At 32.3% G+C, this 72,089-nt stretch overlaps 4 protein-coding genes, 2 long non-coding RNA genes and 1 pseudogene across 6 annotated transcripts in view; 5 read left to right on the top strand and 2 right to left on the bottom strand.

Moving 5' to 3' along the window:
* Nucleotides 1-18,901: 18,901 nt before the first annotated feature.
* LOC101259808 (signal peptide peptidase-like) lies at nucleotides 18,902-24,774 on the top strand. The gene is made up of 12 exons (XM_004250841.5): nucleotides 18,902-19,078; nucleotides 19,468-19,567; nucleotides 20,392-20,507; nucleotides 20,603-20,754; nucleotides 20,871-20,956; nucleotides 21,062-21,189; nucleotides 22,658-22,708; nucleotides 23,024-23,110; nucleotides 23,213-23,282; nucleotides 23,680-23,816; nucleotides 23,906-23,983; nucleotides 24,485-24,774. Exons 2-12 carry the CDS (start codon nucleotides 19,528-19,530, stop codon nucleotides 24,557-24,559), a joined length of 1,020 nt encoding a protein of 339 aa, XP_004250889.2. The 5' UTR covers nucleotides 18,902-19,078; nucleotides 19,468-19,527; the 3' UTR covers nucleotides 24,560-24,774.
* Nucleotides 24,775-26,059: 1,285 nt separating this feature from the next.
* LOC109118915 (uncharacterized) lies at nucleotides 26,060-28,918 on the top strand. The gene is made up of 4 exons (XM_019210958.2): nucleotides 26,060-26,104; nucleotides 26,566-26,796; nucleotides 26,884-27,132; nucleotides 28,913-28,918. Exons 1-4 carry the CDS (start codon nucleotides 26,060-26,062, stop codon nucleotides 28,916-28,918), a joined length of 531 nt encoding a protein of 176 aa, XP_019066503.2.
* Nucleotides 28,919-29,929: 1,011 nt separating this feature from the next.
* On the bottom strand, nucleotides 29,930-33,024 carry LOC101253970 (F-box protein At5g03100-like). The gene is made up of 4 exons (XM_010314933.4): nucleotides 32,923-33,024; nucleotides 30,766-31,806; nucleotides 30,504-30,671; nucleotides 29,930-30,363 (listed from the first exon to the last, which is right to left on the bottom strand). Exons 2-4 carry the CDS (start codon nucleotides 31,795-31,797, stop codon nucleotides 30,022-30,024), a joined length of 1,542 nt encoding a protein of 513 aa, XP_010313235.2. The 5' UTR covers nucleotides 31,798-31,806; nucleotides 32,923-33,024; the 3' UTR covers nucleotides 29,930-30,021.
* Nucleotides 33,025-50,584: 17,560 nt separating this feature from the next.
* On the top strand, nucleotides 50,585-51,302 carry LOC138339607 (uncharacterized). Its single transcript, XR_011212468.1, has 2 exons — nucleotides 50,585-50,678; nucleotides 50,989-51,302. It is a non-coding gene; the product is annotated as an uncharacterized lncRNA (long non-coding RNA).
* A 3,863-nt stretch (nucleotides 51,303-55,165) lies between these two features.
* LOC104644744 (uncharacterized) lies at nucleotides 55,166-57,108 on the top strand. Its single transcript, XR_003244317.2, has 3 exons — nucleotides 55,166-55,277; nucleotides 56,014-56,190; nucleotides 56,324-57,108. It is a non-coding gene; the product is annotated as an uncharacterized lncRNA (long non-coding RNA).
* A 9,558-nt stretch (nucleotides 57,109-66,666) lies between these two features.
* LOC101259212 (putative disease resistance RPP13-like protein 1) lies at nucleotides 66,667-70,873 on the top strand (annotated as a pseudogene).
* LOC101259507 (pentatricopeptide repeat-containing protein At2g42920, chloroplastic) overlaps nucleotides 70,235-72,089 on the bottom strand; it is a 4,752-nt gene continuing 2,897 nt past the window's right edge. The window contains exon 2 of the mRNA XM_010314929.4: nucleotides 70,235-70,499. Coding sequence (XP_010313231.1) covers nucleotides 70,474-70,499 — 26 coding nt within the window. The 3' untranslated portion in view covers nucleotides 70,235-70,473. The remainder of the gene's footprint in view (nucleotides 70,500-72,089) is intronic.

Raw genomic sequence — 72,089 nt, 5'->3', positions numbered from 1 at the left:
TTTAGGGTCCGATATATGTATTATGCCTTTATTGTTTTATTGTTGGAGTTTTTGCTTTTGGATGTTTTTAATTGAGGGTATAATATTTATTAAATATTCAAGAGGAGAGGTGTTTAAATTTAACTGAACTTCAAACTAAAACTGTGAGAAAATTATTTTTGTGTTTGTTTGAATAAATTGTTAATAAGAAAGATTTTTTAATACAAATCAAATGTGAGGGTGTGATTAGTCATACTTGAGTAAATGTGAAAATTGAGATGTTGACATTGTTACTCTTATACTAGTATTAAAGCACGTGCATTACACGTGAATGCCAGACTATTATACTAATTTAAAGATAATGTCACTATTATTGGATCAAAAAAGGATTATAATGAAATAACAATGTGCAAGTTTCTGTGAATAATGTAAGGTGGCGTGACACCTTTCTATGCCCTCTAATTATACTTTTTTTGGTCCTTTTTTCTAAACTTTTTCTCATTTTAAATATTTTGTAATATGTAAATGCAAAAAGTCACTCTTAAAATCACTTATTACACCCTTACATATACCGTTTCTTCCATTTCCCTAAAATTATCTACTTATTTATTGTTTTATTGTTGAAGTTCCTGCGATGATGATGGGGGAGGTAATTGATGGTATTATCGTTATTTAACAATCAAATTAATGGTGGTGGTGGTGTTGGTGGGGGGGGGGGTCAAATTTGACGAAACTACGAACTCACCCAATAACTAGAAACCATACATGAGTTTTTAAGAAGATAATTTTTTTCCAGAAAATTCTTAGTTTAAAAATGCGAGAAAACTCCTCCATTTCAACCAACATAGGGTAGTATGAAAATGAGTTAATCGTGCTTTATTAAGAAAGTCACAACTCTCGGAACAAGTGTTGATTGGTTATGTTCGTGTTAAACCTAATTGCTTAATTATCACATGTGACCTTTAAGACTATGTTAGGATGGTTGTTAGGTACTAGTAAATAATATAATCTATATTATTAGAAAAATGAGGAAAGAGGGAAAAATTTTTTGGTTACAAATTAGTTTATGAGACAAAGTTGTTTGATATATAAATTTTGTTGAATAAAGATAAGATCGAGTTAAAAAAGGAGAGAAAAGATTTCAATATAAAATGTGAAAGTAAAGGAGTGATTTTTTTTTCATTACCAGTCTAAGTTATGAAAAAGTTGTTTGATCTATAAATTGTGTTGAATAGAGATGAGATTGAGATGAAAAAAAGAGAATTTTTTTTATATAAATTGTGAAAGCAAAAGAGTTGTTTACAAAGTTTCTGAATAGAGATAGAATGAGATGAAAAGATTTCGATATGAAAGAAGGTGGTGAAAGTTATGTTTTATCGAGTGAGAACAGATATAAGAGCAACAAAATGTGTTTTTTTAAGATAATCTAAAAATGTAAGAACGTTATTTTTGTGGATTGTTTGATAGGATATTAATAAAAAGATTTTTCTGATACAAATCGAAAATGTAAAAATGTAATTTTGTGGAGTAATACTTGAGTAGATGTGAAAATTGAGATGATGACACTATTATTTTTTTTTATACCAGTAGTGATGCATATGTGTTGCACGTGAATGTCAAATATGACACTATATCTTAAGATAATGTCAATATTATTAAACCAAAGAATTAAGCAAAGGATTATAATGAAATAACAATGTGTAAGTTCCTCTAAATAATGTAAGGTGGTGTGACACCTTTCTATGCCCTCTAATTATATTTTATCTTTTTTTTTGTCTTTTTATCTAAACTTTTTCACATATTAATTATTCTTGTGATATGTAAATGCAAAAAGTCACTTGTAAATCACTTAATTACACCTTACATATACCTTTTCTTCCATTCCACTACAATTATCTACCTATTTATTGTTTTATTGTTGAAGTTTCTGACTCACTCAATGACTATAAATCACACTTGAGTTTTTTAAGAAGAGATTTTTTTTTTAGAAAATTCGTAGTTTAAAAATGTGAGGAAACCCCTCTACTTCAACCAACATAGGATTAGTATGAAAATGTGTTTATTGTGATTTGTCGAGAAAGTCACAACTTTCCAAAATGAGTGTTGATTGGTTATGTTTCCGCCAAACCTAATTGCTTAATTATTGCATGTGACCTTGACAATATGTTGCGATGGATGTTAGGTACTTGTAACTAATATAACGTATTGTATTAAAAAGTAAGAAAAGAGGGGAACTCTTTTTTGTTACAAACTAAGTTATTCGAAAATCATTTGATATATGTATAATTGTGTTGAATAGAGATGAGATTGAAAATAAAAAGAGAGAAAAGATATCGATATAAAATGCTAAAGTAAAAGAGAGGAAACCTTTTGTTTGTTACAATCTAAGTTATGAGAAAGTGATTTGATATATAAATTGTGTTGAATAGAGATGAGATGAGAAGAAAAAAGAGAGATGATTTAGATATAAATTGTGAAAGTAAAAGAGTATTTTGGAAGGTTTTTGAATAGAGACAGAATGATATAAAATATCTCGATACAAACAAAGATTATGAAAGTTATGTTTTATGGAGTTAGAATAGAGATAAAAAAATGAGATTTTTTTTATATAATCTAAAAATGTGAGAAAATTATTTTTGTGATCGTTTGTATAGATTATTAATAAAAAGATTCTGTGATACAAATCGAAAATGTGAGAGTGTGATTTTGTGGAGTCATACTTGAATAGATGTGAAATTTGAGATGATGACTCTGTTATTTTTATACTAGTATTGAAGCACGTGCGTTGCACGTGAATGTCGAACTACTACGCTATTTTTTTAGATATTGTCAATATTATTATACCAAATAATTAAATAATGGATTATAATGAAATAACAATGTGTAAGTTCCTGTGAATAATGTAAGGTGGTGTGACACCTTCCTATGGCCTCTAATTATATTTATCTTTTTTGTCCTTTTTTAAAAACTTTTTCTCATCTTAAATATTTTTGTTATATGTAAATGCAAAAAGTCACTCTGAAAATCACTTAATTAAAACTTACATATACCTTTTCTTCCATTCCCCTACAATTATCTACTTATTTATTATTTTATCGTTGAAGTTCCTGCTTTTGGGGGTGGGGGGTTTAGTTGATGGTATTATCATTATTTTACATTCAAATTTTTTTTGGAGGGTGGGGGGGGGGGGGGAGAGGGGTTTTAAATTTAACTGAAATCCAGCTCACTTAATGACTAAAAATCACACTTGAGTTTTTTAAGAAGAGATTTTTTTTAAAAAACTTCGTAGTTTAAAAATGTGAAGAAATCCCTCTACTTCAACCAACATAAGATAGTATGAAATGTGTTTATTGTGCTTTATCAAGAAAGCCACAACTCTCCGAAATGAGTGTTAATTGGTTTTCTTTCCGCTAAACCTAATTGCTTAATCATCGCATGTGACCTTGATACTATGTTGCGGTGGTTGTTAGGTAAATGTAAATAATATAACATATTGTATTTAAAAAGTTAGAAAATAGGGAAACTTTTTTTTTCTTACAAACCAAGTTATGAAAAAATTGTTTGATATATAATTGTGTTGAATAGAGATGAGATTGAAAACAAAAAGAGAGAAAAGATATCGATATAAAATGTGAAAGTAAAAGAGGGAAAAGTTTTTTTCTTTGCAATATAAGTTATGAAAAAGTTGTTTGATATATAAATTGTGTTGAACAGAGATGAGATTGAGAAGAAAAAGAGTTTTTTTTTAAAAAAATATAAACTGTGAAAGTAAAAGAGTTGTTTGCAGGGTTTTTGACTGGAGATAGAATGAGATAAAATATGCCGATACAATCAAAGATTGTGAAAGTTATGTTTTACGGAGTAAGACTAGAGATTAGAAAAATATGAGATTTTTTAATATAATCTAAAAATGTGAGAAAATTATTTTTGTGTTTGTTTGAATAGGTTGTTAATAAAAATATTCTTTGATACAAATCGAAAATGCGAGATTGTGATTTTGAGGAGTCATACTTGAGTAGATGTGAAAATTGAGATGTCGACACTGTTATTTTTATACTAATATTGAAGCACATGTGCTGCACGTGAATACCAGACTATTACACTGTTTTAAAAATAATGTGAATATTATTATATCAAAAAATTAAGTACAGAATTATAATGAAATAAAAAGTACAAGTTTTTGTGAATAATGTAAGGTGGCGTGACACATTTCTATGCCCTCTAATTATATTATAATTTTTTGTCATTTTATCTAAACTTTTTCTCATTTTAAATATTTTAGTGATATGTAAATGCAAAAAGTCACTCTTACAATCACTTAATTACACCCTTATATGTGCCTTTTCTTCAATTTCCCTGCAATTATCTACTTAGTTATTGTTTTTTTTGTTGAAGTTCCTGCTTTGGGGGTTGGGGTTGTTGATGGTATTATCGTTATTTAACATTCAAATTGGTGGGGGGGGGGTAGGGGGGGAGGGTTTCAAACTTATCGAAACTCCAAACTCACTCAATGAATATAAATCACACTTGAGTTTTTTAAGAAGATAAATATTTTTAACAGAAAATTCATAGTTTAAAAATGTAAGGAAATCCCTCTACTTAAACCAACATAGGATAGTATGAAAACGTGTTTATTGTGTTTTATCGAGAAAGTCACAACTCTCCGAAATGAGTGTTGATTGGTTATGTTTCCGCTAAAACTAATTTTTTAATGACACTATGTTGCCATGACTGTTAAATACTTGTAAATAATATAATGTATTGTATTTAAAAAGTAAGAAAAGATGAAAACTGTTTTTTGTTACAAACTAAGTTATGACAAAATTATTTGATATATAATTAAGTTTACTAGAGATGAGACTGAAAATAAAAGAAAAAATTTCAATATAAAATGTAAAAGTAAAAGAGGGAAAACCTTTATTCGTTACAATCTAAGTTATGAGATAGTTGTTTGATATATAAATCGTGTTGAATAGAGAAAACAATGACGAAGAAAAAGAGAAAAGATTTTGATATAATCTATGAAAGTAAAAGAGTTTGTTTGCAAGGTTTAGAGATAGAATGAGATAAAATATTTCCATACAAGCAAAGGTTGTGAAAGTTATATTTTATGAAGTTAGAATATAGATAAGAAAAAAATGAGATTTTTTTATATAAACTAAAAATGTGAGAAAATTATTTTTGTGTTTGGTTGAATAGATTGTTAATAAGAAAGTTTTTTTGATACAAATCGTAAATGTGAGGGTGTGATTTTATGGAGTCATACTTGAGTAGATGTGAAAATTGAGATGTTGACATTGTTACTCTTATACTAGTATTAAAGCACGTGCATTATACGAGAATGCCAGACTATTACACTAATTTAAAGATAATGTCAATATTATTGAATCAAAAAAGGATTATAATGAAATAACAATGTGTAAGTTTTTGTGAATAATGTAAGGTGGCGTGACACCTTTCTATGCCCTCTAATAATATTTTTTTTTGGTCCTTTTTTCTAAACTTTTTCTCATTTTAAATATTTTGTAATATGTAAATGCAAAAAGTCACTCTTAAAATCACTTATTACACCGTTACATATACCGTTTCTTCCATATCCCTAAAATTATCTACTTATTTATTGTTTTATTGTTGAAGTTCATGCGATGATGATGGGGGAGGTAATTGATGGTATTATCGTTATTTAATATTCAAATTGGTGTTGGTGTTGGTGTTGGTGGGGGGTCAAATTTAACGGAACTACGAACTCACCCAATAACTAGAAACCACACTTGAGTTTTTAAGAAGATAATTTTTTTCAGAAAATTCGTAGTTTAAAAATGCGAGGAAACCCCTCTACTTCAACCAACATAGAATAGTATAAAAATGTGTTTATTGTGCTTTATTGATAAAACCATAACTCTCTGAAATGAGTGTTGATTTGTTATGTTTCTGCTAAACCTAATTGCTTAATTATCACATGTGACCTTGTTACTGTGTTGTGATGACTGTTAGGTTCTTGTAAATAATATACGTATTGTATTAAAAAAGTAAGAAAAGAGGGAAACTCTTTGTTGTTACAAACTAAGTTATGAAAAAATTGTTTGATGTATAATTGTGTTGAATAGAGATGAGATTGAAAATAAAAACAAAAAAAAGATTTGGATGTAACATGTGAAAGTAAAAGAGGTAAAACCTTTTTTTCTTTACAATATAAGTTATGAAAAAGTTGTTTGATATATAAATTGTGTTGAATAGAGATGAGATTAAAAAGAAAAAGAGAAAAGATTTTATATAAACAGTGAAAGTAAAAGAGTTGTTTGTAAGGTTTCTGATTAGAGATAGACTGAGATAAAATATCTAGATACAAACGAAGGTTGTGAAAGTTATGTTTTATAGAGTTAAAATAAATATAAGAAAAAAATAAGATTTTTTATATAATCTAAAAATGTGAGAAAATTATTTTTGTGATTGTTTGAATAGATTGTTAATAAAAGATTCTTTGATACAAATCGAAAATGTGACAATGTGATTTTGTGGAGTCATACTTGAGTAGATGTGAAAATTGAGATGATGATACTGTTATTTTTATACAGTATTGAAGCACATGTGTTGCACGTTAATGTCAGACTATTATACTTTTTTTAAGATAATGTCAATAATATTAAACCAAAAATTTGAGTAATGTATTATAAATGAAATAACAATGTGTAAGTTCCTCTGACAAATGTAAGGTGGTGTGACACTTCTAAATGCCCTTTAATTATATTATATCTTTTTGGGGAATTGTTTTCTCGTTTTAAAATTGTGTGATATGTAAATGCAAAAAGTCACTCTTAAAATCTCTTAATTACACCTTACATAGACACCTTCTCCTCCATCCTCCTACAATTATCTACTTATTTATTGTTTTATTCTTGAAATTCCTAGGGTATCTTTTAGTTAAGGGAATTATCGTTGTTTAACATTCAAATTGAGGGTTTTCAAATTTAACTGAACTCCGAACTCACTCAATGACTACATGTTACACCTAACTTTTTTAAAAAGAGAAAAAATAGAAATCTTAAAGAATTGTTAGTTTAAAATTGTGAAGAAATCCTTCCAATTTTAACCAATAAAGGTTAGTACGAAACTGTTCTTATTGTGCTTTATCAAGAAAATCATAACTCTTCGAGATGATCAACACTAATAAGAAAAGTCACAACTCTATGAAAAAATCAATGGCCTTCAATATTAAAATGTGTCTTCTTTCAATAAATATAATATCAAATATAGAAATATATTAAATTGAGTATTTTAAAAAGAAGGATAAAAGACTTAGAAATTCATAATTTAAAAATGTGAGGAAACCTTTCTATTTATAGCCACTAAAGGCTAGTATGAAAATATACTTATTTTGTCCGAAAAGGGTCTAAATTACCCTTAAAGTATTAAAAATAGTACAAAATTAACCTCAATCCATCTATTGACTTCAAAATATCTTTCTCACCACCTATTAGCTCCAAAATACCCTTGTCATCCACCTTTGGGTTCAAAATTGACCACTTATTTAACGGTTTTAGATTTAAACTATTCTAAATATTTTTTAAATACACGAGGCTCAAATATTTTTTATAATTTAATTTATTAATATAATTTATAAATAAATTCATTACACCCATTACTAATTAAACTCCACCCAATTAATAAACCCGCCCCATTATTAATGCAACAACAGGAAAACTACTGCCGATGAGTATTTCTAAAAAATTAAAGCAAAAATGTCTATAGTAGTACATTATAATTCATTCAAGTCCCCGATCAAAACATATTATAACTCAATTGTCTAAATAAAAATTATCGATAAACATAAAAGTTTGACTATGTTTATCTTAATTATTCCTTCATCTGAATTATGTGATGATACTTAATAGATAATTTTTTTTAAAAAATAATATATTAAAATTATAATATTTAAAACAAATCATAAATATTTATACAATTATATTTTTTTAAAAAAGGCATGAATTAATTCGAGATGTACTACTCCTTTACCTTTAATCGCAAATTTCGAATTCAAGTTTGAAAGAGAATCCTATTGAAAGTGTCCTCCTAAATATGCGGCTCAACCTAAATTAAATTGGGGCTTAGATTCAGACTCGAATAATTTTGTCTTATTTTAGTAGTGTTTACAACGATTTTGATATTAGAATTGGTTTATTAATTAGGTGAGGTTTAATTTTTAATGAGTGGGTAGTGAGTTGGGTTTATAAATGATATTAATAAATTAAATTATAACCAATAGTTGAGCGACAAGTATTTTAAAAAAGTATTTAAACAATTTAAATTTAAAATTGTTAAATAAGGAGTCAGTTTTGAACCAAAAAGTGGATGATAAGGGTATTTTGTAGTCAATATGTGGATGAGAAAGACATTTTGGAGCCAATAGGTGGATGGAGGATAGTTTTGTACCAATTCCAATACTTTGAGGGTATTATAGGCTCTTTTCTATATTTTATCTTATCATAAAAGTCACAACCTTTCAAAACCATGAAACTTCACGTTCAACCGCATACAAAACTAACACAAAACCTATTTGAAGTGATCCACTAAGAAAATTTTAAAAAAAAAACTCCAATCAAAGAGAAAAGAATGTGAGAGTAATGAGACGATAGTTATAAAATATGATCGGATGAAGGAAAAACAGAAGAAAGGAATGAAGAACAAAAAGAATCAACAACTACAATTTGGGAAATTGTATTTTGCATTGAATGAATTAATCAGTACATACATTTTAAATAATATAATCTAAAAATATAAGAAAGTTATTTTTGTGGATTCTTTAAATAGGATGTTAATGAATTTTTTTTATATACAAATTGAAATGCAAGAGTGTAATTTTTTGGTGTAATACTTGAGTAGATATAAAAATTGAGATGATGACACCGCTTTTTATATTAGTATTGATGTACATAAATTGCACATGTTAGACAAATTGTTACACTAATTTTAAAGAAAATGTCAATCAAGTAAAGGATTATAATGAAATAACAATGTGTAAGTTCTTGTGAATAATGGAAGGTGGTGTGACGCCTTCTTATGCTCTCTAATTATATTTTATCTTTTTTGTCCTTTTTTCTAAAAAAATTCATATTTTAAATATTTTTGTGATATGTAAATGTAAAAAGTCACTCTTAAAATCAGTAAATTACACCTTACATATACCTTTTCTTCCATTCCCCTGCAATTATCTACTTATTTATTGTTTTATTGCTGAATTCCTATTTTTTTTCTTCCTTTCTTTTTTTTGGGGGTGGGGGTGGGTAGGAAGGGAGGGGGGGGGTTAAGTTGATGATATTATCGTTATTTAACATTCAAATCGTAACATTTCAGAAAATGTACTCGTCTATAGAAGATCCTATTAATTTTTAAGAATAGGTATTCGGAGGTGCATAGGCATCTCAATGCCCTATATTTAGAAATATTGGGCATATTAGAAAATATTGGTTTAAAGGGTGTTAGCCAATTTTCTATGTATTAACAAGCTTGTCCAAGAAATGTACCTACAATAAAGACCCTGAGCTGAAAATCTTCATTTTCATTGTTCACAAAATAAGTGCGAGCCTAAGCACCATAGCACATGACCAATTAAAATGGGCATGTAGATTAAGCAGTGCCCAAGGACATAGTGAGGATCCTTGGGACAATAAGTAAACATTCCAAATGAACCATCAAGAATAGTTAGTTAGGAAAGTACAAGCAACACATGTTCAAGCACATGTGAAAACCGTCCAGGGGGGGACCACCCTAACCGAATTCCGTTAGGGTAGTTAGGGGCAGGCGTGGGCAAGGGTCCACCCATGTGGGGCCTAACTCTCTAACCAACTCTAGACTCTAACTAACTGACCTAACTAGCTAAATAACCTAGGACAAACAAAAATAAACTATCTAGTGCACCCGACAACCTAAGACTTAATTGGGTGACACTAACCTAATAACTAGTTCAAGAAACATCCTAGCACCTAACCTAGGATGGTCCAAAATGGTTAGTTATGGTCTCAGTGACTTACGAGTACTTTAGTAATTACCCTAGGTCCTTTAATTGATTAAATTGAGGAATTAATTAATTAAGGAAAATTCACAAACAAGGCCGAAACTCTTAAGAAAATTTCAGATTTGACTAAGTTAAATGCTTTCCTATTTATAGTCAATCTAGGAGGGGCATTTTAGTAATTAACTAAATAAATTAACTTAATTAGCTTAAGTTGAATTAGTCAAGATCATTTCCTAAGACTTAGACTCACGTTCAAACACTAGAAAACTCACGACTCAAAACAGTGAGCAAACAAAAGAAAAACAGAAAAGCTTCTCTCGATTCTCTTAGGAGATTTCAAGGTATTCTTCAAGTTTTTCGTGCAAGGTGATCTTCGTGGATTCAAATCTACATAAGGTATGGGTTTTATCTCTTAGATTCCTTTCCCTAAGAGGCTTTTCAAACGCTTTGAATTCATGAATATCGAAACTAGGGCTATTCCCAATGACACTATTGAACGTCCATTATCCTAGTTATCCTTGTTTTCAATTCTAATAGTTTGTATAATGTAATCTCAAACATGTTGTTGGTATGTGGTGTTAATTGATCATCATGTGTAGGTTTCTTGAGTTATTAACATCAAATGGGACTTACAGATTAGATTCGTATAATTTGAGTATTATTTACATGAGATAAAGAATGTGTAATGTCTAATTGTGTTCGAGAAAGATGAATTTGTTATGAGTTATTTATGAAGTTGAATTTACTGTTATAAGTTGTTAATTGAATTGTACTTATAAGTTATTTTAATGTAAAAAGGTTGACTTACTTAAAATGAAGGTTTAAATTATCACAAGATGTGAAAGTTTGGCTTATGCCAATAATTTGGCCAAAAAATTGGCTAGTAATAGAATTGACTTACAATGTTATCTTAAAATATGTGAAAGTTGGCTAATAACTAATTTAAACCAAATTAATCATGACCAATGTAACTTTGAATTCATAACCAAGGGTATGCCAATCATTGGGACAAGTCCCAACATACCCTTTCCAAATGAACTTTGAATACAAGTAGGTACATTGAACAAAGTTCATAACGTTCATAAAGAGTGGAATAAAACTACCAAATGTCATTGAACAAGATAAGGTGAGTAATAACATAATTAAAATTTTAAGAATTATGAAAGTGACCAGAATGAGGTGTTAAAAGAAGTGAGACAAGTCTCACTCACACATAGACAATTATGCTAAAGATACTCACATAAAAGGGTGCTAATAATCGTGAGACAAGTCTCATTTAACACCAAGATAATAATGTAAGGTTAAATTCACATTTCATCAAGTAAAGAAAGGGATGACCGGTTATCCAACGAGTTAAGTAAAACTCATAACTAGAAGCAAGCTTCCATAATGTTTGAGTCAGCTCTAAAAGATGTAAAGAAAAAGAAGTTGAGCAAAGCACGGATAGACTAGCAATGAGCTTGTGCCAGCACATGTAAGCCTCATGAGATGAGGATACCACCAAGGTGGATAAGTAGTCTCTGTATGTCTCATAGTCTTCGAACTATGTTGCAAGCATAGGAACTAGCCAGTGGATTCCACCTAAGAGAGCTAGGTATGATGCTGTTTCACTTTGGCCGGGAAACCACCCCTTTTCGATGTGGGGTAGACACTGAATTTCATGCTTATATCACATGATCTATGTCGATTAAATGCTCAAATAAAGTATTCGGTTCACTTTAGCCGTGAACCACCAGTTTTCGGTGTGGGAAAGACACAGGACTTGGTTTCACTTTAGCCGGTGAACCACCCCTTTTTGGTGTGGGGCAGACACTGACTTTCATGTTTAGCTCACATGATCTAGGTTCACTTTGATCGGTGAACCACCCCTTGTCGGTATAGAGCAGACACTGAATTTCATGTTGGCTCGCATGATCTTAATGCTAAAGATTTCTTTAAGAAGGTAAGAAAGAAAGAAGAAGAAAAGTAAGTTCAAGGTGATCTAAGAAAGTAAGGGCTTAAGTATATCAAATAATTAGTGGTTGATAGGAATGCAGTTTTAAAAAGTTGTTGGCTTGTGCAAATCAAGTTATATGCTCCAATATCTTCAAGTTATGCAAATGATCAAATAATGGGCATAACCAAATAAAACTTGGCTTATAATGACTTCTTATATTATGTCAATAAAGGAGAGTAAAACATAATGTCTAATCAATGCCCCATTATGTCCATAATATGAAAATGATGAAATAAGTGGTCTAGCCAATAAAGATTGGCTTATAAAGATTTCATACCCAATTTAACAAGAATGGAAAGAATAACTTGTAGTAAGGGTAGCCAAATCATTTCCCTAGTCTTTTGGATTACTTACTTGATTCTTTGTAGGTATGGGACTACAATGAATCATTAAACTTGTAAGTAAAACATAAGATTAAAGAGATCTTTAAACTACACAACAACAAGAAGAAAAAGACTGAAAAATAAACTAAGTGTTGGGGAAGGAGCTCTCGGGTTTGGAGGAGCAAATTTCAAAATTTTCGTTCGGGTTGTTCTAAAATTATGTCCATGATTCTAAGGTCTTATGTTCATATATAAAATGAGTTCTGTGCTTTTAATGCATTAAAATATGTCATATTCATACTATAATTCACAAATAACGATTTAAGAAAGTCTACTGACTTCACTTTCCAGAAATGACATGTTGTTATAGGAAGAACTTTCCTTGATCATGCATAGTCCTTATGTGTATATGTGCATATACTCATACTTTGTACAAGTCTGTACTAACCCTATACTATTACTATTTTATACGCGCAGGTCAGAGAGTAGATTAAAGACTCATTGAAGCGGTTTGGATCAACGATCTCCAGACTTTGGTAGGTCCTCTTGAGTTCGAGGATGCTACCTATCATTCTAGCTTAGTACTTTAGACATAACTAGTGGATGTTGTCCCTAGCATTTCATTTCAGACTTTTATTCAAAGCTTTGTATTAAGGTCGTTTGACAAACTATTAAGATATATTGATTTCTTTATTGAATTGCTTAATCGATTGTAGATGGTTGTTTAGTTTGAGATTATTAGAATATCACTCTATATAGTAATTATATGAAGTCTATGTATACTTCATTATGTTCTAAAAGTTTTAAATTTTTCGCAAATTTAACTATATGATGTGATGAAAGCTAAGAAGAGGCTTGTTTGCGACCTCTGAGAGGTTGACGACGCTGGTCGCATTCGGATTCCAGAATCCGGGTGGGACACGAATTGGGAGGAGGGTACCTGAACTCCAAGCTCACTCAACAACTATAAATCACACTTGAGTTTTTTAAGAGGAGAAATTTTTTTAAGAAATTCGTAGTTTAAAAATGTGAGGAAACCCCTCTACTTCAACCAACATGGCTACTTCAACCAACATAAGCCAGTATGAAAATGTGTTTATTGTGATGTATCGAGAAAGTCACAACTTTCCGAAATGAGTGTTGACTGGTTATGTTTCCGCCAAACCTAATTGCTTAATTATTTCATGTGACGTTGATACTATGTTGCGATGGATGTTAGGTACTTGTAAATAATGTAACGTATTGTATTTAAAAAGTAAGAAAAGAGGGAAACTCATTCTTGTTACATACTAAGTTATGAGAAAATTGTTTGATATATAATTGTGTTGTATTGAGATGGGATTGAAAATAAAAAGAGAGAAAATATTTCGATATAAAATGTGAAAGTACAAGTGGTGTTTGCATGATTTCTGAATAAAGATAGAATGACATAAAATACCTCAATACATACGAAGGTTGTCAAAGTTATGTTTTATGGAGTTAGAATAAAGATAAGAAAAAAAGAGATTTTTTATATAATCTAAAAACGTGAGAAAATTAATTTTGTGATTGTTTGAATAGATTGTCGATAAAAAGATTCTTTGATTGTTTGAATAGATTGTCGATAAAAAGATTCTTTGATACCAATAAAAAATGTGAGGTTGTAATTTTGTGTAATCATACGTGAGTAGATGTGAAAATCGAGATGATGACACTGTTATTTTTATACTAGTATTGAAGCACGTGTATTGCACGTGAGTGCCAGGCTATTACACTATTTTTAAGATAATATAAATATTATTAAACAAAAAATTTAAGTAAAGTATTATAAATGAAATAACAACATGTAAGTTCCTATGAATAATGTAAGGTGGTGTGACACCTCTCTATGCCCTTTAATTATATTTTATCAGTTTTATCCCTTTTTTAGGATTTTTTTTCTCATTTTAAATTGTGCGATATGTAAATGCAAAAAGTCACTCTTAAAATCTCTTAAATACACCTTACATATACACCTTCTCCCCCATCCTCCTACAATTATTACTTAGTTATTGTTTTATTGTTGGAATTCATGGTTTTCGGTATTTTTAAGTTAAGTCTATTATCGTTGTTTAACATTCAAACTAGGAGGTTTTCAAATTTAACAGAACTTCAAACACACTAATGACTATATGTTACACATGACTTTTTTAAAAAGAGAAAAATAGAAATCTTAAAAAATTCATAATTTAAAAATGTGAAGAAATCCGTTTATTTTAACGAATAAATTAGGTTAGTATGAAAATGTGCTTATCATGCTTTATCAAGAAAGTCACAGCTCTTCGAGATAGTCAATATTCATCAGAAAAGTCACAATTCTATGAAAAAGTCACACTCTTTCAAAGTGAAAATGTGTCCACTTTCAATAAATATAATATCAAAATTAGAAATATATTAAAATGAGTGTTTTCAAAAGAACAATAGAATACTTAGAAATTCATTAAAGCATCAAAGTTTACATTCCATTTGATTAACTTTTGTCTACTAAAATTGAAATAGGACAAAAGCTTGCATTATGTAAGAGAAGACTTTAGTCCTCTAGATTTGGAAGAAGGTAAAATGAAGGTTTTTGTAGACCATATGATATTTAGGTAAGCTTATGTACAACCTTGGCAATTGCTTAGGTCCTATGAAGACTTTCAAGACACCTAGTTTGGATAATAAGAACTCAAGTTGAGTTTTTCACAAATCTTTAGTCAATAAGTCTTCCAGTTGATCATGTATTTTCCTGATAAAGTGACAATCTATTTCGATATGTTTAGTTCTCTCATGAAATACTAGATCTGCAGCTATTTGAATAGTCGCTTTGCTATCATAGTAGATTGATATCAGTCCTTCAATCTAATTTCCAATTCCTTAGTAGGTTTGTGACCCAGACTACCTCAGTTGTTAAGCCTGCTAAAGTTCTATACTCAACTTCTGTTGAACTTTTGCTTAGATTTCCAGGCAATGACAGAGTCACCAAGTTTGAGGATGTGACATGTTACAGTCTGGCCCAATTAGCATCACAATACCATGTTAGTTTCATGTCCTTCTCTGATGACATTAGTAATCCCAGCCCTGATTGAGTCTTAATATACTATAGAACTCTCAATGCTGCATTATAATGTTTCACTATAGGTCTCTGCATAAATCGACTTAATGTTTAAACTGTGTAGGCAATATCAGATGGTTAGGTAATGTAGTTTCCCAATAATTCTTATTGTTTTACATTTTCAAATAGTTCAACCAACTCAGTTGCCCCATCATCAGTCTACTCAACTTTATTCGGGTTTATGTTACACTCTGAAGGAGTTAAAATTATCTTGCCTCATATTAAACCAGCTTTTGCTAATAACTCTGTAGCATGCTTCCTTTGGTTTATCAAAACTCCCATATTTAATATGCTAAATTCAGTTCCGAAAAAAACTGTAACTCTCTTAAAATTTTAATTTGGTATCCCGGATCAGTTGTGTCATTGCCACTTATTAGAAAATCATCCACATAGACTAGTATGATTACCTTCTTTTTTCCTTGTTTCTTAGTGAATAAAAAGTAGTCCAAATAACTCCTTTTGTATCCTGAGTTTTCTAATGCTTTTATTAGTTTGAAGTTCCATTGTCTTGATACTTGTTTGAGTCCATACAAAGATTTGATAAGCTTACAGACCATAGGTGTCTCCCTGGACCTTCAAACCTTTAGGCATCTCCTTCAAGACATCTTCCAACAAATCCCCTAACAAGAAGGCATTGTTGATATCCATTTGGTACAAGGGCTAATTCTCTACAATACCTAATGTAATAACAGTTCTAACCGTCACCATTTTCATAACTAGTGCAAAAGTTTCTTGATAATCAACACCAATAGCCCGATTGTATCCCTTTGCTATCTTTCAGAGCTTGCAATTCTTGCTTCATAACAGCAACTCATCTTGCATATGTTACAACTTCTTCATAAGTTGTACTCGTGGAGATTTTGACTATGTATGCTCGATAGGGGAAGAAACATGTAGGTAAGAAACATAGTTTGTTATTGGAAGAGGAACTGGTTTGATGACTTTAGTATTAGTGTGATAATTTTGATGCCATGTAGGTGGTGTAGTGACCTTTTAAAAGTAGTATGTTAACATGTAGTTTAGGAACCAGTTCCAAATCAGGTTGGTCAGTACCAATAACAACATCTGGTGTAGGGTATTGATCTATAGCAATATCCCTTGCTCCACCATCTGGAAACAAATCACCGCCACTACTAGGAGTCTATAGGGGGTTCAACATGAGTCAAATGATTATCCTCCTCATTAATCCAAGTGAAATGGCAAAATAGGCAAAGAAGTAAGAGTAGGAAACTCTGAGATGAGCCAAAATTTTCATGAAAACACATTTCATGAAAAACTATATCTCGACTAACCAACAACCTTTTGTCATGTAAATAAAAAAAGATATAGCCCTTTTAAATGGTAGAGTATCCCAAAAATGCACAAGCAGTAGCTCTCTGCGAGAACTTGTTAACTTTGACAACCTTAGTTGCATAGCATAAACAATCAATAACTCTCAAGTAAGCAAACACAATTTTGTGTATTTGAACTTATACGGAGATTTTCCCTTAAGCATTGGTATATGCATCCTATTTATCATATAAAATGTAGTTAAAACACCTAAAACCATTGTGAGTAGCTATTTTTAGGGACCCATACATCAAGATGTACTATATCAAATATACTACTATTTCTAGTACAACTCAAAGAAATGGCAGCCTAGTTTGTTTTACCACAGGGCAAACTGTGCATTCATCCTTAATGATGTTGTTCTATCCTTCTAGTGCTAATGACATCTTCCTGAGAACATTTATGAATGGATGTCTTGATCTCTTGTTCCATAATAGATCTTCTCCAACATTGTGTAAATTAACAATCATCATTTTTGGTCTTTTAGTGTCATGATGAATATTGTGGTCCAACAAAATATAGAGAACTTCAGTTTCTTTACTAATCCCCTTTACGTCCCAACAGAGTGATCCTGAAACACTCAAAACTAAGGGAAAACTTTGATCGAACAATTGTTTGTTGAGTTGTGATACAGACAACAAATCATACTTGAAATCACGTACCACCAACACATCTTTTAAGACATCTCTGCCGTCCTATTTATACTTCCCAATACGAGAAATTGTAGTGATTTGTCCATTAGGTAGATGAACTTGCTTTCTATTTGTCAAAACACATGTCGAGCAATACATCTAATTTTGAGGCAACATGCTTAGTTTCTCCTGAATCAACTAAGAAAATAAGCTATAAGACTCATTCAATCCCATTAGAAAAGCAAATAAGTGCATATACTGCGCATGACTAGTATACACTTATGGTTTATCACAATCACACGACGGTGGACGAACAAGTGCATCAAACTCATCCCAAAGTACACACAATCTCGTAAAATAAGTAGATACACATGAAGTATCATCAGTAATTGTACAAATTCATCTATGTAATTGATAATCTTTTCATCCATCAACATTGTCGAAATGAATGTGATACATTAGACCAAAGTACAACATGACTCACCCTTTAAGTCTTTCAAAATATTAAAATAAAATTCATAAAGTATAATTACTTTAGTTAATTAATGCGTGCGACAAGATAAATAATTGTAATAAGGTAAAATATAAAATTTACCCTTAAGATTAGTATAATTCAAAATAATATTCTATCAATGTGTAATATATACGTATGCCCTTTAACTTGGTTTCAAATCACATGTATGCCCTTCAACTCTGGGTGTGCACAAGTAGACAGTTAAACTTGTGCAAAGTTGAACAAATATACACACATGTGCTATATGACATCCTAGATGTCATTTTTTGTCATACGTGGTGTGCTACGTGTATTGTGCTGCCACGTATGACTCATGTGTCTACTTTTTCAAATACAAATTTAATTGTCTACTTGTGCATATCCAAAGTTGAAGGACATAAATATGAAATGAGGCCAAGTTAAAGAGCATATTTATATATTATGTCTTCTATCAATTATCTCTATTGTTTTAATAAGAAAAGAATAGAAACATAACTCACCATGCTCTCAATCTTACCAGAGAGCTCTTCGTATAATAAGATTAGTAGGTCTTGGACATATGACCTAACCGGGTTTGTGCAACCACTTATATAACTAATAGACTAAAAACCTTACGCTTATTTCAAGAAGTGTTAATTTATGTATTTATATTTATTAAATTAAATTTGATTTATATATACAACGTAATTTTTTAATAAAGAGGTATCGCTCGATACCCCTAGACCAAAGGTAAGTAGTTCATAAATCATAGATTGAGTAAATAAACAATCTACTAACAAAATAGATTTATAACCAAAAAAATATTCATTTTTAAGTAACTTGTATTATCGAAACTAGTATTTTTCTTGTGGACTACTTGAACCTTCACAAAATAGGAGCAATCAATTTTTTTGTTATTTTTTCTCTTTTTAAAAGTATTATTAATACTAAATTACTACACTAAAACTTAGTACTATTAACTTGCCATAATAAAGATATTTTATGAATCTACGTGGCAGTCTTTCATTGGTCAGAACTGCCAATATTGACGTGTTTCTTCCCACAAAAAGGGCTAAAACCTTATTTTTTTAGCACACAAAAGAAAAACAAAAACGAAAAAAATGTTTACATAGCAAAATTCCCAAATCCAAAAATCTCGCCGATCCGTGTGCTTTGAAGATCAGCAGAGAAACGCACATCAAATTCTTTTGTATTCTTGTAAGGTAAAGTAAAAATGAGTATATTTGCATGAAGATTATTATTTTTTCATTAGATTGGGTTTATACTGTTGTTTTTATTGTAATTTAAACGTTTTATGAAAATGGGTTTATGTTAAAAATGGTTGATTGCAATGTCTGATTTTGCAATTTTATAATTCAGGGGCAAAATTTAGGGAATTTGGTAAATTGGGTTTGCGTAAAGAAATGATTTTTATTAGATTTTCAACTTGTGATAACAATGTGTTCTTTTTTTAGTAGGTGAATCTTGATTTTTGATTACTTTTCTGCTGTTTCTGTGTGGGTTTTGTGATGTAGGTTTTGTTCTGTTTAGGTATGATTCAGTTATATGTAAAGTTTGATAATTGGTGCTCATGATGTTGGTTGTCTTATAGGTTCCTCTTGTTGGGGGAGTCTGACCTGGAGTGAAGCTCTGCATTTTAATACCTTTGAGGATGAAGAATATGGAGCGTATCGCGAATGTTGCTTTGTTAGGTATGGTTTCTGTTGATTTTGATTCATGCATTCTTTGTTGTTAATTGGAGAGGCACAATGTAGGTGAATGATACTTTGCAAGATGAATGATGCTAAGTATTAACTTAAATTTTGCACCCAAGAGTACGGTTTAGTGATTGATGAAGTGAGTGGAGGCAAAAAAAAACTAGGCAATATCTCCCCATCTATCCAAGCAGCCTTGGACAAAGTTACCTGTTACCTATGCTGGTGGAAGGTAGCAACGTACCTGGTGGAATTAGTTGAGGTGCACTGAACTTCGGCTGGATTCCACTATCATAAAATCAAAAAAGTAACTTAAGTTTTGTACCTTTTAATTTTCTCTGCAGCTGCACTCCTATCTTTGTGCTGTTGGAATTTGAGTAGACATATACTGTTAACTGTTAATTTATGTTACAGTAGGTTCACTCAACATATTTAGTTCATTGAGTAGACATATATGGCAGAATGGGTTCTTAATACATTTTTGCTTAATGAAAATACATGCATCTGATAAAAAAATATTTTTACCATTTTCTCATGTATTGGATGTTTGTTTCATCATTTTTCTTTGTTGACGGTATTTCTCTAAGGATAGCTTATGCCAATATTAGAAACCTGCATGTATCCTCGAGGATATTTTCCTGCTGCCAGTTTTTTTCTCTTATTTTTTTAAACCCCTTTTCTCAATGCTTGTTCTTTCTCGAATAAAATATGCTATCTGGAGATTAGAAAGTATAATTAGGTGGTCGTGGCAATTTCAAATCACTTTTAAATTTTATGTTGATGCAATTACCTTGAAACTCTTGCTTTTTTGGTGGATTCAGGTTTGAGTCTGGCACCACTGGTGGTGAATGTGGATCCAAATGTAAATGTCATTGTAACAGCCTGCCTTACTGTCTTTGTGGGTTGCTGCCGTTCTGTTAAGCCTACTCCACCTTCGGTATATCTTCCGGACTCCAAGTTGTAGTTTCCCTTTTTTTTCTCCAGTCCTGTCTGTTTTGATATCACCTAAAATATTTGATTGCTGTTCTCCAGGAAACAATGTCTAATGAACATGCAATGAGGTTTCCCTTGGTTGGAAGTGCAATGCTCTTGTCATTGTTCTTGCTTTTTAAATTCCTGTCAAAAGACCTGGTTAATGCTGTTTTGACGTGCTACTTCTTCGTACTTGGCATTGCTGCACTTTCGTATGTTCTCTCCGTATGGATCATTCTGCTATGCTTAATATATTCTATTTCAAGTTACTGAACAGTAGTTTTCGGTGCATGTGCTTTATGTCATCTCTTTCTTTGTGGCTTTACAGGGCAACATTGTTACCTTCTATTAAGCGGTTTTTGCCAAAGAAGTGGAATGATGATCTCATTATATGGCACTTCCCATATTTCCGCTGTAGGGACCACTTTCTTGTCTCTTCTGAAAATGCCAATTTAACCTGTTAGAAGAATCCTTGGTCTTACAATGCTCATTTTAGTTATTTATTTTCCTCCTTTTCAGCTTTGGAGTTTGAGTTCACAAGGTCTCAGATTGTTTCTGCAATTCCTGGAACCATTTTCTGTGTATGGTATGCTAAACAAAAGCATTGGCTAGCTAACAACGTTTTGGGCCTTGCCTTTTGCATTCAGGTTTGTCAGCATATCCATCTAAGTTACATTTTTCATTTTTACTGGATCTCCTTTTTTTTTTCATTATTCCTTCTTTCAACTTGTTTTGGGTGAGGCGTATTTGTTGTATCCCTTTTTTCTGCTTGCAAAAGTCAGACGCTCAGTTAAACAAAAAAAACATTTCTCCTGTGTTTGACATTTGCAGCTGTTATTGTTCCAACACTTCTTATTCCATATTAACAAAATCTTCTGTGCATGATAAGCTGCCAACCATGCTAGTAGTAATGGGTTGATGGCTAATTGGCTCCTCTCTCGTAATCAATTTCATTTACTAACTGAAAAATCTTATCATTTGTTCTAAGAAAATGTGGTTTAGTACTACTCACTAGTCCGGTGTCTGATATGAAGGTGTTCTGCTCTTTTGCTGGCTGGCTGTTTATTGCATCATTAATAAGCAATTGGATATTCGCTTATCATATAATTTGTGAGCTTCATGCTTCACACACAGTTTGTGTCACTTGATGTGTTAGTATATCATTTGTCCTGACAATAGAGTCTTAAATTTCTTCATTTTCAGAGGCCAAATTTACATGGACTTCCTATTTTGAAGATATGTTTAATTTAGATGGATGTTATATGATTTAGGTAGAGTATATTGTATACTTCCTCCATCCAATTTATGTGATGCACTTCCCTTTTTCATCCGTTTAAAAGGAATGGTATTTTTTTTTGTATTTAGAAATGTTTCAATTTTAAACTTTTCATTTTACGCTTAATGAGATGGTTTATGGTCCACACAAATATCTATGGTTTGTTTTAGAGACAAGATTCAAAAAAAATTCTTTCTTTTTCAAATTTCATGCCTAGTCAAAGGGAATCACATAAAGTGGACAGGAGGGATATATGCCAAAATGGAGAGTATCATACAATTGGAACAAAGGAAGTACCAATTTAAGACTCATTGATTCTTTTCTTTTTTATTTTAATATGTACCCTTTATCAAACTAGGTGATGTAAATGGAGAGGTCAACATTCATATAAATAACTCGCATTTGTCTACACTTGTTCTCGGACCAAGCATAGTTGTACTTGTCTATCTGCAAAGGCGACCCACCTTTATGTAATTTGGATCCGTGATGGCACTCTGATACCTTTCTTTATTTTATTTTCTTATTTATTGATAACGGGAAAATCTCATTTGATTGACCTACATCTATGTATTTGGTAGAACATGGGCCCACCCCTCTATCGTGCTCCCACTAAAACACCAGGATCCTTGTCATTGTTAGGGTTTTTACTTTTGACATGCGCCCTACCCACATCCCACATTGGGTCCATACATTGAGCCAACGTTACTTGTTATTACTATTTGTATGCTTCGAATGAATGGATATTTTTGCAGAGCTGAAAAGTGTTTGGTCCCCTCTTAAGTCTCACCATGTCTACCTTGATGAATGATATGGATTTTCCTCTTCCCTTTTAATTTCAGGGTATTGAAATGCTTTCACTTGGATCATTTAAGACTGGTGCCATACTATTGGTAAGGGAAGAAATTTGTGTATTATATTTAACTGTACATGGTTCATAGGTGTTATTCTGTTTATGTTTCTGGCCTTAAACCAAATATCCCTTTGTTTTTCCTGATATGCTTCTTCCCAATATCCCTATGAAGAAGTGGAAAAAGAACTTCATGAGATATTTCTAATGATTTTATATTATATTAACCCCTAATGGTAGAATCTTTTAGGCTTCTTTATGGCGTTCTTTAACATAGGCAGTACCACTTGCTATACAACTTTCTATATTCATTAACTTGTTGCTGATGTGGAATGCCGATGGCTTTTGAAAAATGCAGACAGGACTTTTTGTGTATGACATCTTCTGGGTCTTTTTTACCCCCGTGATGGTCAGTGTAGCCAAATCTTTTGATGCTCCTATCAAGGTGTGTATAGACCTTTTTATATGTAGCTGATTCTTTAAATTTTCCATTCCACACCTTTGTTAGTTGCTGTGTCTCCTGATTATAAAATTGCTTTGTCTGCAGCTTTTGTTTCCCACAGCGGATGCTAAACGCCCCTTCTCAATGCTGGGTCTTGGAGATATAGTTATACCGGGTATAACCTCCATTCTCATAAAAAGCCATTTCTGATTTTTGACCAGTGCTATTTGTAAGTAGCCACGGATGCAACTTTACAAATTATTAGCTTACTTTTTGTGACTAAATTAAGCATAATAGAGGGATCCTCCATCGTAAACTATGTGGTTTGGGGTTTGAGACAGAGGAAATAGTGGAGAAAACCACTGTTGGTCCCTCGAGAAGGAATGAGGGATGAGGTTTACCATATCGAAGAAATGCTTCATTTCTTTTACTCTTACTACTGTACTTTATTTTGTCTTCCACAATTGCTTATTATTTGCTTCTTGCCATGGTCTTGCATCATTTTTCTTTTGCAACTTCTTCTTTGCTTGAGTAGATACACTTGGTAACATTTGATCACTTCAATTTTTCAGGCATTTTTGTCGCATTGGCTCTCCGTTTTGATGTCTCCAGGGGGAAGGAACCCCAATACTTCAAGAGTGCATTTTTAGGATACACATTTGGTTTGGCACTCACAATATTTGTTATGAACTGGTTCCAAGCTGCACAGGTTGGTGTCTGAATTGAACTTTAACACTTTATATCCCTTGCAAGAAAGCGTTGCCATTAATTGTTGACTTAACATTTGTTTTTTTCCAGCCTGCTTTGCTATATATTGTTCCAGCTGTAATTGGATTCTTGGCGGTACATTGCATATGGAACGGGGATGTGAAGCCTGTATGTTTTTCTTGACAATCTGTTTTTACCAAGTCTAATAGCTGACTTTGCTGTTTATGGCTCTTCACTTCTATTATGCTGTTTACTCCCATTTTTTTACTACATACTTTATGGAGATCTGATTTCCTCGTCAGATGTTTGGGAAAAACACTTGTTCTAAAACTATGTTGCTCGGACTCTCCGAGTTGCTGCATCCGTGTTGGACTCGTCAAAATGCACTACTCTTGTAGTATCAGACATGCAGCCAGAAATTTTTGAAAATGCATCTAATGGCTTTGGTTGAAAACTATATATAAAGTAGGAGAAAGGAAGGTTTCTTGCTGTTTTTTCGAGTGAAGTATAAAATGATTAGAACTTTTTTCCTGCATTTTGAATTGATAATCTTTGATAGAGTATGAACCAAACCTCCACTACCTTTTATATGAAGCAATAAGACTTGGTTTCTATTACATTTCTGTTTCGAATGCTGAAAACTGTATTGTTGATATTTTTGTTGAGCAGTTGTTGGAGTTTGACGAAGGAAAGACAAAGGTCGCGGAAGAAGCTGAAGCCAAAGAAAGCAAGAAGGTAGAATGAGTGTTTAAGTAGACAAACTGACATTAAAGAGACAATGACCCTCCAATTAGGCTCTATGTATCGCCGTGGATGAATAGTTTCACAAGGCAGCAGAGACTGTTGGTTAAGCAACAAAGTTTGTTGTATAAGATTTTTGAGACTGACCATCAATACTACTGGCCTTTTATGTTATACCTTAAAATTGATATTATTAAATGTCAATTTTTTCTCTTTCATTTCAAGTCAAAAATATAACTAGAATTTATAGCAATTAAAATAAGAACTACATAAAATCACTTGAAAGTCTTAGACGAAAGTTAGAGGCCAAAGGGAGCTTTGAAATCTAATCTTAAGTGATAAGTTAATTATTATCTTGTTAATGGGTTGACTTATGATGAGCATATCTCCAAATACATTGAGAGTTAGAAGAACTTCAAATTGAAGGACTTCAAGTCTACTTTTCATGATTGTTGGAATCATTTTTGAATTTACAGTTCTGCAATATGAAGTTGATTGACCATGACAAATTCACAGTTTTGAGTCCATGGATTATGTGTATCAATCTTATTCGCAAATTTTGAGGTATGAAAAAATTATACGCACATATGCAAGATTTTAAATATGTCAAGTTCGGTTGTCCGTAATTGAATTCTAAAGAGTCGTTGTTATTAGTAATATTTTAGACTTAAAACGTATTTCGAAGTAACAAATTAATAAAAGCATTAATGACAATAACATTCAAATTATATTTGTTTACATCCGTCAGACATTTGTCCTACATACCTTAATTTGAAGTTTGAGGAAGAATGGTTATTGCAATCTCTAGCGTTCTTGTAAATATTATTTTTTGGACAAAAAGAGAGGAGTTTATTGTAACTTATGAAATCTAATTAAATTTGACTTTTGAAGAAAGTTAATAGTCAACGGTTCGGGTTATGGAATGAGGAAAGGACAAAAACACCCCTCTTCAAACTATGAAAAGAAGAGAAAACTAAAAGAATTTCAGAGCAATGTGCACAGTGTGGAGCCTAGATCGTGCGGCCATGGCAGTAACACTAGCGTTCCCGCGCAGTCACCTGATGGTCCGCGCAGACTACATAGTGCTCACTAAAATGGAATTAACTTTTAGAACATAACTCGAATTGACGAACGATCAAATATGTTTGAAAGAAAACTCTGAAACTTGCCATTAGGTTGATATTAGGCTACAAAACACTTATGAGTTCCTTATGGACTTGATTTACATCTAACACACTTTCCACACTAATAATTGGGCGTTAGCACCCATGAACAATTAGGAATTAATCACCGGGTTTGAATCTAAACACGTACCAATTTAGGTTGGGTATGAAACATGTTGTAGTTAATATAAACGGGAAAATTTGGGCTTTTATTGATGAACTGATGGAATACACAATAGAAAGAAATGAGGAACAAGTTTTGACTATCAAAGTGCAGAATCAAGGATTGGACATCGAAGTGTCAATATCTTTGGTATATGCTAAGTGAAAGACTACAACTATGGGATTCCTTGGAGGATTTATTCAACAACATCAGAATTCCCTGGTTAGTCGAGGAGACTTCAATGTGATTAGAAATGAAGAGAAATTAGGAGGGTGTCAAGTAACTAATGGGGAAGTTATGCACTTCAATAAATTGCATTACTGTATGTAATTTGGAGGATCAAGACTTCAAGGGTAGGAAATACACTTGGTGGAATGGGAGAACAGATGAAGAATGCATTTTCAAATGAGTTTTATGCAATGAGACACTTTCCCGGGCTTAGAAATTTAACATTTGGTGCGGAGTGGTTCTGATCATACTCCATTTTTAATTACTCAAAAACCCAGTAGCGAGAAAGTAATAAGACCATTCAAATTTCTAAACTTCTGGATAAAGGAGAAATCATTCATGGAAGGGGTCAATCAGCAGTGGAAATCAGATTTTAAAGGAGACCCTTTTGTTTTATTCCATCATAAATTAAAAGGGTTAAGAAGAGCAAAGATACCTTTGGTAACATCTTTCAGGAGATAATCGCTCTTGAAGAAGTTATAAAAGTAAATGAAACACAGTTTGAATTGGACCCTTCAGGAACTAACAGAGAAAAATTGCATAGATCTCAAGTGGAGCTAAGGAAGCATTTACAAAGGGAGGAAGAATTTTGGAAACGGAAAGCTGGAATGGAATGGTTCAAAGAGGGAGAGAGAAATACTAAATTCTTTCATACCATTGTTAAAGGAAGGAGGAAAAGGATGAGGGTAAATAAAATCCAAAACGAACAAGGAGAATGTTTAACCCAACAAGAAGATTTGCGGAAGCAACAATAGATTTTTACAAAAAAACAGTTCACGAAGCAGGAGGACAACGAAGATTTTAAGCTACTGAAGGAATTACCCGTAGTGATAAATGATGAGATGAATGAAGAGCTGCAAAGCATGCCAACAAAGGAGGAGGTCAAAAGGGCAGTAATGGGCTTAAACAAAGTCAGTGCAGCAGGACCACATGGTATGAGTGGAGAGTTTTTCCAACATAATTGGGATACCACAGGAGAGGATATTTTCAATATGGTCAAGGCATTCTTCAATGGTGCGGAGGTACCACGTTTCATCACTCACATAAATTTGGTTCTCATTCCTAAGAAAGTAACGGTGAATACTTTCTCATACCTGAGGCACATTTCCTTAAGTAACTTCGTGAATAAAATCTTTTCAAGAATTATTCATGAAAGACTTAAAATAGTGTTACCAGGAATTAGATCCCCAGAACAAACTGGTTTTGTACAATGGAGAAGCATAGTAGAGAATGTATTATTGGTTCAAGAAATTATAACAGAAATAAGGAAGAGAGGGAAGTCTCCAAATCTAGTGATTAAACTAGACATGATGAAAGCATATGAGAGAGTGGAATGGCTATTTATGACCAAGGTATTGAGAAGACTAGGTTTTGGTGAAAATCTTATTGATATGTTGTTTTGATTGATCAGTTCCAACTGATACTCTATCCTCCTAAATGGTCAACCTAAAGGATTTTTTAAATCATCGAGCGGGCTGAAGCAAGATGAACACCTCTTTCTAACCTGGTTTAATCATCGATTATTGAACCACTAAACTCGACTCCATCATTGAATCTGGTTCTGATACCACTTGTTAGGACCAAAAATAAGCACGTGTAAACGCGGAAGCTATCAAAGCAAACCTCGAAAGACTACGAGTAAGAAGACAACGAGAAATATGCCAAAAGACACAAAGATTTAACGTGGTTCAGTCAATCGACCTACGTCCACAAATGATATGAGCAATCCACTATGAATATGAGAGTAAAAAATACAAAGAGAAACAACCTCAACCAATTCACTCGGAATACATGGGAGGTTCACACAAGTGATAACGTATCAAGATTGTGACCCACAAATTCTCCCTCTAACCAAAACTCTCAAAGCCTTTAAGACTACATTGTGAATGTTGATTAAGTTAGAAGGAACATTCTTCTATTTATAAAGTCCTAAACCTTTTTCCTACAAGAGAATGATTAGTCAATCCAAAACCTTTTCCTAAAAGGAAAACTTATTTATGGTAAGAAATTTTGGGCAAATAAAACCCAACAAGAAGGAAGACGGATTAAGATTTCGATTAATGCATGATCTATCAATGGCCCTATTTTGTAAGCTATGGTGGAACTTTTGGACCAAACCTTCGATATGGAGTGAATACATGAGAAATAGGTATTGCAAGAACAATCATACTAATGTAATTATGTGGAAAGTTGGGGGAGGTGGACCACAAGTATGGAAAAAAATGCTTCAAGCAAGGGACCTCATTGAGCATCAAATCCTATGGCGAATTAAGAAAGGATCAGCCTCTGTATGGCATGATAATTGGTCAGGCTTGGAGATCTCTATACCATCACGGGAGTAGATTTTGAATGGGATGATAGCTATACAAAGGTTGAAGAACTGACTAATCAGGGAGAATGGAATGTAGAGGTGTTGCAGGATATTCTTCCTCTACAGTTAGAAGAATACATTATACAACATATCCACCCTCTTACGGGTAAAGAGGAAAAAGACACACCCTGCTGGATGTTGGATTCAGGGGGATCTTTTACTGTTAAGGCAACATGGCAGTAAATAAGGCACAACGAGGAACCCAACAAAATCTATAAGTGGATTTGGACGAAAGGGGTTCCTTTTAAGGTGGCCTTTGCGGGGCCTTTGGAAATTCAAAATTTTTATTGATGATAGACTTAGATGATGAGGACTGGAAGGGCCTTCTAAATGTTGGTGCTGTGAAACACCTGATCAGGAAACACTAACTCATGTGTTTCTTCGATCCTTTACTGTTAACATGACTTGATCCTTTTTTTGCTCTTTTGCAGGTCTAAGCATATCAGGACTCCAATTAAGAGAAGTTATAATGGTATGGTGGGGAGTAGATACAAAAAAACATTGAGGCCTTTTTATAGAGCTTTACCTAGCTTTGTGATCTGGGAGATCTATGAAACACAAAGGGAAGAAAACATCAGTGTCACGAATCATATACATGTACATGTAGTTTCACTTGAGACATCAAAGGAGGAAAGGACCTAGTGATTGGCCAGGTATGCTAAGAGTTTTGGAAAACTACAGGCCTGTGATGAAGGTAATAAAGGTATTGTGGGAATGCCCACCAGAAGGTTGGCTAAAGCACAACACCGGTGCAGTTTCACGAGGAAATCTAGGGCTAAGTTCCTATGCATTTTGCCTAAGAAATCATAGAGGAGACATCAAGTATGCAGAGGGAGGAAGTATGGAGAACACCACTAACATGTGGCGGAAGAAAAAGCTATCCTAGAAGCATGCAAACATTGCAAACACTCACAGTATAATCAAATCATCACAATGCTTATGTGCAAGGTACTTAAAGAACAATGGCTAGTCCCATGGATAATAGCAGAAATGGTGGAGTAAATTAAAACATGCATGAAAGATAAACAACATATTTTTCAACACACTCTCAAAGAAGGAAATAAGTTAGCAGACTACTTAGCCAATAGAGTTATCGATAAAGGAAACTGCAGATTCTCATATATCAATAGTATGGAAGTAACAGGAAGGAAGATTATCAACAGTGACAAATTAAAATGTCCCTATTTGAGGATAGTACCAGTAAGGAGATAAAAGGATGGGGAAGTCTACAACATAAAAAATGCACAAACATTATATTCTTTTGGGATTGGGTTTTTGCCTAAGGAGGTGTAAGGTGGTGTTTGTGCTTTGATGGACTGAGATTATTAAAATAAATTCTCTAATTATTTTTTTTTTTAAAAATACATGTATGAAAAATGATTTGAAAAATCTTAGCATGTACTAACTTCTAACTTCATCAAAATGATATTTTGACAGTAAAAAGTGACTAAAGAAATTACTTGGACAATTAAACAAACAAACTATATCTGAATTACAGTCATATCCCAATCTTATGTGTTTTCATAAGTACAAGACAGTTTCAAACATTATGACTAACTGGCCCTAAGGAAATAATTGCACTAATAGAAAATGTTGGAAAATCTAACAAATACTTCATTAGGCATGAGGTATTAGTAGAACAACTATTGCATTCCTTATGCTCTGGCACTATAACTAGTTTCTCCAGATTTATTGCATGCTCAAGTAAGAACTTCAAGAATTGATGGAGCTCTGTTGCGTCAGATCTACGCTTGGGACTACAAAATGGCATAACCTTGACGTTCTTTAAATTTTGTAAGAAATCTTTGAATATGTTCTCTTCAAGGGAGAGGTACTTATCTTCTGGTAAATCAGTGTCTTCGACCTCAAAAAAAGGATGGTACTACAAATACCGAACAAGGAAAAATCAAGTTAGGTTGTAAGCTTTAAGCTTAACAGCTATAATAATGAAATTGAAGTTTTTGAGGCCGTAGAGGATCAATAAACATTTGATATAATATATATTGTGAATTGAAAACATACCGGCTTATCAGGAAATATCATCAAATTTTCCAAATTATGAGTTGACCTTAAGAGGTTGTCTAGCATTGGGAAGGAAAGTTTTGAAATACGGGAACTCATCGTCAAGCATCTGCATTCCATCAACGGTAAGGAAACGTGTTCCTCTTCCAACATCAAATTGGAAATCACCTGAACAAACGAATGAGACTGATGATAAACATAAAAAGAGCTCTATTCACAATCAACATAAAAAGATTAGAGACATCTGGGACTGATAGCTGACCTTGATAAACCGGGATGAGAGTATTAGCTCATTAGCACAACAAACTCTTAGCAACAGATCTTTCTCTATGTTTAAATCCATTTCATTATGTTCATCACAGTAGAGATTAAAAGTGGCATGGTTCAAAGACGGCATGTCCCCGAGCTTAATTTTCGTATGACTTAAAATCCCAGTAATCGTCAAATGTTCAACATATGGAGCAATAATTTCTAAGCAACATATATCACCTTCGTATGAATACCACTCCGTATAAGGGAAATAATGTTGGGTCAATTGCAATCGCCTAAATTTTGGAGAAGTCATGTGCAAACGACTAAAACCAAAAAAGTCATGCAGCTCCAAAGATTCCAATTGAGGACAATTTGATATTTGTTTAATGTGTTCATCCAGGAGATACAAGCTTTGCATCTTTAAACTCTTCAGAGATGTCCAATTTAGTACACAATCTTCTGATAGTATGCAATACTCGCAGTTCAGTGTTACAATTGATGAACTACTGCAGAGAACTTGCGGCAAGCTATAGGGTTGGGGCGGACTCGTATCAAGATATCTGTAGCTTATATTCAAGCATAAATCCTCCACTTTTTTACTCGTAGCAAATTCAAGCCACTTGTCAATTATGGGATAGTAAGACACAACATCATTATCATTTGTGAACACAATGTTTAGACTGAACTTTTTAATGCTAGAGCAGCTAAGGAGAGGTAGTACATTATCTGTTACGAAAATGAATTTGTGCACCGTCTCTGTCGAGCTATCTGGACGACCATACTCCTCTTCATAAACAATGTTGTCGATAGAAGTCCAGAAGTATTGCCAATCTTTAGAGAGAATACTTGTTCTGAACGCCTCTTTTATGGACAACCGAGAAAGAATTTGAACAATGAGACCCTCAGGTAGTTGGCTGATCCGATCAATTTCTTCACATTCTATATCAATCTTTGTTTTTTTCTGAGATGAATTTTCAATAAGCAGACTTTTGGAGTTTCCAGTATCACGACAACCTCCAGATAATTGGTCTTGATTGCTCATAACTTAGGACTGTGAAAGGGAAAAAATTATAAGACATCAGAGATAAAGTTTACTTGTATATGAAGCAAGGTGGGTGGGGTGGATTGAAAACTAATTGTTTTGTTATGCGGGGCAAGGAGGGACGGGTTGAAGTGTTCGCTGACTCGTGCGAATTTTCCGCACAAGTGTTCCGTCCCGCCTCAATAACAAAGTTAAAATCTTCACAAAAATCACTTACTACAAATAGGGGTGCTCACATGTCGATACTGATCAATATCAAAACCAAACTAACATAATTAGTTTTTAAATTCTCAAAATTAAATCGAAGCAAATGTAATATACATTTATCGATTTGGTTGTTATCAATTTTGATTCTATTCCGTTAAGTTTTTCGGTTATTAATCATACACAAAAATAAAAGGAATGGTTCATTCAAATTGAAAAAAAAGTTATAACAATTCATCAAAACTGAGAAGTGGTTAGAACGACCGATGTTACTGAAATTTTGATGACTAAATTTACTATGAATAAAGCTTCATAATTCATCATTTTGGCCTTGAAAGAAGAGACTATGACATTTTTAGTCATATAATTGAAATTTTTTGGTGTTTATGCATTTTTAGTACTAAATTTAAAATATAACTAATAACATAATGTTTTCGTCTTGACGTTTTTGCTTTTATAAAGAAATCAAAATTAAATTGTGATGAAAACATATATAAGATCTTTAAAAGTGTTTATTAAAGTAATATGTTATGTATATATAATAATAAAATATATGTATATACAAAATTTATCGGATCACTTAAATTATTTCTTTGGTTATTTTGAACAAAAGTAAAAAAACTATTGATTTTCAAAATATCTAAAACCAAATGAAACTAAACCCAAATAAAATTGATTTATTGGATCGTTTTGATATAATTTTTTTGGTGTGGATCGATTTTTGTCCGAATCGTGAACACCCATAACCACAAGTATATGACCAACAATAAAAAATAATTTATTCTTGAAAAGTGATTGCCTAAATAACAGGGGGGGGGGGAGGATTTAAAATAGAAGAAAATCTATACAAATTCAACAGAAGGAGAAGAACAATACCCACATTGGAAAAATAAAGAGAAAAATAGGATAAATAGAACTAACCTTATTACTGAACATAAACTAAGCGGTGAAAGCGAGAGAGAAACTGAAGAGATGAATAAAGAGGGAAGAGTAGGTAGGTTTTATAAGAATGAGACAACGGCGAGAATGCAAAAATAACATATGTAAACGTTACAACACTCTTAAATAGGTCAAATTCAATGAAATCACCAAAATGCCCCTTATTGCATCAATCACTATTAGCTCGAGCATGCCAACAACCAATGTTGACTCTGTACACTAGGACAACTAATATGAACCTTTTTCAAACAAAATAAAAAATACTATATGTTTTCAAAAATCTAAAATCAAACGAACATCAATCCCAAATAAAATTGATTTATTGAATTGTTTCAATATATTATTTTGGTGTGAATCAATTTTTATCCAAATTTTGAGTACTCTTAAGCACAAGTTATACTGAGAATAAGACCACCAATAAAAAAGAATTTATTCTTGAAAAGAATTGTGTAAAAAAGAGAGGGGGGTCTAAGACTGGTCAACGGACCAGAACCGGTTCACCAGACCGGAACGAATCGGTACTGGACCGAAACGAAACCTGTTGATCGATATGTTGATCGGTACTGGGATGAACCGGATCGGAATGACCAGGATGAATAATTGGTTTCGTCCTGTTCCACTATATACCGGGATGGAACCGGAACGGACCGGGATGGAACGGGACGGGATAAACGGGACGATCTTATTTGGGATTACGAAAATATAATTTTTTTAAGTATAAATTAATAGTTTTTAAATTTATACTATAATTTTTTACTTAAGTTTATTTTAAAGATATTTTATTAATTTTTTTTGTTGTTGTTAAGTTTGCAAGTAAAGTCTAATAAAGTTTTCAAAATTTAAATCTTTTGAAGTTTATACTTCATAAGTTATTACTTATATTCATTAATATTTTTTTATAAATTATATTTATAACTTGTGTCTTGTAAATATTAAATAAATAAAATTTGTAATTTTAAAAAAATTAAATTGAAATAAGGATAAAACAATTACAAAAATTATTTAATATCAATTTAATTTATTTAAATTTGTAACAAATTACAATTTCAATTTACAATTATTAGTAGAGTACATAGAAATTATATAAAATATAAAATAGAATTTATAGAAAATATAAATATAAATTATATAAAATATAAAAAAATTAATATATATTAAGTAAATCGGATAGGAATCGGACCGGATCGGATCGGAACCGGGATGAACCAGTATCGGTACACCTGTACGAAATCACGGTTCATCTTGTTTTGTGTACCGGTTCAGACTATCCCATCCCATTCAGTAAAGGCAATCGAAACGGTGCGAACCGGAACGAATCGTAACGGTACCAGTACGTTCCGTTCTGTTGACCAATCTTAGGGGGGTCTATAATAATTCAACAAAAGGAGAAGTACAATACCCACATTTGAAAAATAAAGAGAAAAATAGGATAAATAAAACTAACCTTGTAGCTGAAAAGAAACTAAGCAGCGAGAGCAAGAGAGAAGCGGAAGAGATGAATAAAGAGGGAAGAGTAGGTAGGTTTTATAAGAATGGAACAATACTGACAATGAATGAAAGAATAACAAATGTAAATATTAAATCCCTCTTAAGTGGGTCAAAGTCGATGTAAATCACAAAAATTACCCTTATCGCATCAATTAATATTACCTCAGTAATGCCAATGGCCAATATTGACTCTTTACACTAGGATAACTAATACGACCCCTTTTCAAAGAGGCCTCCTTTAAGACTCTATTAAGATAAATCATTTAATATGGATAGATACAAGTTACAATAATCTCCATACAAGGAAAAAGAAGGCTTTCCCTTAAGATAATTTACACGTACAATAATAATGAAAGCGATCAATGACATACTATTGTTGAACTCTTTCCAAGATCTTTTATTTCTTTGAAAAGATACAAGAAAGAATCTATCAATCTATTGATATTGGTAAACCTAACAGATTCTTTCAATGTATCATTTCTAAATATAATGAAATTCATAGGTATATAGAAAGTATCTATTAAATTGCAATTATTTTTTAATTATATTTCAATCATTAATATATATGATAAATAACATTCACCGCTAAAAAGTACTATACTCTTGATCGTAAAATATTGATTGTTATTGAACCATGAATGTCATTCCTTTTACTTTGAATATAAAAAGGTATAAGAAAGAGGAACTTTCACATATAGACACTTAAAAATAGCCTAATTACTCTCTATAGCTATAATTTAATAATTACAATATGTAGCTACATTTTATAGGAAAGAGAGAGAAGAGTGAGACTAGGAGAGAGGCGAGAGGCAAGAGAGAGGGAAAAGAGTGGGAGAAAAGTGAATTATATATGTATATAGGTTAGATAATTGTATATTATACATATGTATTTGTATATATGGCAAGCGAGATTGGTAGAGGGAGGAGAGAGTGTTAGGATCAAATCCACACACACATACACTTGATGAATTAAGAACACAAGAACTTTCAAGAGAAAGAGATGAGAAATCTAGAGAGAGAAAGAGAGTAACCAATATTTCGTGGTAACACCCCGTGAGTAAACTTCCACGGCGGTGGGTATATATATTAATAGTTCAGAGTATTTTAGGTTACAGAGAATAAATGGAGAATAAATATTGCAGTATTTTAGGTTAAACCGCGCAAACATTAATATATGACAATACATCAAATATTAATCAGTCCACAACCTAACAATTCTCCCACTTGGAGACTGATTCAGTCATCCAAAAAATACATTCTAAAAAAAAATCTCTTCATCATCAACATCTTTACCGCACCGCAACATCTGTAGCAATAACTACAGAAAACCAACCGAGGTTTTGCATAACCCCAGTTTCCCAACATCAACACATCTTGTCAACATGTCTGTCGGGTTCTCGCACCCACTATCTTCTCCAAGCACATATCACCATCCTCCACTGCCCTGCGAGTGAAATAGTATCACCTTCTGATGTGCTTTGTCTTCGAATGATAGCCTGGATTTTTCACCAACTGTATGACACTCTGGCTATCTGAGTAAAGAATCTTTTCGCTTCGCTTCTTGCCCAATTTCTCCAGATAATCTATCAACCATATCATCTCTTTCCCAGCTTCAGCTATTGCCACATATTCAGCTTCAGTAGATGAAAGAGTGTCACACTTCTGAAGCCTGGACATCCAACTCACTGCTATTCCACCTATGGTGTAAATGTACCCGGATATACTCTTGCTCGAGTCCACATCCCCACCAAGATCAACATCCATAAAAACCTGTAGAGTCACCTTGCCTTTGCCAAAACAAAGTGAAGTACTGATGTACCTCTCATATATCTCATAAGCCACTTCATAGTTTTCCAATGCTCTTTCCCCGGGTTCGCCATGTACCTGCTAACAACTTCCACTACATGTGCTATATCAGGTCTAGTGCAGACCATAACATACATCAAACTTCCAACTGCTGAAGCATATGGAACAAGTGCCATATGCCCACGCTCCTCGGCTGTCTTGGGTAACTGCTCCTTTGACAATTTAAAGTGATTTTCCTATGGAGTAGTCCTGGGTTTAGGATCATTAACCCTGAATCTGCTCAACACCTTCTAAATGTACAACTCCTGAGATAGATTTAAAGTGCCAGCAGATCTGTCCCGAGAAATCCTCATCCCCAAAATCTGTTTCGCTGGACCCAATCTTTCATCTCAAACGCTGCAGACAACCTTGTCTTCAGATTATTAATCTCCCTCATACTAGATCCTGCAATCAACATATCATCCACATACAAGAGTAGAAAGACATATGAATCAGTGTATTTCTTGAAGTAACAACACAGATCCTTTTTAGCTTTGCAGAATCCACTCTTGGTCATGAAGGAGTCAAACTTCTTGTACCACTGCCTTGGTTCTTGCTTTAGTCCATACAAGCTCCTGGTGAGCTTGCACACCATGTTTTCCTTGTCTGGAACCATAAATCCTTCCGGTTGCTGCATATAGTTTTTTTTCAGATCTCCATGTAAAAATGTTGTTTTTACATCCATTTGCTCTAGATGCAAATTCTTCGATGTAACAAAACTCAACAAAATTCGAATAGAGGTTAATTTCACAATAGGAGAAAATATTTCAGCATAATCAATATCTTTCCTTTGTGAATATCCTTTAACCACTAAACGAGCCTTGAACCTTCTTTTGGCATGTGGTTCAGTCTTGATTTTGAACATCCACTTGTTCAGCAAGGCTCTCTTCCCGGCAGGTAACTCAGTAAACACCCATATGTCGTTCTTCTCAAGTGACCTCATCTCATCATCCATGGCTTGCTCCCACTTGATCGACTCCTCCACCTGTAGGGCCTCATCAAAAGACTCCGGTTCCCCTTCATCAGTCAGCAATAAATAGTGTAATGAAGGTGAATACCTATCAGGTGCCCTGATGGTTATGAATGATCTCCTTAACGCCGCTCAGGTGTACTTGCTCCACTTCAGATTCTTCAGTAGAAGTTGGTTGAGTATCTGCTTCGACATCTCTGGGTTACTCTTCTCCAACACAACCTCAACTCCCACTTGCTTTGTAATCTCTAGATCTTTCTGTTCTTGTCATCCCAAAACTTGTAACCATACAAATCAGAACCTTAGCCTATGAGGTAACACTTCACAGCCTTGGCATCAAGCTTTTCTCTCTTTTCTGGATCAACATGAACATAAGCAGTGCAACTAAAAGTCCTCAAGTATGAGTACTTGAGTGTTTTCCTGTCCACACCTCCTCTAGAATCTTGAACCCTAAAGGAACTTATGGTATCCTGTTGATCAAGTATCCAGTTGTGCTCACATCATCCGTCCAAAATGTTTTGGGCAGCCCACAGTGTATTCTCATACTCCGTGCACGCTCATTCAATGTTCTGTTCATCCTCTCAGCAATTCCATTCTGCCTTGCCTTACCAAGAACTGTTCTCAACAATCTGATTCCCTCAACTGCACAGAATGCCTTGAACTCTGATTTGTCATACTCTCTTCCATTGTCAGACCTTAGGCATTTGACTTTCAAACCGGTCTGATTCTCAACTTCAGCTTTCCACTTCTTCAAAGTTGCAAACACATCTGACTTATGCTTCAAGAAGTAAACCCATACCTTCCTGCTAAAATCATCAATGAAGGTAACATAGAATCTGGATCCTTCAAGTGATGATACTGGAGATGGTCCCCAAACATCTGTATGGACCATTTCCAACCGCACTTTTTTTGGCTCTCTAGGAGTGTTTGTGAAGCTTACTTCAATCTCTAAGGCTTTATTGTCAACAAGATACACCTTTCCAAAATTTCCATATTTGAAATTTTGGAACAACTCTTTGCTTGGAGACGAATGGAAAGATGCACCAGAATCCAAAATCCATGATTCAACCAGGCTGTTCACACTAAGGATTAGAGCATCTCCAATGTCCCTTGCTGAACTTACAGAATCATTGTCATCTCCAGATTTCTGATTCTATTTCTTATTTGGCTTTGCATAGCTCATCCGAAAGTGCTCTTTTTCTCCACAGTTCCAACAAGTCACGTTTGATCTGTTCGAAGATTTTCCTCCATTCTTTGATTTTGATCGACCATGTTGATTTTGGCCTTTCGTATTACTTCTCCCCCTTCGGTCAATGCTGAGAGCACTGCCCGATGAATCTCCCACTTCTCGTTTGCGAATACTTTCACTAAGAACAACATCACGATTTCATCAAACTTTAGTTTTTCAGATCCACGGGAACTGTTAATTGCAGCAACAATAGTATCCCAAGACTCGGGCAGAGATGACATCAAAATCAACGCCTTAATTTCATCTTCAAAATTAATATCCACATAATTGAGTTGACTCACAATCATATTGAACTCGTTTATATGATCAAAAACAGATTCATTCTCAGACATCTGTAAATTGAACAATCTATGCATCAAATATACCTTGTTCATCGCCGGGGGTTTTTCATACATGTTTGACAGTGCCTTCAACAGATCGGACATAGTCTTCTCCTTCACGATGTTGAACGCCATGTTTCTTAACAAAGTCAACAGGATCAACCCTAGAGCCTGGCGATCCTTGAGCTTCCACTTTTCCTCCATCATGGATTCCGGCTCACCCCGGTCAACAGTTTGTGAAGATCTTTCTGGTACAGATAATATTCGATCTTCATCTTCCAGAAACTGAAATCGGATCCATCAAACTTCTCGATTCCAAGCTTCGAACTATCCATCTTCAGTGATCGTGTTGAATCTCCTTAGCTCTGATACCAGTTGTTAGGATCGAATCCACACACACACACTTGATGAATTAAGAACACAAAAACTTTCATAAAAAGAGATGAGAGATCTAGAGAGAGAATTAGAGAAACTAATATTTCGTGGTAACACCCCGTGAGTAAACTTCCATGGCGGTGGGTATATATATTAATAATTCAGAGTATTTTAGGTTACAGAGAATAAATGGAGGATAAATATTGTAGCCTAAACATTAATAAATGACAGTATATCAAATATTAATCATGCTCCACAACCTAATAGAGAGCTGAGAGAGATTGCGAGAATTAGGAGATAAGCAAGAAATATTGGGAGAGGGAGAAGAGAGGCGAGCTAGAGAGGGCATAAAGTGGGAGAGAGGTGAATTTTAAATGTATATATTTTAGATAATTATATATTATACATATGTATTTGTACATATGGAAAGTGAGACTAGGAAAAGGAGGAGGAGGTAAGCGAGAGAGGAAGAGAGGTGAATTGTATATGTATATCGGTTAGATAATTGTATATTACACATATGTATTTGTATATTAAGGCGAATTATACCAAACAAACATGACTAATTATATAAACTCGAAGTAAGACCATGTAATTAATGTACAATGTTAGTGACGAGTGGTAATTATAGCAAACTGTAGCTAATGATGAATAATTAAGTAGTATAAGTTTGCTTAAACACATAATTTTCCCTATAAGAAACAAGGAAGATTTTGAGGAGTGAAATATGTTTGATAATTTCTAGATGTTATTACAGATTAAATGATGTATATGTATTTCAGTTTATATTTCTTAAAATTTATTTATTTTTAGTTTGTCTTTCACTTCTTTATATTATATATTCTTTAGTGGAAATCTTCCCATACATGGACAAGTTAGAGAAAAAGTACGAATTCAATAGTTTTGACCAAAGTTATGTATTTGTGTTTTAAAATTTACTTTGTATATATAAGTAAAATAGAGAAAATTTAAGAAATATCAAAGATAATAGATATAATAAGGCTCGATAGCTATAGTTTCGATAATTGTGCCCTTATAGCTATAGTTTTGTTCGCTATGGAGGTTGTGGTTTGTATATTTCGTTTGCAAATATACAAACAAGGTAAGTTTATGTAAATGGAGGTTGCAATACATATATTTCGCTTTGCCCATTTGTTTATATCTCTTGTGAATATACAAACATGGTAAATATATACAAAGTTTGTATTTATACATCTAAATTTTTGTGTATGTTTAATTTGTTGGATTTTAGAAAAGGTGTGAATGGAAAATGATGAGTTGCGACTTTTATGAAGAGTTGTGACTTTTATGAAATGTTGCGACTTTGACGAAAAGTTGTGACTTTTATGAAAAGTTGCAATTTTTATGAAAAGTTGTGACTTTTATGGAAAGTTGTGACTTTTATGAAAGGTGACGACCATTCTGAAAGATTGTGACTTTTCCAAAGATTTGTGACCTTTCCGTCAAGGCACAATAAGAACCTTTTCGCACCACCCTTTGTTTTCTATAAATTGAGGGATTTCCTATCATTTTAATATAGAATTCATTGACTTCTTCTTCAACTACTAAATCTAGTATTCTAAGTGTACTTTACTGCCGTTGTGTGGTTCGCTGACACCGAAGTTTTTGGTATCTATACTCTGGTGATTAAGATCATTTTACCCAAGGAGGTCATATTCCAAATCAAACCGCGGATACTAGAGGGGAATAATTTCCTTAAGGGGACACTGTGAATTCAGTGGACTTTATCTTTTTCTTATTAAAATTTTTTCAGATTCTGGTACGTGTTTTACAAACTTTAGATTTGTAAATTAATTTCAGTTCTTCTATTCTTTTGTTCTTCACTGGTTCATCAAACTTGGTAACTTCGTGTTTCTGCAAAGTTTGTTGGAATCAGTAAGATTCTTTAGACACATATTAAACAACAATTCTTCTTTAAGAAAAATATTTCGTATATTTTTTTAAAAAAATCTGTTTCTGATTCTTGTTTCGCTACTAGTTTTAATTTTCTAGTTGTGAAAATGTTTTTAAACTTTGTTTTCTTACAAAGATATTCAAAGTTTTGTTCTAAGTATGTCTGGAATACAAGATGAACAACAATCTTAAGGAAATTATTATACTGTTAGTATTTTTGTATTCTACTGATTGAGAGAATCTGATTATGAAAGTAGAAGATAAATGCATTACTTCTTCATAATTCGTTGCTTTGTTTAGCAACGTCGAAATGAGAATGTAAACAGAAAATTTTTACGGTATTCCGCTTAAAGATTACCAGGTTACTTTCTTATTAAATTATCTATGGAGGAAAATAGTTTCTTAGAGTTATCACCTTTGATTTTTTTAATTATGCGTATCTTTGGAAAAAGATCTGCAAACCATATGTTGTGGAATGAATTTTACTTCGTAAATATTGTTGCTTTTAAAATTCTTTAGTTTGCAAAAATGAGAGATGCATATTTTTGTTTGATAAAATAGTATGTCAAAATGTTATAGTTGGAAGACTATTTGATAAGAAAAACATTTCTATGTGATAAAGAATATTGTTATTCTGTTTGGAGAAAAAAAAAACTTTTGTAGTTTTGTACTCCATGAGAAATGTTAGTGTGTCTGATTTTTGTAGACTAAAAACTTTTGTGGTTTTATACTCTGGATAAATTGGACTATGCAATTGGTTTGAAGAATATGAAAACTTCACATAATAAGTCAGTATTGTACTTTTGATTTTCTATAAACTTCAATGTAATATAGAAATAAATTGTACAAATTTTTTTGTCCTTATTGTTAGTATTTAAACTAAGTGGTATGTCTATTCATGATAGAGGAAAAATACCAATGACTTAGAATTTGTGATTTTGTGTCTCTATGGAATGAACTTTGACATTGTGTAAACATTGTCAAAGAGAATTGCAGCACTATAATTCTTTCGGAGAATAATGTTTCCAACATTAAAATATGTGGAAAAACTGTTTTTGAGATCACATTTGAAATGTGGGGGTTATTTGCTTATGATTAGACTTGGTGTCTAATTAAACTTTGGAGAAAAAAAATATGAAATTCAATGATACTTTTGTATTATGTTATACTCACAAAATTCTTGAAGTATATTTGGTATTGTGGTTGTTGAGTTTCTCTATTACTACTACTAGTATATAGTGTGACTAGTATCAAACATCCAAATTATATATATACTTGTTCAAAAGAATTGTGTTCTTTTATGAAAAAAAATCACTTAAAATGTTGTGATTTTTCTTAAAAAGATATGTCTATTATAATAAAAGTATTTGCATAGACATGAATATTGGTGAATTGCAGCACTATAATTCTTTCGGAGAATAATGTTTCCAACATTAAAATATGTGGAAAAACTGTTTTTGAGATCACATTTGAAATGTGGGGGTTATTTGCTTATGATTAGACTTGGTGTCTAATTAAACTTTGGAGAAAAAAAAGTATTTGTTATGTTTTTGTAAAAATAACAGTTGGACTATATTGTCTTTATTGAACCCGATGAAACTTTGTTCATAGGTAGTTCTATAACAATCACATTGAAAGTTATGGAAATGTCCTTCTGAAAAGGATATTTGACAATCTAAACAATGTTTGTATCACACAAAATTGTAAGAAATAGGAACATAATATTAGTGAGGAAAAAACTATCTCGCGAAGAGCTTTTCAAACTCAATGTTTTTATTTGCTCTTACTTGCTTGAGTAAATGTTTGTGACATGAACACTTGGGGCATGTCAATTACAAAACCTTGTAAGAAAAACTGATCAACTTAGAAGTTTTGCCTAACTTCGAGTGCAATAAATAAAAATGTCAAGTTTTTGTGGAATCTAAGTATGTTGAGCATTCTAATAAATCTGTTGAAAGGAATTCTAATCCCTTAGAATTGATTTACTCTGACATTTATGATATGAAGTTAACACCATCTCATGGTGGGAAAAAGTATTTGTTACTTTTATTGAGAATGGCATTAGAAATGACTATGTCTATTTGCTAAATGGTAAGGATGAAGCAATAGAAATGTCTAGACAATGTAATATCGAAGTTGAAAATCAGTGTGGAAAAATATATAATAAGTGATAAGAATGGAGAGTATAAATCTCATTGTGCAGAAATATGTTTGGAAAGTGAAATATCAAACTACTGTCATATTCACCTCAATCTAATGAAAAACCGAACGTTGAAAGAAATGATGGATGCATTATTTATAAGTTCGGGTTTACACAAAACTTGTGTGGAGGAACTATCCATACTGCAAAAGGGATCAACAAAAGGTTTTGTCCTTTTAGAAAGAAAGCGATTTTGTTTGATCAGAATACAATCTTTTCCATATGAGAAATGGAAAGAAAGGAAATCCAACTTGAAATATTTCAAAGTGTGGGGGTATCTAGTCCAAGTCCAAGATCCAATTCCTAACAGAATAAAAATAGGACCTATGACTGTGGACTGTAAAAATTAGACTTGAGTAGTCTAGAGAAGGGTCTAAAAGGCCTAGGAAATAAAAAGGATAATATACTTAATAAAGAGATTCAGAGGCTTAGTAAAATGTTAAAGAACATTTACTTCCTTCGAATATGATTTTGTAACATTTTTTGTGTCTTCTGTAGACTCATCCTTTGGAAAGATGGTGTCAATAAACAATATTGAAAGTTAATTGATCTTCTTCAAGAAAATAAACCTTTGGGTTCAAAGTGAATCTTTAGATGGAAAAACAACAGTTGATGGAACTGTTGAAAAATATAAAGCAAGACATTGTGTCAAAGGCTTTAGAAAAAAAAATAAGATTTTGATCTTGTAGATATATATACTCGTTAGTAATTAGAATTACATCCATTCAGATGCAAAAATTATTACTGTGGTATATGACCTCCAAATTCATCAAATGAATGTGAAAAGAACTTTCTTAAATGTAGAATTGGAGGAAGAAATTTACATGGAACAATCCGAGGGTTTTGTGCTACCTGGTAAATAAAAGAAAGTATATGAACTTGTTAAGTCACATTATGGAAGCACCAAAACAATGACATAATTCAATCAAACCATGTTGGCAAATGGATTGAAGAATGATGGAAGTGATAAATGTGTTCACATTAAAATCGTAAGGTCATTGTTTGTTTGTATATTGGTTATATGTTGATCATCAATAGAGACACTAATGACATAAATGCTACTAAATGTATGCTATAAAGCAAGTAGAATAAAAATTATTGGAGTTGCTAATGCGATCTTAGATATAAGAATTCGTAGAACTCCATAATGTTTAGCATTTTCATGGTCTCATTGCATTGAAAAGGTACTTAACTAGTTCAAATATTTGAATGTCAATATTGTCAAGTGTCCAATAAATGTGAGCTTTGCATTTCAAAAGAGTGAAAATAAAAGTGACTCACAATTGGATTGTTCGAGAGTTTTGGGAAGCATGATGTATATCATATAATGTGTGCGATCAGATATATCATTTGTTATTTTAAACTGAGTCGGTTCACAAGTGATCCCAAATAAATTCATTAGATGACAATAAATAGAGTTTTGGAGTATTCAAAATAATACTTAAAACTATGTCTTGCATAATAACAATATCCAACAATATTGAAAGATATAGTGATGCAAATTGAATCATCGGAAGAATGAAGTAAAATTCACGAGCGGATATGTATTTACTATTGGTAGAGGAGCAGTCTCTTAGAAATATTTCGAAAGAGACATGTATCGCTAGCTCTACAATGATCTTTGAGCTAGGTGCTCTAGATAATGTCGGTGAATAAGTTAAAAGACTCCGAAATTTCTTGATAGATATTCTATTTTGGTTCAAACCATTGGCATTAGTATGCATACACTTTCACAGTCAAGATGCAATAGGTAGGGCATGGAGCATGACGTATAACGAAAAGTCTCGTCATATACGACATAGACATGATACTGTTAGAAAACTACTCTCTAGTGGAATTATCAGAATTGACAATGTAAAGTCAAAGGATAATGTGTCGGATCCACTTACAAAAAGGCCTAACTAGAGAGAAAGTTAAAAGATCATCTAAGGGAATGAATTTAGGGCTTAGGACAAGTCATCATGGCGGTAACTCTATCTAGCAGACTGGAGATCCCAAGAGCTAGATTCAAGGAGAAAAACAAAGTTGTGAATGACGGTTCGACATTGTCAATAAACTTAATCCATTCTCATGATGAAGACAATGCTCAGGGACAAGGATACAACATTAAGGCTTGTTAATGAGTTAATAAAGCTTAATGGTTTTAATGATTTTCTAAGTTTGGCAGAGTTGACCAAATAGTGTATCTACGTGATAACACGGTTAGAAATCACCTATGTGAGTGTGAAGTGTAAGCCGCTTCAAAGAAGATGATTGTCAAAAGCCCATCTCTCTATACACTCATGAAACCAGGAGGTGTTCATGGCTAAAACGAACACAACTGTAAGAACCATAAATGGTAAAGGGTTAATTGTGTGACATATGGTTGTCTAGGTATACACCAAAGTTCGACGGTTATAGTATCTACCGATTGACCGAGTATATCCGACATATGTTCACTACGGAAAGTCCAAGGGGAAGTCTACTTATCCAGATGCAATTAATTCTTGCTTGTAAAGTACACATACTTGTCCGTTTCTTTGTCTTCGAGTCATTCCCCATTCATGCGGGGGATTGTTGTATTTAAAAAAAGGTGTGAATGGAAAATGAAGAGTTGCGACTTTTATGAAGAGTTGTGACTTTTATGAAATATTGCGACTTTGATGAAAAGTTGTGACTTTTATGAAAAGTTGCAATTTTTATGAAAAGTTGTGACTTTTATGAAAGTTGACGACCATTCTTAAAGATTGTGATTTTTCCAAAGGTTTGTGACCTTTCCGGTAAGACACAATAAGAACCTTTTCGCACCACCCTTTGTCTTCGATAAATTGAGGGATTTCCTCTCATTTTAATATAGAATTTATTGACTTCTTCTTCAACTACTAAATCTATTATTCTAAGTGTACTTTACTGCCGTTGAGTGGTTCGCTGACACCGGAGTTTTTGGTATCTATACTCTGGTGATTGAGATCATTTTACCGTGGGAGTTCATATTCCAAATCAAACCTCGGATACTAGAGGGGGAATAATTTCCTTAAGGGGTCACTGTGAATTCCGTGGACTTGATCTTTTTCCTATTAAAATTTTTTCAAATTTTGGTACGTGTTTTACAAACTTTAGATTAGTAAATTAATTTCAGTTCTTCTATTCTTTTGTTCTTCACTGGTTCATTAAACTTGGTAACTTCGTGTTTCTAGTTTCGCTACTAGTTTTAATTTTCTAGTTGTGAAAATATTTTTAAAATTTGTTTTCTTACAAAGATATTCAAAGTTTTGTTCTAAGTATGTTTGGAATACAAGATGAACAACATAATTTGCCAATATACAAACAGGATAATTAATTATGAATTTATTCATAAACCATATACAAATATCAAGGGTATGTATATACAAATTCTGGATTTATTGAAAACCAAATAGTAAGATTTTGCAAAACTATCAGCACGAATTAAAAATGATGGGCGTTGTTACATTTATATTTTCATATCATTTTATCTTTATTTATTTCTTAATATTCCTATTTTATCTTTTATCCTACCTTTTCATAATAGTTCTACGTCGTACCCTACACTAAAACTATGGATGTGTGACATTATGTAACGACAGAGAAGCATAAAATCTATCCAAATATTGTATTCAATAAAATAATAAAATATGTTACAATATAACACGATGCATTATGAAACAATACGTAACAATCATCCAAACAAAGTGTAAGTATCAGTTGCGTGATACACATAAATAATTCTTATTACACATCAGCAACTTACTGTAAGCCTATAGGACGATTGATGACGTCATTAAATATTTAATTCTACACTATAACCCAAAAGGTTCCCTTAAGGATGCATTCACTTACTTAAAGTTAATTTATCAATTAGATTTTTTGACCAAACAAAACCATTATTTAAACTAATTCACCAAAATAATATGTTTTTTTTTTATAAAACTAGTATAAACGTATTTCTGATTAACGTTTCAGGGCATTTTTATTTTAAAAATTCAACTGACAATAACTGACGGAGCTGACGACGTTAAATGAATAAACGTAATCCTGAGTAACGTTTTACACCTAAAACATTACTCAGGAGTATGTTTTTGGAGTTTTTATTCCGTTAAATTTTTTTAAAAAAATACTCTAAAACGTTACTCAGAAATACGTTTATACTAGTTTTGTAAAAAAAAATTATTATAGTGAACTAGTTTAAATAATGACTTAGTTTGGTCAAATCCCATCAATTGGGACCTAAATTGAGACCATGATGATAATGTTTTAGAGAAGACTTACTAGTATGGTCTTGATTTTGCAATTAGTAATAATACTGTCTCAATTATTGAGAAACAAAATAGGAAAAATGCATTAGCACCCCTAACTATGTCCGAAATTTCAGAGACACACTTATATACTCTATACTAAGATTCTATTAGGAAAAATAAATATGTGGATTGCCAAATCCATTCAAGATTCTGGCAACAAATATTTTCTGAGTTAAGACCAAGATCATTATTTGAAAGGTCCCAAATCCTTCTTAAGGGAACATTCAATGGTTTAGCCCAAATTACATCTTCAAAACTTTGTATTAGGTTGGAAGAGAACAAAGGATCTCATATGTTGGATCAAAGTATATTTAATAGGGAAAATACACAAGTACCCCTAGACTATGACCGGAATCTCAGAGACACATCTTAACTATTTTAAGGTCCTATTATCCTTCTGAACTTTTTTTTAATTTAGTGCACCTTTTTGGCTTACATGACATCAAAATATCTCTCACACGCCTAAATTGTGTGTAGTTAGGGAGTGTGATATGTAAGACAGAAGGTGTATAAAATTACAAAATAAATAAATTCAGGGAGTCAAGGACCTTAGTTTAGTTAAGGTGTGTCTCTGAGATTTTGGTCATAGTTTAAGAGGGTACTTGGGCATTTTCCCTATTCAATGAGATATGATGACTTTGAGAAATTGACACCACTCTACAAATTGGAGCAGCTTAGGACATTACTTCCAACATGTATTGATCTCTATTAATTCTAGAGTTGCAAAATATGGTAGCGGTGGTTCAAGAATGGAAGATTATTGTGAAATACATAACTTGTATGGATCTCTATCAATTCTAGAGTTTGCAAAATGTGGTTGAAAGAAGAGAAGCTCGGAAGGGAAAAATGACGGGAAAGGAACATGTTGATAATTTACCTTTAGGGTGGAGTGGAAGTAGTCATGCCGAAAATTCACAAACTGAAAGAGACATAATTGATGAGATACAACCAAATACAAACATAAAAGAAGTGAAAATCACCATATATAGCCAGTGAAATTGGTGAACGGTCGAAAGGTGTGGTGTTTACCATGTCTCTGAGAGTTAGTGATCGCACATGATGGTAGTGATGAAGAGATAGAACATTGGGAGTTGCCTTGATCTATTCAAAGACTTACCATACGCAATCTGAAAACATTAAGGAGCCAAGTTCTGAAAAACTTCACCTCTCTTAAATATCTATATATGGCTGATTTAACTCAAATTCAGTCAATGCTGGAACAACAGTAGCTACCCTCAACTCTTTATGAGCTACATTTATCTCGCCATCATGAGCTCCGATCAGTTCCTGAATCAGGACTGTCCTCCTCCCTCTCAGAGCTGATCATCGAGGATTGCCCGAATTTCCAATCCCCTCCAGTAAAAGGGATGCTCTCTTCCCTCTCTGATATATATGTTTCCGACTAGCCATTTCTCAAACCACTACTAGAATTTCACAAGGGTGAACATAGAGATCGATTGGCAATCCCTTTAATAATTAAAAGAAATGTAGGTTCTTCTTTTTCCTCATAAGCTTTCTATTTTTGTTTACTTCCTTTTGCTTTCACTTTTTGAAAATCTTGTTCAGCAACATGGAGTGTCTATTGCCGCATAGAAGCCAAGAAATCATCTTCAGTTCGAGATGAAAACTTTTATTGTCAGAATTAGAAGTCATAGTCTTGCTGCTAATTGTTGTGTGTTATATAAAAACTAGATCTTGGATGAGAGGTATTGGATTAGTTTCTCATTGCTTATTGGTTTATGCTCTTACCACATTTTAATTTCACATCTCAATTGCGAAAGACATCAGGGTGAGCAGTTCAAGATGTTAGTGAAAAAAACTTACAAGATAATAAAATTGCAAGATTACAATTGAAAATAAATTGAAGAAAGTAATCTCTTCAGGCTGAGGCGTGGATATCTCGTTCTTTTTAAGTAGATTCAAGCCACTGCAGCAAATGTTTTCACCGGTCCAACAGTAATTGTTGAATGCCTTGAATCGGACTCGTTACAACAGAAAGGACGGGGGTCGCGCTGCCCGATCAGCGAGTCGGGGGGTCCAGGGGGGCGACGCGCCCCCTGGCCTGGGGGTCTCCGCCCCCGGCCCGACGGTATACAATGTTGTTGTATTGGGCCCTTAATTATCTGTCAATTCTGTATGTTGGGCCCAAGCCTGTTAGGGCGTAGCTTAGCACTATATATATAGACGTTATGGCAAACCCTATTCTGCATTCTGTTTTTGCCTCTCCATAATAAAACTGCTCCCTCTCTTCCCCGTGGACGTAGCAAATTTATTGGTGAACCACGTAAATCTGTTGTCTTATTTTTCGCATTTATATTTTCTCGTATTATTTCGAATTCCGCACAACAGTAATCCTCTTTGACTTGTCCCCTCCAGGATACAACAACCTTCACAAACTATAACTCAACAACTTTGGACAAGAGTTGAGTCCAAAACTCCACAAAAAAGAACACCTCCCTTCAACTAATAAGAACTCTCTTTTAGACTAACTCTTTCACTCTTTGTTTTCTCTTATGAATTGTGTGTTGCAAACCAAATGAAGACCATCACTATTTATACTACAAGAAGTCTTCTTAGAAATGAATAGGAAGATAATGAAGGTAGTAAATAGTGAAGATAATGACATTAGGAGTTTCATAGATTACAATAGGAGTTACATAGGTTACAAAGAGTAATGGAGGAATTAAGAATAAAATAAAGTGATGGACAACCAATGCTAATGGATGATGTAGAAGTTATCCATTCCAATGTTTATTGAAATCTTTTTATCTCTACAATGAATTCAACCAATAAAGCCAAAAGTAACATGGCTACCGAGTCAAAGATGAATAGCATAATTAAATTGGTAGTTTAAAACACAAATGCTGCCAATGTTCATTCTTATAACTCCAAAATAAAGCAATTTATTATGTTAAATATTAATATTAAAATGCTAATATTATTGAAACTTCATGTCCTATGTTCGCACGACTTCAAAACGTGTCACTTGGGTCTCTAAGGTCGCTTCATTTTAAGCTTGTGGGGAATCTATTGCTCAAACCATAGCTACTGACCAAAATGAGTGGTGCTTCAATAGATAGATGTAAGTTATTCTATTTCCTTAGTATATTGTGATTTTTGTTTACTTCTCTTAGCTTGTTTCTTAATTCTTAATTTTGCTTTGTTAAATCTTTTTGGTTTCTTCTCTTTATATTTGCATTCAAACATTTGTAAAAGAAATCTAGTACACTTAGGAATTTGAGATAATTTTCTCCAGAAAGTTGATTGCTTGATTTTGGAGATTCATCACAATAACAATTCATATATTCTCTGGATGACTTCAAGAATTAGATAACAAAGTAATGATTTTCACTCATGTTTTAGTTACCAAGATGTTTATTTTGTTGTGATAGTTTGCATTAGATGACAAAATAGATTTACTTCATTGGGACTCTCATCAGTCAGCGAAACAGAGTAACTAACGGGTCCAAAATTCCCTGGAACCCAATATTAACCAAAGCACTTTCGAGAGAAAAGTTTTGCTATCTTGGAGAAGACATTGGAGTTGTCAAGTAAATGCATTAAGGGGAGTGTTGGAATTAATGCATTTACACCTTTATGTTTATTTTTTTAATATTATCTCTTAGTTTTTCAAGAAGTTTATTAGAATTTTGTAATACACGTATCTCGTAAATTATAATATATGTATCTAGTTATTTGTATAATACCTTTGATTTTGCATTTTTATTAATATGAATAGAGATGTAAAAAAAATAAAAGAAAGAACTTTTCAAGAATGTAAAGTAAACATATTTTTAATATTGTAGGTCCCTTTTAACACTATAGTAAGTCGGGTAGAAATCTATCATTTTAAGCTATTTATTTTTGAGTCTCCAACCTTTTTTTCCCTTTCTACATCCCAATAAATTAACCTTCCCCTCTTGCTTCAATTATTGAGTTGAGAATGTAATGGATTTGCTTCAATTTTTTTATCAGTGTCTTCTTGTAATCGTTTGAAAAGTCTTACATTTGAAAAGAACAAAAAATGAAAGTTGGTCTCTAGTGATAGTGGCGGAGCAAGGATTTTTAATAAAGGAGTTTAAATTTGTAGAATAGACGTACGAAGTAGTCGTAGGCGATTTGACATCTACTATATATACATAAAAAATTATTTTAACCATGCATGATGACACGCCCCGAGCCTACACCCTGGACGTGGTTGACACTCAAACACCATTGTTGGCCTCGAGCGGACCCTTGGCCACTTATTTAGTCAGCAGAAGACTTAAACATAAGAGATAACTCATGAAAATAACTTAAAAGTAATTACTTAGCCAAAGTGGCAACACGTGTCTTAAACGTTTACAACTGAAATGAATAAGACTAAAGAACTAATATTGCATGTCTATGAAGCCTCTAAAACAAAGAGGGATGTTGGTACATGGCTCCTAAACATCCTAACAACTGAAAACTAGAAAGCAAGAGATAAAAGATATCCTCTGAAATGTAAGGATGTTCACCAACTGACTCTGAGTTGCTCATTGGATCAAGGGTGCGCCGGATGCCGATCCTAGTTACCAGCGTCTGCATCATAAGACGATGCAGACCAACTACCATCAGTACATTTAATGTACGATTATGCGAGTTAGAATGCCAAACACAACTTAATCTAAGGGAACACTTACCTTGGTTGTTCTCAACTCAATGAATAACTTAACTCAATATGAAGCAACAATACACATGCAATATAAATAAAGCTTGTAAAACAGTGGAAAACAACTTAATTCATTAAAGAAAATGCAATAACAAACTCAACTTTACTTATATAATGAAATAACATAGTTTTTGTGGGAGATTCTCTAACTGACAACCACCACTATGAGCCTAAGTGGTGATACATCGTCTTGCCCACGCTGCCAGAATTGTCCTATACTTTTCCGGCGCATAGAACTACTCAACTTAGTGGATCCACTAGATTAACTTAAGTGATCGTCTAAAAAGTATGATCCTTTAATACCCATGATGGCTACACGGTTCATGGAGACTTGGGTTAATATGAACTTGTATCACCATATCGGTGCTAAATACTAATCCCAAAAATATATTTAGCTCATGTGTTTTTAAAACAACTTCTTTCTTTGTTTTGAGATAATTACTCAAATCTTAGCACAAATGCTCTCTTGGAATCGATGTTCCCTTTCTTGCTCAAATGTGAAAACATTTATGAACTCTTAGGGAATACTTAGTTCCCTTATAACTTTTTGAGAAATGAACTCAACTCTTTACTCTTAACTTAATTTGAAACTTGAATCTTAAAGACAAAGTTAAAACATTGCTAAAGACTCTTGAAAACTTTTAAGAACTTTGCTTTGACTTGACTTGCTTCTTAACTTCTAGACTTGACTTTTAACTTCTTTGACTTTGATCTTAACTTTCCTTGAATTGGATCGGATTCAAGGCTCATGATTTCATGATGTTTAGATGTACCTTAGAGTGTTAGAATCAACTAGAAAACATAGGTACATTCACTAAGGAACTAGTACGAAAAGATGGGGGAAGAATGGGGAGAACTGGTGTCCCTGGCGCTCAAAGAGACGCGGGGCGCCAACCCTCAAACTTCAGAGAGCAAGTTGGGGAACTCTGGCTGGCGTGACGCACCAGAGGCCAAAGTTCAGCGGAACTTTTGTGGCACTTTTGGTCAGCGCGGCACCCCATGTCTTGCCCAGAAAACTCCCCACTTTTCTCCTTCATTTTTCATCTCTAAACCCTCTAATCTTCCATAGTTCTTTCCCCCAAACACTTAGAATCATTAGTACCCTCAACATAACATAGATTTAATGAAATTCACCCGGAAACATGAATCAAATCATCAAGAAACTTCAACAACACAACTATCAAGAACTCAACGAAACTTTCAACGTTGTTCCTCAAGAACTCTCTTTCTTAAACATTCAAAAACTTAAATTCGTTGAATTGAAACATGGTTGGCACGTGGGTGAACTAACCCAACGCTATGTGATCTCACATATCTTGTAGGGGTCATCCCCGATGAAATCCATAGACAAAGCTCGAATGTTCTTGGTGATTCTTGATTTCTTTCCTCTTTTCTCTTTTTTTTCCTCTCTTCTCCAAGCCCTAGCGTGAATTCTAATTTTTTTAAACTGAACAAAGTCTTGTTACCCCAATTAATTCCTAAAAATGAATTAATGTACTTAGTTAAGGAAAAGTCCAATTTTCCCTTCCCAAATTCGGATTAGACTTTTCTTAATCCAATCGCCCAACTTCCAAAATGCATAACTCATTCATACGTACTGAAAATCGCGTAAACCTGGTGGCATTGAAAAGACCATTCCAAAAGCTCTCCAACCATATCTGGAACTACACTTAACTCGTCATGCGCTAGGAGTTTTGGTGTTTGAAGCTGACCAAAAACTCATTTTAACTTACTTAAAAACTCAGTTTCCGAAATGCATTTATCTCTTGTGCTTTGAGATGTTCCATATAATTAACACAATGGTTTATTATATATAAAAATAATATTAAATAAACTATATAATACAATTAGCACATGTATTATTTTTTGGCATAATACATAAATATGCTTGTAGGATTCATGTGTCTACTTATTTAATTCTATACAAGTTTGAGTGTCTACTTGTACTGAACCAAAGTTGAAGGGCATAGATATAAAATGAGGTGAATTTAAATGACAAATTTATATATTATGCCTTTTTTTTCTAGAAAAAAAGAGTGATATACTTCTTAACTTTGTGATTTAAAGCTGATATAACTCTCCTTAAAAGAGTGGCTTATATATACTTCTATTGTTACATAAATGACTTAAATCATCATTTTCCTCTAAAGAAATTAAAAGAATAATAATTTAAAAAAACTATTTTTGAAAAAAACCATTTATGTAGGGATATATTTGATCCTTCTCACATGATTTTTTTGGTTTCTTTGATTCAATGACTAATTTGGATTTATTATTTTGATGATCAAACTTATTTCTTGTAAAATTTAGTATATATGCCCCAATAATTTTTTTCTGGTACAAAAAAAATACATCACATCCAAGAAAAATTGCTTTAATTTTTTCTTTTTTTAAAAAAAAAAAATCTCAGCTTAATTTCTTTTAGGTTCTAATGTGGAATTAAGAGGGGTAGGTAAGTTGATTGGTGACCATTAAATTTTACCAGTTACTTTTGGTACAACTTGTGTTGTCTTGGTCACCAATCAAATAGTGTGCACATATATACTAGTTTCACGTTCGTGCGTTACATGTGTATATGATTTTTTTATGATTTGTGACTTTTTTGATAAGTTGTGACTTCTTCAAATAGTTCTGATTTTTCTATTTGTAGTGACTTTTCAAAGAGTTGTGACTTTTTAAAAGAGTTGTGATTTTTCAATAAGTTGTGACTTTTGCAAAGAGTTGTGACTTTTTCAAAAAGTTGTAACTGTTTCAGAGTGTTGTGACTTCTCGAAAAGGTCATGATTTTTCAGATAAGACACAAAATATTTGTTCATACTACCCTTTTTTGACTATAAATAGAGGGATTTCCTTTCATTTCTCAACCACATTTTTTCTGATCTTCTAGTCTTCTTCTTCTTCTTCTTGCATTTAAAATTTCTTATGTGTGATTTATTATCGTTGATTGAGTTCAAAGTTTAGCAGAATATGAGTTACCATTTTGATGAAGTAAGTCATTCTATCCTAATAGGGTTTATTTCATAACATCGAGTACAATGTCAAAATAAATATAATTTTTACGATATAATAATTATTTTTTTACTTAATATATACATTAGTATGTAATATTTCAATTTATGAAGTTAAAATGATTTTGTCTAAATTCATTTGATTTTATTAACAATTTCTCTTGTGTTGTAGATATACTCTTCTGAATAATTATTTCCAAAATTTAGAGGATTGTGACGATATGTTTTTACGCTCAAGATAAAATAATGATTTTATTTATCAATACTAATTATGTGATTTAGACTCTCAGGAAGCTTGCTTCAAAATAGTTAATACTATACAAACATTGCCCTTTTGTTTTACTTATTTACGATTTCTTAAAATTTCAGTATTTTAGGCAAAAAAAAAGTTCATATGACTTGTAATAGCGCTACTTGAAGTTTGTATTAGTTTAATTTTTATTATTTATATATAATCATAAATATCGTTTATTGGCGTTTTGCTGGATTGTTAGTAAAAGTTCAAATATACTGGATAAAGATGAGTCATGGTCATCGTCTTACAAAAAGTGTAGCAAAAAAAGTGAAAGTTATAGAACATATTGTATCTTTTAATAATTGCAACAATGAGAATGTAGAATATGAAATGAGGTTAGACTTAGTAAAACTTGATTCTACATTTACTAATTAAAAAATAAATTAGCTTTAACTTTTAAATGACTCCCGTTTTTAAACAGATATTGGGTACGAGTTGAAGTGTGTGATGGAGAACAACATGTCCGAGTTATACTATTTGAGGCGGCTAAATAATTATGAGACTGCAACGTGCAAGACTACATATAATCAACCATGATAAATATATGAACTCTATTTATACCTACACACCTAAACGCCAAATGAACGCCGTCGCATAGGTAGGTTTTCTAATCTATCCTAACTTTTACAGTTATCTTATTGTGATACTTCATAGCACTAAAGGGAAGAAAAGAATTACATGATTACATATATACATAACATTTTGATGATTCTTTTAGTTTTACACATTAGGTTAGTTTTGAAAGATAATGCGTCCATCATGCTGCTGAGAAAACTGGACCCATCAAATGACTTATGCAATGAGACATAGTTGATTTGTAGAGGCTTTGACGAGAATGTCATACATGCAGAAAAAATAACAGGTAAATATGCTAAAAACCAAATGTTTACTCCAAACAATACAACTATAACCACCCCCTTTTCCTTTTTAAACAGATATTACTTACGACTTGAAGTGTGTGGTGGAGAACAATGTACTCGAGTTATACTATTTGAAACCGCTAAATATTTACCAGACTACAGAGTGCAAGACTACATAGAATCGATCTTAGTAAAGATATGATTTGTATTTATACCTAAACACCTTAACGCCAAATGAACTCAGCCGCATAGGTACGATGACTAATTCATCGTAACTTTTACAGTTATCTTATTGTGACACTTCATAGCACAAAAGAGAAGAAAAGAATTAAACGATTACATGTACATAACAATTGATAATTCATTGAATTTATTCATTAGATTTGTTTTGAAAGAAAATGCACTCGTCATGCAGCTGAGAAAACTGGACCCCTCAAATGGCTTATGTAATGCTACATGGTTGATTTGTGGAGGCTTTGACGAGAAGGTCATACATGCATAGAAACAAATATTGTCACAAACCTAATGTTCACTCTAAAAATACAAATATCACCCCCCCCCCTCCCCCGCGAAAATGAAATATAAGCTTTCAAATTTATTCAGAAACAATTTCCAATACATCTATGTTTTTGTATGATGAAAAATAAAGTTAAAGGTCAAACGATATCAAATGTAGGGGTATACCTACCATTACATGCTTTCTCGCATGACAAACTACATGTTGCACTATCTAGAGGAATATATATGCCCAAAAAAAAGTGCATGTCATTAGTGAACAACCAGATTGATGCACCGGTTCATACACAAGAATTACTATCTACAAGAAATTACTAGGTGAGATTTGATTAATATTAAAATTGTAACAAATCAAACAGGAAAAATCATACACCACACATGTAGCTAATGGAAATTATATTGGATGAATTCTTTGGTTTGGTGAAAGAGGAGACGATCTGAAAAACATCAAACAATTACCATATAAGACACTACTTTTGTATGTATAAAGTTATTCAAATACAGGGTACACTAAAATTCAATTATTAAAAGGTAACTTACAATTCATGACACGACATAACTAAGAGGACAAACTGTTAATTTGTGCACAATTACTTACTAACAAGTTGCCTAATAACAATTTAAGAATATGAAGTTTGTCACTACATGCCCAACAAGCAAGAAGGAAAATAGATTGATCATTCACTTAGTATGACATAGTGCAATATTAAATACATATTGATATGTTGAAACCTAAAATATATATATCTATATATATATATATATCTATATATATATATATATATATATATATATATATATATAGAGAGAGAGAGAGAGAGAGAGAGAGAGAGAGCATGACTGCAAATTTGATATGCTACCTTCGCTCAATTTAAGTGTTCTAGCTTATTTGAGCATAAATTTTAAAAAATAAAAAGAGATTTTTAAAATTTATAATTTCAAATTAGAAATATGTGTTTGTTTTTAATATTGTGATCTTAAACTTTTGATAAATTACGGACAGACTACAAGTATCAAAGAGGTTCTATCTCAATCATGAAGTAAAGTTGTTAGTTTTTGAAGATTGAAAAATTTATCTTGTCAAAATTCTTGTAGGTTTATCACCCAAATAATTATGGATGTGTGACATTATATAACGATAGAGGACATACAATCTATCCAAACATTGTATTCATTAAAATAATAAAATACGACAATACAATACAATATATTGTGAAACAATACGTAATAATTATCCAAACAAAGTATAAATATCAGTTGTATGAGACACATATATAATCCTTATTACACGTCAGCCAACTTGCTGTAAGCCTATAGGACAATTGATGAAGTCATTAAATATTTAATTCTACACCATAACCCAAAGGTTCCTTTAAGGATGCATTCACTTAATTAATTAATCATCCATTGGGACCTAAATTGAGCCCATGGTGCTAATGTTTTGAAGAAGACTTACTGGTATTGTCTTTAATTTTGCAATTAGTAACAATAATGTCTCAATTATGAGAAAAAGAATAGGGAAAATGCATTAGTATCCCTAACATATGACCGAAATTCTATAGACACACTTACATCATACTAAGGTTCTATTACCCTCCTCCCCAATTTCTAACCCTTTCTGCCTACGTGGCACTATCAACCAGATAGCTTGAAAAAATTATCAACACGTGTTGACCCAGAATATAGTGCCACATATGTCAAAAAGGAGTAGAAAATTAGTTATAAAATAAGTTCGGGGTAATAAGACCTTAGTATTGTATAAGTATGTCTCTGAAATTTTGGGCATAGATTGCAGGTACTTATGCATTTTTCCCAAATAAATATGAAACGAGAACTACTAATGTTTGCTCTTTCTATTCTCAATCTCTGTAATATATCAACAAATGCTTCTTTTTATTTTATCAGGCAAAGTGCGATAATATTATATTTTAAGTATTTAGTTGACAAAGATGTGAGTTGAAGGTTCTAGGTGATAAACGGAGTTAAATACACGTGTCTCTCAGGTCATTCCGCATTTCATATTAAGCTCTTTTATTTTTGAATAGTCAAGAAACCACACTCCATTATTCTTTTGTGGGCAAAAGCAGGCCGACTCAACAATATTGGGGGCCTAAAGCGAAACCTAAGAGAGGGGCCCTAATTTTTTTCATCATATATACTTTTATTTAATATCTACTTTTTTAGCTATTTTAGATGTGAAGTCATTAGGTACTGTATTATAATCAATTTGTTTTTATAATTCATTTTCAAATGAGGATATATCTAATTTATTAAATCTCTCTTTAGACATTGTTTGATCTAAGAAGATTTAACCAATTTTAGTTTCGCAAAAAACTTCTTTCGGATGAGGCAACAGTTACATGAACTGTTAACATTATTCTATAAGTAATATGTGTTTTTGGAAAAAAATCAAGTCTTTTTATTTGTGAGTATTTTAACACTTTTAATTTAAAAAATAAATATAAACCATCAATACCAGAATAACTATAACATGATAAAGAAAGTTCAAGGTTAAGACAATATTTTTTTAATTCTCATCATCTAGTGATCTCAATATTTTATCACTAAATAAGAAATAAAAAATATTTACATATGTTTCAATTGGTTCAAATCTAATTTGAAGTGAAAAAATAGTTTGATCTACTCTATCAAAGGCGACTCAACATATTTGGGGGCCTAAAGCAAAATTTTAATTCGCGGCCTAAAATGTAAATACACTTCATTTACGTATTTATTTAAAAAAAATTATACTATTAAGATGAAAATTATTAGTACTTAATATTATTTTTTTAGTTACTAGTTTTAAGTAAGATTTTATCAAACTCAATATTGAAAAACGTCTTTAAGTGAGACAATTATTATATATATTGTTAACACAATGATACAAGTAATAAGTTCATAAATATTAAATAAAGACAAGAGTTAGAACCATAAAATTTGACTCAAAAAGTTGATGACTTGGTATAACCTCATTTTAATATGCTTAGAGTAATGCTTGAAACTAAAATTTGACAAAAAATAAAAAAGAATTTGTAATTCACTTTATGACACTTTTCACTGTTAATTCTCATTTTTAACAAAGTACAAAAGATGTTAAAGCGGATAAAATAATTTATTTTTAAATAAATTATACTTTTTATCATAAATAACTAAATTTTTTTATAAAAATTTTAACACATAATTTATTCTTGACAAAAATTTGAGACCCCCGAAATTTGGAGCCTAAGGCGAAGGCCTTATTATTTAATGCATAGAGCCGGCTCTGTACTCTATACATGTAAAACAATAAATTCTAAAAGGTTCTTCAAGGGACTTTGCGATATCGCTATCCAAATTTTCATCATATTGTTTCTTACGAAATTCAGGTTTATTTTCATCTCATATACAATTCTTTTAGTAGAAATCATAACACTCATACACGCTCATTTAGAGATGATATACCCCTTGTTATAAAAGTGGCTCATATATGCCCCTACTTGTAAACAAATGGCTCACATATACCCTTTTCCTCTAACGGAAATGAAAAAATAATAATTTTCAATCTAAATTTTTATTATTTTTTTCTAAAAAATATAATCCCATATGAGTAAATTTAATCCTCGTCAAACATATTTTTTTTTGACTTTTTTTTGTTTCAATGACTAATTTATAATTATTATTTTGATAATCAAATTTATTTATGTTTCACTAATAATCTTGTAAAACTTATTGTAGATGACCAATTTTTTTTCAAATACGAAATTAAATTACAATACACACAAAAAATAGGTTAATTTTTTTTCTTTAAACTAAGGAATGAAAGAAAAAAAATAAAATAAGAATAAGAAAATCAAATAATTATAATAAAAGAAGTCAAAAAGATAATTTCTGTATGAAAAAAATTAAAATATAACTTGAACTTTTATAGAAGAATCATATATACCACTAAATATTTTTTTAAAAAAATTAATAAGTAATAAATATAAATTTAAAACTAATTATTTAAAATTCCGTTAAATGAATGGTATATGTGAGCCATTTTGTAACGGCAGAGGTAAATGTGAGTCGTTTGTATAACGGTAAGGGTATATATGAGCCACTTTTATAACGAGGGGTATATCAGCTCCAAATGACAAAGTTGAGAGGTATATCAAACCCTTTTCCCATATATATATAAGTAATTGTTTTTTTGGGAAAATGGTCTGATATATCCCTCAACTTTGTCATTTGGAGCTGATATACCCCTTGTTATAAAAGTGGTTAATATATGCCCTTACCGTTATACAAACGGCTCACATATACCCCTGCCGTTACAAATGACTCACATATACCCTTCATTTAACGGAAGTTTAAAAATTAGTTTTAAATTTATATTTATTGCTTCTAATTTTTTTAAAAAAAATTATTTAGGGGTATATATGATTCTTCTATCAAAGTTCAAGGTATATTTTATTTTTTTCATATATAAATTATTTTTTGACTTCTTTTATTATAATTATTTGAATTTCTTATTTTTATTTTGTTTTTTTCTTTCATTTCTTAGTTTAAAGAATAAAAAATTAAACTATTTTTTTGTGTGTGTATTGTAATTTAATTTCGTATTCGAAGAAAAAATTTGGTCATCTACAATAAGTTTTACAAGAATATTAGTGAAACATAAATAAATTTGATTATCAAAATAATAATTATAAATTAGTCATTGAAACAAAAAAAAGTCAAAAAAAATATGTTTGACGAGGATTAAATTTACTCATATGAGATTATATTTTTTAGAAAAAAATAATAAAAATTTAGATTAAAATTATTATTTTTTTCATTTCTGTTAGAGGAAAAGTGTATATGTGTGCCATTTGTTTACATGTAAGGGTATATAAGAGTCACTTTCATAACAAGGGGTATATCAGCTCTAAATGACAAAGTTGAGGGGTATATCAGACCCTTTTCCCTTGTTTTTTTAAAAATGGAGCTCCATGTGATGATTTTAGTGACCTAGGAATTAATACGGTCATGGGCAAAAGTAGATACTTAAACTTGTATAAAATGTACAAATAGAGGCACGCATCCTACGTGGTATCCTACATGACAATTTGCATCCTACGTGGCGTCGTACGTGTTTTATGCCACGTAGGACTCATGTGTCTACTTATTCAACTTTATACAAGTTTGAGTGTGTGCTTGTGCAAAACCAAAGTTGAAGAGCATAAATATAAAATAAGGTGAAGTTAAAGGGCACATTATAATTTATGCCTTATTTTTTTCTAGAGAAAAATATCTGATATACTTCTTAACTTTGTGTTTAAAGCTGATATAACTCTCCTTAAAAGAGTGGCTTACATATACTTCTACCGTTAAATAAATGACTAATATGTTTCATTCTCCATTTATTCTCTGTAACTGTTCATACTCTGAATTATTAATATATACCCCACCGCCGTGGAAGTTTACCCACGGGGTGTTACCACGAAATATTGGTTTCTCTCCTTCTCTCTCTATATCTCTCATCTCTCTCTCGAAAGTTCTTGTGTTCTTCATTCATCAAGCGTGTGTGTGTGGATTCGATCCTAACAAGAGAGAGATCAGATGATCGCAAAATTAATATACTAACTTTGCTCAATTTAAATGTTCTAGCTTATTCGAGCACAAATTTTAAGAAATAAAAAGAGATTTTAAAATATGTATATTTTCATTTGAGAGATCAAAAACACAGACATCAATTAAATAATATAATTTATATGATAAAAGAGTTTTTGTAAACCAAATGCATAGTATTTGTCATTAGAAGAAAACACGAAAGAGAAAATATATATTTGAGGAATCAAAAGAGTATTGTTAATGCATAGTTGTGTTTTCATTTGCTTTTTGTATTTAGAATTGACTTTATAGTAGAAATTATGTGTCTAAAGATTATAATAGCGAGATATGTATAATTTTTGTACAAAACGTTATTATTTCCTCTATCCAACAATACTTGTCGCCTACTATTAGTATAGCAATTGCAATACCTATTATTATCTCCAGAAACACATACTACAACTGCTTCTTCAAGGAACTTTGTAACTTAACATTGAGCTCCAATAAACATTGAGATGTTATCCTGAGAGTGTTACACACTTTTACATTTTTTACTGAATTAGCCAAAAATGTCAAAATGCATAGCGGAACCTTGTATTGATATTTAAATGACACAAGTCTTTGTTCTCTTCTAAGTAAAAGATATTGCCAACTTTAGTTGTCTCCCACGGTCCCCATTTTTTACTAGCAAATATAGATGTACCAATTACAAGTCATTATAACAAAAATAACTTTCAGCGACAATAAATAAACACATTAATAAAGAATGCTAAAATTTTTATCGATATTAAATGTCATTAGATGTAATATCACTAAAACCTTTATGGACATATAGAAAAAGTGTTAATTATCATTAAAATATATATGTTTAGCGACGATTGTTAAGTAATTGCCGCTAAAAAATCAATTTTGATGTAGTGATTTCTTGTTTGCAAATTACTAGAGAGAAATCAATAATCAGTCTTAAGTAGAAAATATAAGGAAGAAAGTGTAAAGATTTATCAGAATATAAAGTATCATTTAAACAACGGATCTAGTTCTTTTCAATTCAAAATTCATCAATAATATTTTCAAAAATGATTTATTTTCTTTTGTAAAAAAAATAAAAGAAAGGACTTTTCAATAATTAAAGTAAACATATTATTAATATAATAGTAGGTTCCTTTTAACACAATAATGAGCTGTGTAGAAATCTTTCACTTTAAATTTTTTTATTTTTGAATCCCCCACCTAGAACCCCCTTTCTACATTCCTAATAAATTACCCTTCCTGTCTAGCTTCAATTATTGTATTGAGAAAGTAATGAATTTGCTTTAATTTATCATTGTCTTTTTGTTATTTGAAAATATTTTACTTTTGAAAGGAGAAAAAAATGATAGTTGATGGTGTATTTCTCTCTTGAGCTTTGAATGTTCTCATTGATAGGCTTGTTCTTATGGTTGATATTCGTATATTAAAAAAGTGAGAATGACTTTATTTGATTTTGAGGCTGTGCTAATATTCCGTATGTTAGTGCCATGGTTTATTATATTAAAATTTATATTAATAAAGTATATTTTATAACTAACACATATATACATAGAATATTCTTTTAACCATGTACAAATAATATAATTTTTCCGCCAAAGGGAATTCGGATGAACCCCTTTAGTACAAGGATTGGGCGAAGCAAATACACTTGAGGGGTGTCAACCGACACCCCTTCATCGGAAATTACAGTGTGTATTCAGATATGATTTTTTGGATGTGTATATATATTATTACATGTTGACACTCCTTGATTTCTATGTAATTTTTCTTCTTTATATTTTGATACCCTTCGATCAAAATTTTGGCTTCGTCATTGCAAAATATGGAGAGAGAAATGAGAAAAGATTATTTTAATAATAATAATATAGTTTAATTTAAACTTAACAAGTCTATAACTCAACCGATCCACATATATTTTCTAAGAGATTATTCTAACCACACTATTTCATTGTCACCCCTACTTCCTATTGTTTTTTATTAGTTTTGCTTGTGTAGTTAAGAAGGGTAGGTTTCTCGGGTAACTTAATTATGTACTAACTCCGCTCAATTTGAGTGTTCTAGTTTGTTTGAGAACAAAGTTTAAAAAATAAGAAGAGACTTTTGAAATATATGATTAAACTAAAGATATGTGTAATTTTTCAAATTTTGTTGTCTTAAACTTACAAGATAGAATGTAGGAATTGGAGAACTTAATAAATATATAAAAAGACATACTATTTTTGAGACATCAAAAAAGAAAAGTGAGACACTTAAATGTAGACCAAGAAAGTATATAAGTTCTAACATATTTATTTGGGACAAGGCACAAGCAAGTAGCTCCTAGACTTTGACTAAAATATCATAGATACACCTTAATTAAATTAAGATATTATTACTCCCCTAATTCATTTTTTTGGTAATTTTGTACACTTTTTAGCTTATACAAAAACAAAATTTACCGTTACTTTAAAATATTCATGATATGGTAGTCTCATTTAGCATTGTAAATAAACTAAGCTGTGTGGAAACTTACTCTTTTATTTTTGAGTTACCCACTTTGGGGGCCATTTACACCCACCTTTACTTTCTTTCTTTAATTATTGAATTGAGAAAGTAATAAGTCTTTGTCTTCTTGTTGAGTGAAAAGTGTTTGTCTTTTTTTCTTCTTGACTATCAGCTGTACATTGTTTCAAATGACTATCAGCTGTACATTGTACTATAATTAGGTTTTATTTTATTCTTAATATGTTATATGGGAGGGTGATAGTTAAAATTACCATACTTATATTTTTACTTAGTAGAATTATTAAGTAAATATTGAACAAAATAAATTCACTTGGATATATATAGTAAATCAAGTTGTGCAATCATGTGTTATGTTCTCTACAATGATAATTGGATTAGTGAAAAAGTAATTGATAAAGCTTAATAGTCACTAATCAAAATATAGGAGAAATTTACCTGTCTTTTTAAAAAAAGAAATTCATTTTCATAGTTAAACGGATGCACATACATCCTGACATAAACTTGTGGGTCCACCTCCGTTTACAACCCCCAAGGACCTTTAATTATTCAATTTAGATACTAGTAAACACAGTTGAATCATACAAAGTAGGGGGTGTACAAAATCGAATCGAAAATCAAATTAAATTGTAAATCGAGTCAAATTGGAAAAAAATTTGACTAGTGGTTTGGTTTGACTTGGTTTGTTGTTGGGAAAAAAACTCGACTATATTTGGGTTGGTTTGGCTTCAAGTAAAAAAAATCAACTCGAGACCAAACCAACCCGGCATTATATATATAATTTTTAAATTTTAATTTATACGTAAAAATACTATTTTGATATAATTTTAAATATCCCTTATACTTTTTCATAGTTTTTATCTTTTAATATATTTATTTCATGTTTGAAAGTTAGAATTCTTAATAATCTAATAAAGATTATAGTCCATACATGTTTGTAAATTATAACAAAGTTTAAATAAAAATCAATTTAATACTAATGCAAAATAAAATCAATATTGACAATAATATTTGAATATTTATTTTTTAGTTTTACATAAATTTAGACAATTCAATTACATGATCTAATTTTACTTCTTTTAATATTTAGTCATGTAACTAGTACTTACTAAATTTATTTTAGCATGATTTAATACTTTAAATAATGATCAACTTCATTATGATTTATTAATTTGTAATATTTTTTTACGCAATTTTATTATTATTATTTTTGGATATTTTCGTGTCATTAATCATATCATATTTTCGTTATTTTCTTGAAAAATAACTTGGATAGTTGCATTTTGGTAGGATTACAGAAATATTTGAAATACAAGTAAATTATATGTTTGTATGAAAACTTTATCGAAAAACCCGAAAATCCGCAAAAACCCAAAATTCCGAAGAAACCCGAAAAAACCCGAAGTTGAAAAACCCGAGTTTTATTGGTTTGGTTTATAAATTTAAAAATTCGACACAAATGGTTTGGTCTGATATTTGAAAAATTCGAACCAACCTGGTCATAAACACACCAAATAGAAAGTAACAACTAGCAAAAGAGAAATCAATGATAATTCTTGTTTGCAAACTACTCTTAGCATTCAACAGGTAAAGTTGTTAGTAATTGAAGATACAAACATTCATCTTCTCAAATATCTTAAAATCATTTTGTGTTGTGATTTGCAGATTTGAGAAATGGAGGTTGGCTTAGCAATTGGTGGTGCATTTATCTCTTCAGCTTTGAATGTTCTTTTTGATGGGCTTGCACCTCGGGGTGAGCTGCTCAACATGTTTCAGAAGCATAAGAATGATGTTCGGATCTTAAAGAAGCTGAGAATGACTTTGCTTGGTCTTCAAGCTGTGCTAAGGGATGCAGAGAACAAGCAGACATCAAATCAATATGTCAGCCAGTGGCTTGATGAGTTTCGACATGCTGTCGACGGCGCTGAAAACTTAATGGAACAAGTCAATTATGAAGCTTTGAGGATTAAGGTTGAAGGTCAGCATCATAATCTTGCAGAAACAAGCAAAAAATAGCAAGTATGTGACCTTAACCTGTGCTTGAGTGATGATTTTTTCCTTAATTAATAAAGGAGAAGTTGGAAGACACTATTGAAACATTGAAGGATTTGTAAGAGCAAATTGGTGACCTTGCTTAAAGGAGAATTTTGGTTCGACGAAACAAGAAACTAGAACACCTTCAACTTCTTTGGTTGATGATTCTGATATCTTTGGTAGGCACAAGAAAATAGAGGATTTGATTGTTCGTTTATTGTCTGAAGATGCAAATGGAAAAAATCAGGTTATCGTTCCTATCGTTGGTATGGGCGGCGTGGGTAAGACAACACTTGCTAAAGCCGTTTACAATGATGAGAAAGTGAAAGATCATTATGATTTGAAAGCTTAGTTTTGTGTAATAACAAAAGGGTTACTTCAAGAAATTGACTTAAATATTGATGACAATCTTAATCCGCTACAAGTCAAGTTGAAGAAAAGCCTGAAGGAAAAGAAGTTTCTTGTTGTCCTTGATTATGTGTGGAATGATAACTATAACGAGTGGGATGACTTGACAAATCTTTTTGTACAAGGAGATTTGGGAAGTAAGATCATTGTAACTACACGTAAAAAGAATGTAGCCTCGATGATGGGTAGTGGAGCAATCAACGTGGGAACTCTGTCTAGTGAAGTCTCTTGGGCTTTATTCAAACGACATTCACTAGAAAATAGGGATTCTGAGGAGCATCCAAAATTTGAAGAGGTTGGAAGAAAAATTGCAGACAAGTGCAAAGGGTTGCCTTTAGCCCAAAAAATTGCAGACAAGTACAAAGGGTTGCCTTTAGATCTAAAGGCAGTTGGTGGTATTTTACGCTGCAAATCAGAGGTGGATGAGTGGAGAGACATTTTAAGAAGCGAAATTTGGAAGCTTCCAAGTTGTTTGAATGGTATATTACCAGCGTTGATGTTGAGCTACAATGATATTCCTGCATATTTGAAGCAATGTTTTGCTTATTGTGCAATATATCCCAAAGATTATCCATTATGCAAAGACCAAGTTATTCACTTGTGGATTGCAAATGGTCTTGTACAACAGTTTCGTTCAGGTAATCTATACTTTCTTGAGTTGAGATAGTTCCAGCGTATTCTGAAGGAGACAGAGAAATTCTTAATGCATGACCTTGTGAATGATTTGGCCCAAATTGCATCTTCAAAACTTTGTATTAGGTTGAAAGAGAATGAAGGATCTCATATGTTGGAACAAAGTCAGCATATGTCCTATTCCATAGGAACAGATGGTGAATTTGAGAAACTGAAACTACTCTCCAAATCACAGCAGCTGAGGAGATTGCTTCCGGTCAATACCTTTCTCTTATATCAGCTAAGCAAGAGGGTGTTGCATGACATATTGACAAGACGAACATCCTTAAGGGCATTATCATTGTTAGGTCATGAAATTGTGGAGTTGCCGGATGAATTGTTTATCAAATTAAAGCTCCTGAGAATTTTGTACCTTTCCTCGACAAAGATTAAAAAGTTGCCAGATTCCATTTGTGTATTGTATAACTTGGAGACACTTCTCTTGTCACACTGTTATTATCTTGAGGAGCTACCGCTGCAGATGGAGAAGTTAATTAACTTGCATCATCTTGAAATAAGCTACAGTTCTCTCTTGAAGATGCCTCTACATCTGAGCAAGTTGAAAAGTTTCCATGTGCTAGTGGGAGCCAAGTTTCTTCTAGGCGGATCGAGCATGGAAGATTTGGTGAACTGCATAACTTGTATGGATCTCTATCAAATTCAAGAGTTGCAAAATGTGGTTGATAGAAGGCAAGCTTTGAAGGCAAAGATGAGGGAGAAAATCATGTTGACAAGTTTTTTTGGGAGTGGAGTGGAAGTAGTACTGCGGACAATTCACAAACTGAAAGAGCCATACTTGATGAGCTACGCCCACATATAAACATAAAAAAAGTCGAAATCACCGGATATAGAGGGACAAAATTTCCGAATTGGCTAGCTGATCATTCGTTTTATAAGCTGGTGGTATTGTCTCTTTGCCACTGCAAGGATTGTGATTCCTTGCCAGCACAAGGGCAACTCCTTTGTCTGAAATTCCATTCCATTAAAGGGATGCATGGAATAACAGAGGTGAAGGAAGAATTCTATGGAAGTTCAGCCTCCAATAGGCCTTTTAACTCTCTTGAGAAGCTTGAATTTGAAGATATGCCAGAGTGGAAGCAATGGCACATACTAGGATGTGGCGAGTTCCCTGCACTTGAGAAGCTTTCAATTAAAAAATGTTCGGAATTGACGGGGAAGTTGCCTGAAAATCTTTGTTCTCTGAAAGAATTGAGAATTTCAGAATGTCCTGAACTCAGTTTGGATACATCCCAACTTGAGGGAATGAAGCAGATCGTTGAATTATATATTATTGGTTGTAACTCTCTGACCTCCTTACCTTTTAGCATTCTGCCGAGTACCTTGATGACAATACAGATAACTCGTTGCCAGAAATTGAAATTAGAGCATCCAGTTGGTGAGATGAGTTATTGTAATATGTTTCTGGAGGAATTGAGTCTGATAGAATGTGATATATCAACTGAGTTGCTCCCAAGAGCACGCAAATTGAGTGTTTCATATTGCCCCAAACTTACTAGGTTTATGATTCCTACTGCCCCTGAAGTGCTCACTTTGATGAGTTGTCAGAATCTTGAAAAACTTTCGGTTGCACGTGGGGAGGCTCAGATAACGTATTTGAATATTTTCGGATGTAGGAAGCTGAAGTGGCTGCCAGAAGGTATGCAGCAACTCCTTCCATCTCTTAAGACACTAGAACTGCAGTATTATGCAATCTGAAAACGTTAAGCATCCAAGATCTCTAAAGCCTCACCTCTCTTCATTATCTACACACTGCTTGTTTACCTCAAATTCAGTCAATGTTGAAAGAAGGGCAGCTTCCCTCCTCTCTTTCTGAGCTACATGGAACCATGATGAGCTCCATTCACTACATCTTTGGCACCTCACTTCGCTTCAAAGCCTAGACAACTATGGTTGCCATAATCTCCAATCACTTTCCGAATCAGCACTGCCCTCCTCCCTCTCTCAGCTGGCCATCTCTGATTGTCCTAATCTCCAATCACCTGCCCTCTTCCCCCTCTAAACTAACTATTTATGACTGCCCATTTCTCACACCACTACTAGAATTTGACAAGGGGGAATACTGGCCAAATATTGCTCATATTCCAAACATAGAGATCAATCATAAATACTTGTAATGATAAAAACAAATGGTGCTCTGAATAATGTAAGTTATTTTTTAGCCTGAGAAGCTTTTTATTTTTGTTTACTTCACATTGCTTTTTTGCTAATTCTTTTCCCTTTTTTTTAATATCTTGTCGACCAGTGTGGAGCGTCTATTGCTCAAACAACGTCTTCTGACGAAAAATTGCTCATATTTCCACCATAAATGTTGATCCTGCAATCAAAATAATAAGGGAAGCCTTTAGTCAGTTCGAAGGAAGACAGTGTAATGTAACCTTTCACAAAGGATTTGCTTACCTCATTGGGTCTGTCACCAAGAACGATAAGGAACCCCACGTATGGGGAGAATTCTCAAAGGGAGAACCTATAACGATTAAAACGAGTGGTGCTTTGATAGATGTAAGTTATTTTATTTCTTTAGTATCTTTTCATTATTGGTTAATTCTTTTTCAGTTAAATATTCTTTTTGACTAGTGTGTATCATCTGTTGCTTCTGTGAAATCAAGAAAATATAATTAGATTTGTAAAAGAAATCTTATTATCTCAATATATGTCAACATAATGCAATTCATTTATTCTTGTGAAAAATCTCACTCGTCGTCTTAGTTGGCTATTAAGACTCACTTTTCTTGCTTATTAACCTACTAGACTTCGGGCACGTGCGTTGCACGTGTATCTCAAATAAAAATCAATAAAAAAATAAATGAAAAAGTATATAATAAACTATTAGGAGAACATGATGTTTTTTTCGAGTGTTCTCTCGATATTTTCGATCTACTGCACATTAGATAAGTCTCAAAAGCTTACCCATTTATAAGCAATTAAATGTACAGACAATCATCAAGAAGTAAAATTTCCAAAAAAGACACATCAAGTTAAAGAATTAAAAAGGGAAAATGTGACGTTACATAAAGTCTTCTTGTATCCTTAATGTGTGTCGTTACAAATGTAACTACTTCCTTAAAAACTTTAAGATATACCCAGACTTAAATTTACAGGCTTACAACTACTATCCATCACTGTTAGACAAGACTTGGAGTTGCTGCATTTGTTGAAGAAAATGTGATATTTTGCTAGCAAACAGCTGCAATTTCAATTTATTATTAATAGTTTAAAAGTTTATAACATGATTTCTCTTCTGCGGGAAACTATGCGTAGAGAGTTTCAAAGAGAGTTGATCATCATTCAGCATCAAACCATATGTGTACAACAACATTCAATTTTTTGATATGTGTGATTATACCTTTCAAACTATTTATTTTACCTATTAAAAAAAATTAGAAAGTTATCATTCAAATGAAGTTAGCAAATCAAACGGAAAAATCTAGATTTAATAAGATTGTACCTGAAAATTAGAGACACTTTTGTACCAACTTAACAATGGAAGCTTGTGTTGAATGACTAATATTGAGTATGTTTATATAGTGCAGTCTTGAAGATTTGTTGATAAAATCTCTTTGATATTCCTGAATTACTTAACTTGACTCCTTTCAACTTCTCATAATTAGCAAAATACGTTTCAACTTCTATATTAATTGAAACTTTATTAGTGTTCATCCTATTTGTTTCACACATAGTAATTGAATAGACTGCTGAACTTCTCATTTTGCTCCTCAAATATTACTATTTAATTAGATATTCAATTTATATTTGGGTAAAATATTTTATTACTTTTTAATTTATTATTGGGACAAAATAGTAATTCAACTTTACACTTTAGAGCTTCATGCTTATAATAATATATGTTCTCTCTCAAATCTTGTAGACTGACCATCATGAAAGTTCTGGTCATATCTCCACCATA

This window comes from Solanum lycopersicum, chromosome 11, assembly GCF_036512215.1.
Source record: "Solanum lycopersicum chromosome 11, SLM_r2.1".
Classification (NCBI taxonomy): Eukaryota; Viridiplantae; Streptophyta; class Magnoliopsida; order Solanales; family Solanaceae; genus Solanum; species Solanum lycopersicum.
Note: the sequence above shows the minus strand (reverse complement) of the source record. Positions and strands in the feature narration are given on the sequence as shown.

Bases quoted from the DNA above. Each gene is read 5' to 3' on its own strand.
- LOC109118915 (XM_019210958.2), top strand. From the start codon at position 26,060: ATGGGATTCCTTGGAGGATTTATTCAACAACATCAGAATTCCCTG. The intron at 26,105-26,565 runs GTTAGTCGAGGA...AACATCTTTCAG, and splicing joins AACAACATCAGAATTCCCTG to GAGATAATCGCTCTTGAAGA. The intron at 26,797-26,883 runs GTAAATAAAATC...ACAAAAAAACAG, and splicing joins GAAGGAGGAAAAGGATGAGG to TTCACGAAGCAGGAGGACAA.
- LOC101259808 (XM_004250841.5), top strand. From the start codon at position 19,528: ATGAAGAATATGGAGCGTATCGCGAATGTTGCTTTGTTAG. The intron at 20,508-20,602 runs GTATATCTTCCG...GCTGTTCTCCAG, and splicing joins TTAAGCCTACTCCACCTTCG to GAAACAATGTCTAATGAACA. The intron at 23,283-23,679 runs GTATAACCTCCA...TCAATTTTTCAG, and splicing joins TGGAGATATAGTTATACCGG to GCATTTTTGTCGCATTGGCT.
- LOC101253970 (XM_010314933.4), bottom strand. From the start codon at position 31,797: ATGAGCAATCAAGACCAATTATCTGGAGGTTGTCGTGATACTGGAAAC. The intron at 30,672-30,765 runs GTCAGCTATCAG...TCGTTTGTTCAG, and splicing joins TCTCATCCCGGTTTATCAAG to GTGATTTCCAATTTGATGTT. The intron at 30,364-30,503 runs GTATGTTTTCAA...CGGTATTTGTAG, and splicing joins TGATATTTCCTGATAAGCCG to TACCATCCTTTTTTTGAGGT.